The sequence below is a fragment of the Hakea prostrata genome, chromosome 7 (genome assembly GCF_041222555.1).
Source record: "Hakea prostrata isolate BN-2017 chromosome 7, UWA_Hpros_2, whole genome shotgun sequence".
Classification (NCBI taxonomy): Eukaryota; Viridiplantae; Streptophyta; class Magnoliopsida; order Proteales; family Proteaceae; genus Hakea; species Hakea prostrata.
The window spans coordinates 70,122,652-70,194,740 of NC_142606.1; the positions used below are offsets into that span (position 1 = coordinate 70,122,652).

The 72,089-nt window shown below is 38.9% G+C and overlaps 3 protein-coding genes across 3 annotated transcripts; all 3 read right to left on the minus strand.

Moving 5' to 3' along the window:
• Positions 1-27,332: 27,332 nt before the first annotated feature.
• LOC149011908 (ABC transporter C family member 3-like) lies at positions 27,333-37,467 on the minus strand. Its single transcript, XM_089162793.1, has 12 exons — positions 35,095-37,467; positions 34,418-34,504; positions 33,679-34,329; positions 33,414-33,578; positions 32,768-33,062; positions 32,442-32,650; positions 31,983-32,288; positions 31,577-31,640; positions 31,085-31,324; positions 30,886-30,975; positions 28,133-28,332; positions 27,333-27,506 (listed from the first exon to the last, which is right to left on the minus strand). Exons 1-12 carry the CDS (start codon positions 37,465-37,467, stop codon positions 27,333-27,335), a joined length of 4,854 nt encoding a protein of 1,617 aa, XP_089018919.1.
• Positions 37,468-44,293: 6,826 nt separating this feature from the next.
• On the minus strand, positions 44,294-51,719 carry LOC149011909 (uncharacterized). The gene is made up of 2 exons (XM_089162794.1): positions 51,310-51,719; positions 44,294-44,435 (listed from the first exon to the last, which is right to left on the minus strand). Exons 1-2 carry the CDS (start codon positions 51,717-51,719, stop codon positions 44,294-44,296), a joined length of 552 nt encoding a protein of 183 aa, XP_089018920.1.
• Positions 51,720-51,782: 63 nt separating this feature from the next.
• LOC149011910 (uncharacterized) lies at positions 51,783-54,954 on the minus strand. The gene is made up of 4 exons (XM_089162795.1): positions 54,724-54,954; positions 54,215-54,681; positions 53,139-53,256; positions 51,783-52,997 (listed from the first exon to the last, which is right to left on the minus strand). Exons 1-4 carry the CDS (start codon positions 54,952-54,954, stop codon positions 51,783-51,785), a joined length of 2,031 nt encoding a protein of 676 aa, XP_089018921.1.
• Positions 54,955-72,089: the final 17,135 nt, after the last annotated feature.

The following is a 72,089-nucleotide window of genomic DNA, read 5'->3' on the forward strand; positions in this document are numbered from 1 at the left end:
AAAGAATTGAAGAAGTCTAGAAACTCATTTAAAAACTATTCATAATAAGTTTCCTTGTCCATAAGATAATGTCCAAACTCAAAGATCTCTGTCTCTCGCACGGGACACTTCAACTCCAAGACCAGACTAATCCCAGTACACACAATCATCACATGGACATGCTTCACTATGATGTTCGTGATTGTCAAAATCTTGTAGACTGTACGGATCACTCGCTATGGTCTCGTATTCTTAGATCTCAACATCATCTACACCTACAGCAAAGTCTAAAATATTGTTCTTGAAGGGTGAGCTCAAAAGAACTCAGCAAGTAGTTCAAGTACAAATAACAATTACAAAAAATATTCAGGTACCAAGCATGATGCAAGATGATAGGAAACAATGTGCAAGTATGCATCTTACTCTAACATATGCTAGTCTCTAGTGGTAGACACACATTAAGGTTAAACACATACTCCTCTAGGCAGTCTTAGTCACTCTCCCTTAAAAAACTCTGTCTATTGGGTTCTCTGCAGTAGTTGGGTCAGGGCATCATTCTCAGACTTTTCATGGCTGGGGTTTAGGTCACTACTCTCTCACTCCACCATTGTTATGAGTACTGGTGCGTGTCAGGGTTACACCTAGCCCAATGCATGTCATCTATTGAGTCACATCCACTTCAGGGTTGGATACTTCCCTTCCTCGCTTATCGGGATCTGTTCCGGTATCTTTCCCCTAGAGTCGTCGTCTCCTTCTCGGACTATGTTGACTCCTAACCCTATTGGTCATCCACATATAACAAACGGGAAGCTCTAGTGTCCCGTTATGCTTCTCGCACTCTTGGGCGCCCATCAACCTAGGCTTATTATGTGTGACCCTAACAATGAATGGCCCCCACAATGTGATTTGTGTCCTCTCATGGGTTGGTTATTGGTCTTAAGTGGCCACAAATCCCCATTATTTGGCCTCAATACCCACATCGATAGGGTGCAATATGATGGGGTTTGTAACAACCCCCTTATTTCTAACCCAGAATCCGCATTGCAGGTTCGATAACCCGAAGGTCAAGCCGGGTTAAGTTGTGGAGTGTCCGGATAGAAGTCCATGATCCATACCTTGAACCCATGGATCTGGATTCTCTTGATGAAGAACCTGCCTTACTGGGAAGTTGGATCTCTGGTACAGGCAAGAGGTGTTTGGAGATGTCCGGAATGAAGGTAAGACCTCCCCCATGTGTTGATTAAGGTTAGGTTGAGGTTGGGTGTCAACCGCGCCAAGTGACTGCCAGGTCCTGCTTGCGGGAAATTGCCCTAATTTGCCCCTGTTCTCTAACATATCAACCCTTGCCCTATTAACATATTATTATATTTGAGATTGCTATTTTGGATGGTTAGGTGGCAGTGGAGACGTGCTGGAAGGTGAGTGAAGTGCGGATTGAGACCTGAAATCTAGTCCTCCTCTGTTCTGTGAACCTAGTTGAGGTATGTGAATCTCCATTCACCCATTCTCTTCTTTCAACTTTGGTTTGGTGTTGGATCTATCTCCATAATGTTGGGGTAACTTAATTGTGATTGGCTGTATCCCCTTTTCAATGTTCTTGAAAGGATCCTGTCCGAAAACGAATCCCTGCATTTGAATAAAGGATGGATCTAATAAAGGGAGATGATTTGGGTGATGGATCTGTGTTAATTTTAGGGTTCTGTGTTGCTCCTTGGTTATAGACTTGTTCAGTTTGGAATTCGGATTGAGATCATCCAAAAACCAGATTGAAATCGAATGATCAAAAGCCTGAGTTTCGGAGTTGAACAGTTTGTTTTTTGGGCGGTTGCTCAAGCGACCGGCCCAAACAACCGGCTGGGTCATAGTAGCAACGTGACTTTTGGCTTTTACTCAATTTGACTCATGTCTCTTATATAATCTTGTAACCCTATGTTTAGGTGTTCTTTGACTTTATTGAAGGTCTTCTAATTGTGATTGGTTTGCACTCTAGGAAGCTTTTACTTAATTATAGGTAAGGACATACATTCTTGTCTATAAGCAATGACATGTACATGATGAATCAATTGCTCTCTTTACTATTTACTAATCATGTACCTTGCTGTAACTATATAAAGTATGATAATACTATTGTATACTGCTGTTTGTGATGTTCTTTTATGTACTTTATCATTTATGATATTGAGCAACTGGTAATGGTATGATGGTGAATGATGTAGTCTAATTGTGATGGAAAGGGTATCCCATTTGGATATCTTGGCTTGAGATATCAGAGGGCTGTGGTATGTGACACATGCTTATTGATGCCTCTAGCACTATCATGATTGTTGGATGACATACCTAGCGAGTCTAGAATTGCATGGTTGGGTACCCCACATACTACTACCCTTTCGGTAGGGGAATTGAAGCCGGATGACCCGTGACGATGGTGACGTGACTCTATTTCATCCTACAACGGTAATCAATCCGTGAGGAGACTCAGTGGTCCACTATTGTTCATGCAATGGTAAGGTTGCATATGTTAGGGTTGGGTTCATGGACGTCCAAGGAGCGAACCGAGTGTCGTGAGGAGTCATTAAAGCATTCCGCCCCAACAATATGTGGATGACCATAGGGTTAGGGAGTGGAGTCCAACAGCGGTAGCTGGTCCGTGAGGATTCTCACTCCTAGGTTGTGAAGGATACGAAACCGAGTTGGTTGGTGCCATAGGGAAGTATCTGGACTTCATGTAGTGTGTTACCAGTATGACTTGCATTGGATTAGAAACCCCGACATGCGCCAATACTCACTGCCAATGGTCGTGGTAAGAGAGTGTTGACTTAATCCGCAGCCATGGATACCTGATGAGGACTTTACCCCTTTACCCAGGATCCCAACAGAGGTAACCAGCCCGTGAGGGATCAGAGTGACTAAACCTACCCAGAGGAGGGCTGGTGTTATATCTTAAAGCATGTCAACTATCTAGAGACTTGCATAGTTAGATCTTAGTAGCATTCATACTATTGCATATCATTCATATCATATATGCATTATTGATTGTGTTGATATATATGAGAAATGTGTTATCCTTACTGAGTTCGTCAGAAGTCATTCCTTTTTCTTTGTATGTTATAATAAATTGCACAGATGGTTTCACATCATAGGAAATGGGAGATAATTCGTATCAAAGAACCCTCTCGTATGGGAGATAATTCGTATCAAAGAACCCTCTCGCCCCCAAGGGTTGTCGGGCGGGTAATCAAGACCGGCAGGTGGGGTGTGACAGGGTTTCCTAGCCAAACACATCTAGACGATTCCTAGGTACGTCAACTAGTAATTATGAAAAGCACCAAGGGGCACCATAGGAAAGCATCCCATACCACCTCCACTGATGTCCCGAGACAGAAACACCAAAAGGGCATTCAACTGACATTCTTTTGGGTTCTCCGCAGTAATTGGATCAGGGCATCCCTCTGACATTCCATGGCTAGGGTTTAGGTCATCACTCTCTCACTCCACCATTTGTCTGAGTATTGGCATGTGTCAGGGTTATACCTAGCCCAATGCAAGTCATCTACTGATTCATATCAATCTCGGAGCCGAATATTTCCCGTCTACCTCCCATTTGTGTAAAGGCATTCTGTTCCAATATCTCCCTCCCTAGAGTCATTGTATCCTATGGCACCAAACCAATCGGACTACGAACTCTTAACCCTATTGGTCATCCACATATAGTAAACGGGAAGCTCTCATATCCTCTCACGGGTTACCTATAGGTCTTGAGCACCCATGAGCCCAGGTTTATTATGTGCAACCCTACCAATGAATGGCGCCCACAATGTGATTATGTCCTCTTACGAATCAGATACCAGTCTTGAGAGCCCATAATCCCCATTGTTGCCACGGGTCACTCGGCATCAATGCCCTCGTTGATGGGGTGAGATATGACGGGGTTTCCTAGCCAAACTCATCTAGACAAATCCTAAGTAAGTCATCCAATAATCATGGAAAGCATCCCATACCACCTCCACTGATGTCCCAAGGCAGAAACACTAAGAGGGCATTTCCCATTCCATACAACTTAAGCAAACACATAATTACATAATATATCATATCAAAGTCAAATCAAAATAGGATCATTCAGAAACATACAAGTATGCAAGTTAGCATATTGAAACGTTAACTGAAATTACAGAAGTATAACAAATATGAATATGTCCTATAAAAGTAGCTAACACATGTTTACAAGTTCTATCACTATGGAGAATGTAATCATGTCAGTTGTGAGTGAATGCACTCAACTTAAATTTGATTCGTAAACTCTGAAGAAAACAGATCAAGTGTCACATCCACCCAGCCGGTACCCTATCTGGCATACCCGGGATGTGATCCACAGCCCCGAAGATCCATAGTTTAGAGACCACATCAGCCACATCGACAATAACACAATCATGAACAATCAATATTAAGCTACAATCAATAAAATAGAATTCAGGAATAAGATATCAAGGATAATCAGAGTGCGGAAATAAATATCAAATCAGATAAATTAAGAAGGCGTGGGCGGGAATCCACTCCTTCACCAAGCGGAAGTGAGGTCAAAATTTAGGTAAGTACAAGTCTCAAGTTATGAAGATAAGTTAAAGTTATTACAATTCTTCTAAGTTTAATTGTCACAAAAAGAAGGGGTAACTACTCATAAGTCTCCTCCACAATGGATATGTCCTCTTCAAAGGTGAGGACCATGGAGATCCAACATGACTGCTCCCATACAACTCCAGGGCTAATCCTGGTACGCCGGGTGATCTTCTTCGGTACGGTCACCGAAGTCTTCAATGTAGCTAGTCTCCGGATAGTAGTATGAGGTATCCGGGTCCGCCTCAGGGAGTGTGCCATCAGAGTAATCACCTGTAGAATAGCCTAACAAAATATTGCAACAGAAAAGGAATGAGTTCAAAAGAACTTAGCAAGGAAGTTATTCCACCACACATAAATCACAAGATAATCATAACATGATGCAGATGATATGAGGCATATAATGCAATATGATTTTATTCTAAGTATGCTAGTCATCTATGGTAGACATGCTTTAAGTCATAGCACCATACTTCTTTAGGTAGTCTCAGTCACTCATCACCGGGGGGAAAATTGGGTCCTGCATCCCTCTCGGACAAATCCATGGTTGGGGGTTTCGGTCACCACTCTCTCACATCACCGTTTGGTCTAAGTATTGGCGCATGTTAAGGTATAGCCTAGCCCAATGCAAGTCATCTACTTAATCATATCATGTCAGTTCCAGATACATCCATTCCTCCCCTCTCGGGATCCTTTCCAGTATCCTTCACACTAGAGTCACGGATATTACTCACCGGACTCATCAACCCTATTGGTCATCCACAAATGGTAAACGGGAAGCTCTCACATCCCTCTCACGGATCATTTCACCGGTCTTGAGTACCCGTGAGCCCAAGTCTAGCCATTTGCAACCCTACCAATAAATGGCCCCTTTCGGGTAACCGTAATGCAATTTATGTCCTCTCACGGAGTGGATACCGGTCTTGAGCACCCACAAATCCACACTACTACCACGGGTTGTTCGGTCTCAATGCCCTTCCGAATCGGGTCTGATATGATAGGGACATCCTAGCCATACATCTAGACAAGTCCTATGTATGTCATTCAATAACCCGGGAAGCGTCGATGGACACCTTCGGAGAACATCCCATACTATTCCCTCCGATGTCCAAGGACAGAAGCACCAGTAGGGTACCCCTCAATCCCGAGTTATACTTAAGCAATCACATGCCCAAGTTCATCATATCAGTTCACAAGATACAACATCATAATAAACATTCAATTCATGACATTGACATAAGTCATCATATATTGAAATTGATAAACATGATAAGACATTGAAATAACATAATGTAAACACAAAGCTACTGTTGAAAGACATATGTAGCAAGTCTAACATGATAAGAATATGAAATATAAACTATATTTACTAAGTTAGGGATACCAAGTCAAGATTCCATATCTTAGGTAATTATATTGATAACTATCCTTACCTTGAATCGGAGAAGAGAATGGTCCAAGATCACAAGCAAGTGGCCCAAATAGCCTTAAAGTCCTAAACAAGCATATATGAAAGGTTAAAGAAGAAATCAGAACAATTGGAGATCAAACGAATCAGAACTAGGCAAAAGTTGCTGATGGCAACTTTATTGGTCGATACATTTGGTTGATAGTATCGACCAATAGTATCGACCAAATCAATTTTTGGACAGCAAGCTGGCTTTTTGGATTCTTGCCCAGATTTGGTCTTCCGGGTCTCAGATCAACACGAAACTTGGAGGATAGTCTAAGCACAACATAGGGGCACTAATTATCAAGAAATCATCATAATCCAATGGTCCATTTGGAAATTCCCAAATTGACATATCAAGGTTAAGAGTTGTAGATCATGGCATTGGCTACATCTTAATGCAAATTGGGGAAAAACATGGGGGATTAGGTAGGGAATCATTTAGAAGTAACATTGAACTCATATGCAAGGTATAGATTAGGTTAATCATAAGCTTCATCTCAGTTTTGGTAAATAAAGCAAGTTGGTAAGCAATAAATCATGGAAATGTGTAGTTAATGATCATGAGGTGAATCAATCATAGTCATATCGGTGAAAACATCATTGTATGGGGTTTAGAAGGTTCATCGCAAGGTGTTTGCAAGGTTGTAGCACCTTGGCCATGGTCCCAACAGTGAGATAGAGAAAAGATGGGTGAGAAAGTGATTAGGAGAGAGAGAGAGAGAGAGAGTCATACCTTTAAAGTGGAACAAGAAAGTAGGAATGAGTGGTTGGCAATGATTGATGAAGAAGATACTTCACCACTACCAAGGAGGAGTTCTTGAGAGGCTCTCCCATGTTCCCAGATGTTAACAACGCGAGAATAGGGCTGTAATATCCAGCCCTATTCTAACCTTGACCCTGACCCAGATCCACTGTTGTTTTCAGGTCCGAGGACCCGAAGCGGTGGAAGAAGAGATTTATGGACCATTCTGATTGATGATCATGATTCGGAGACCGAGCCCATGGACATTGACATTGATACCCCTTGCTTAAATGCATTGTCAGTGTTTAAGGAAAGTCTGCGCATCGGAGAATATTAATATGGTTGATGTACCAAATGACCTCCTGTGCACAATCCGAAGGTATTCCCCAAAACTAGACTTCTTGATTGAATTGTGGAAGAAAACCTCACTCAATTTGACCTTGTATAGCCTTTCAAATCCCTACTTGAAGTTGCTGTTCTACACCTGAGTTTTCTGCTGAAAATATTTTGGTCGATCCTTTTGGTCGATACCATCGACCAAGGACCATCGACCAAAATATCCCAGTTTGCCAAGTTAATGATTCCATGGAATATTCCTTTTCTATTTAATATGACTTCGAGCCTTGAGCCTTTTGCAATCATTTTTCTCACTTGGGAACGTGGGGAGAGCTTCCCAAAGCAACTCCTTGGTTAGTGTGAAGGGTATCTCATCAAAGACACTTAGTTTATCATTGATTCTTGTCTTCATCTTCCACACTAAGGTATGACTCCTCATTCCACTCTCTACCCTACCATTTTCTACTCTTTTCTATTGTCATCTTGCTGATGAGACATTTGGAATGGTGCTGCAACCTTGCAACCACCACTCCAAGTGCCTACTCATACTCAATCCATGATTCCCTTAGCCATTCATTGATGCTATGCTTATATCTCATGCCTAGCATATGTATTCCATGATTTACCTATTAACATCATACCATTTGATATCAAACTGAGCTATAGAGTGTATTATGTTCATGTTTAACATTGCCATATGATTCCAATCGAATTTCTATTAGTTCCTCTAACTATTGCATGCTATTCCTCATCAATGCAATCAATTCCAACTCATGCCATGATGTTTATCACTTGAACTTGATAGCTCAAATTGGGGCTTTTTAATTAGACCATTGGATTGGGTTAATTCCTTGATTTATAGTGTCCTACTACTGTTGTTAAGTATGCCTCCAAGTTTTGATTGATCCGAACACCGGAAGACTCATTTCGGACCAAAATCCCCAAAATCCACTATTCTGCCCCGAGGACAATTTTGGTCGATCCTTTTGGTCGATACCATCGACCAAGACCATCGACCAAAGTTGTTGCTGACAGCAACCTTGGTCAGTTTTGACCCAAATGACATCCAATCTTCCCGACTTCTTTTCTAACTTATTATTGATGTTTGTTTAGGGCCTTAACAATTCTATTGGACTATTCTTGGTATTCTCAATTCATCATCAAGTCATCCAAGGTAAGGATGGTTATATCCATAAACATATAAGTCATCAAATATTGAGTTGTGCTTTATTTAAAGAATGAAATCCCTAAATTTCCTTTCAATCATTATGAGATCATTACATATGTGTTAGAACAGTAGCATTTAAATCTTTATACTCTTGTTGTATTACTTTATCATTTTGATTTGCTTATGATTATAATGATTCGTTTCAATATCATGATTTGATTACTATTATGAATATGCATTGGATGCATGAGAAATGATGAGATTGGATGTGTGATTGCTTACGTATGACTTGGGATTTGGGGAGTGTCCTACTGACACTTCTGTCCTTGGACATCGGAGGGAATAGTATGGGATGTTCTCCGATGGTGCATATCGACACTTTCCTGAGTTATTGGATGACATACATAGGATTGTCTAGTTGTGTGGCTAGGTTCATCCTTGTCGTGTCAGACCCGAATCGGAAGGGCATTGAGACCGAACAACCCGTGGTAGTGTATGGTTGGATGGGCGCTCTAGGCCGGTAGCCAATCCGGTAGGGGACATAAACCATGCTACGGATACCTGAAAGGGGCCATTTATTGGTAGAGTTGCATATGGATAGACTTGGGCTCACAGGGCGCTCAAGACCGGTAACCAATCCGTGAGAGGACGTGAGAGCTTCCCGTTTACTATATGTGGATGACCAATAGGGTTGATGAGTCCGAAATCCGAGATTTCGCTGACTCTAGTGTGAAGGATACCGGAAAGGATTGCCGGGGCGAGGAATGGACGTATCTGAATTTGACTTGACCGACTGAGTAGATGACTTGCATTGGGCTAGGCTTTACTGTGACATGCACCAGTACTTGACCAAATGGTGATGTGAGAGAGTGGTGACCGATCCCCTTACCACGGCTTTTTGATGACTTTACCGATCTTCCCCGGGCATTCCCAAGATATGGAAATGGGAGAGTGACTGACGACCCAGAGAAGTACGGTGCTATGACTTAAAGCATGTCTACCCTAGAGACCAGCATTCATAAAGTTAGGCTCATATCTGCATCATATGTTCCATATCACATTGCATTATTATATGTTCTGAATGTGTATGATTTCTAATTATGGAATAACTTCCTTGCTGAGTTCTTCGAACTCATTCCTTTCTGTGCAAATGTTTTAGATTACATTCTAGGTACCGAAGATTACGATGGCACCTCCTATGAGGCGGACTATGATTCCACATACTACCCTCCGGGTAGTGGCGTCGGTGAGGATCCGTATATTGGAGCCGAGGAGGATTACTATCCGCACCAGGGTTAGCCCCACAGTTGTGCGGGAGCGGCAGCATTGGGTTTACTTCACCCGTACGGTTGAGGAGACTACCATTAGTATAGAAGAAACCCTAGCATAGTGCCCCATTCCCCTGGTGTATTTGTGGAACCTTGGATATTGTAATTAACTTGTCTTTGAATTATTCTGGTGACACTTGGATATGTAACTAACTTGATTTACTTCTTTTCCACTGCTCTGAGAGGGTGGCTACCACACCTTCTCACCCTTTATGATTTTGATCACACTTTATTATTATCTATATTCCGCACTCTGATTTAGTTAATCTTATCTTATTCATGATACTTAGTATTAGCTGTTTTTTTTACCATTGATTATTACTGTTCATGATTGTGTTACCGTGTATGTGGGAGGCATGGACCTCAGATCATTGATCCTTGGACTGTGGATCACATCCCGGGTATTCCAAATGGGGTACCGGCTGGGTGGATGTGACAAGGGCTCCAGTCTCGAGGAATAAATAAATAGAAAAGAATATTCCAAGAATCTTTAAATCGGGTTCAAGCAAATCTGTTGGGCTATACATTTGGTCGATAGTATCGACCAATAGTATCGACCAAAACATGTTTCTGCAGAATTTTACAGAATAGTTCAGCAACTTTAGGTGTGGACTTGGAGGGCTATACAAGGTCAAATTGCATGGGGGTTTTCTCCTACAGTTCACTCAAGAGGTCTAGTTTTAGGGAGTACCTTCGGATTATGCACAGGAGTCCGTTTGATATTTCAACTGTCTCACTCTTCATCAGTGCATAGATTCTAACTTAACACTCCTAATGTGCTCAAGGAAGGAGCAGCATCATCAATGTCCATAAACTGGAGTTCTGACATTACGTCATCAACCAGTAGGGCCCATAAGTCCCTCCTACCACCACTTCGGGTCTTCAGACCTACAAACACAACAATGACCGGGTCGGGTCAAGGTTAGGTAAAAGCTGGATTTTACATCAAGGGTAAGTCCAAAGTCACCAAAGAAAGCCTAAACAAACAAGTATTGAGCATAAGGAACAAACCTTAAACGATCGGAGTCAAAATGGAGCCAAAATAGAGAAAGTTGTTGCCTAGGACACCCTTGGTTGCTTGGCTTGGTTTCTTGGGGCGATCAAGGCAGTTGACCAAGCCTTTGTGTAAGGACAAAAAACCTAAGTTTTGATCGGAAACTTCTCGTTTGAGTTCCAAATACTTCAAAATTAATAGGAAAATTCTGAAATAGTATAAGGAGACTATCTATCATGATCTAAGCATCTAACATATTCATCGGAGTGAAGATCCAACAAATCACATAATAGGCCTAATCCGCAGATTCTCATGGATAGACTAAAGTGAATGGGAATTCACTTTAGAGATAAGAATTCAGTAAATCATGATAAAAAAACAACCTAGGAATAGATCTAGCATAGGTTAGAAATCAAACGGCTAAATAAGAATAAGATCATGGTCATCATGCTAGGTTAAACACCGAAATCACATTGTGTTGCTCACGGAAATAATAGAGTGAATGGGGATTCACTTTAAGACTATGAGGATGAAGAATTAGGTCATTATAGTATCATAAGACCTTCCTCACAATCCCAATAAAGAGTAGAAACAAAAGAGATAATAGATCTACGGAGAATGAGAGCGAATACTAAACTTGTAGAAGAAGAATCAACGGAGGAAACTCCCATGGATGCTTGGGATTCTTCCTTGGCCTTGAAGAGAGAGCTCTAGGGTTCTTCTCATGTTCTCCAATGGCTAGAGGCAAAGTAGTATGAATTAGATAGAAGTTTGTATATATAGAGCTCCGGAAACCTAATTTCCAAAATACCAAATCTGTCTCGAGGGAAGCTTTGGTCACCCCAAGGCAATTGACCAAACAATGCCAAGTGATAAAAAACAGATTTTTGGTCTCTGAAACCCTCAAGCCACACTTCGGTCCTTCTCCAACTTAAAGGGTCTTACTTGACTTTATAGGACCTTCCGAGGATGTCATCACTGTACTTATAGTCCATCTCCCAAGTCCTTCATCCTTCAAGCTACATCTTCTTCCAATGGTTTTAAATGAGAGGGCCCACAACTGTTTTCTACCTTGACTTCGGGTCTTCGGACCTACAACATATATTTCCGGACTAGGGTTTGTGAGGGATTTCACAACATTACCACATGATTCCATATATAACATCATATCATAATCCATTCACATTCCAACATTCACAATCATACCAAATATGCATATCTATCAAGAACAAGTCCTAAAAACAGTAAATAAAATCATGCACTCAAAACAAAAAGTAGTCATGCTATTTGTAAGTGAACATCCTTACTTAAGTTCGATTTGAAAACTCCGAAGGATAGACTGAAGGATCGGTTCAAAGTTGCCAAAGAAACCCTAATCATACAAAGATTAATTATTACGAACAAACCCTAAAGGATCGAAGATGAAACGGGGTCAAAACAGGGCAACTTGTTGTCATTGTACCCTTTGGTCACTTGGGCTAGTCGCTTGGGGAGACCAAGGCAATCGACCAAGCCTTCCTAGTACGAACAGTAAAACCTAGATTTGATCGAAAACTTATTGTTTGAGTTCCAAACACATTGAAATTAATAGGAAAACTTTGAAATAACATAAGGAGACTATCTAACATGTTTTAGGCCTCAATCATGGTCAAAAGAATAAAAGCCTAACGGATCACATACTAGGCTTCATTCGAAATCTATCTGCAGATTTCACGAATAGACTAGAGTGAGTGGAAATTCACTCTAGGACTTTGAAAACGATAGATCAATGTCTGAAAATAACGTTGAAATAGATTTAGCATGGATTAGAAATCAAATAAATCAAAAGGGAATACAATTATGCAAGTCATGCTAGGATTTTACCAAAATCACATCGTGATGTTCATGGAAGGAATAGAGTGAATAGGGATTCACAATAAGACTATGAGGATGAAAGTGTAGATCATTACAGTAGAATAAGACCTTTCTCACAATCACAATAATGGGTAGAATCAATAAAGAGAATATATCTAGAAGGAATGAGAGTGTTTACTAACCTTGAAGAAGAAGGTTCGTCAAATAGAAAATCTCATGGATGCTTGGGGATCTTCCTTGGCCTTGGATAGAGTGCTCTAGGGTTTTTTTGACATTCTCCAACAACTTTAGAATATAATGACACGTTTTAGAATGAAAAACACTTAAATAGGGCTTCAAAAACCTAATTTATCAAAAAATGACAAATTTGCCCCAGTACCCTTTTTTCACTTGGGGAGACCAAGGCAATCAACCAACCTATTCCTTTTTGGTCAAAAAGTGTGTTTTGGTGAACCAAAATCCCTAGCTTCTTCTTGGGTCCTTTTCCAAGTTTTAAAAGGGTCTTACCTAGTTTTATAGGACCTTCCACTTGTGCAACATTGTACTTATGGTCCATCCACCATGTCCATCATCATTCAAGTTGCATCTTCTTCCAAAAATCAGACAAGGTATCCAACTTGGCATCATCACCATCTGCTTCCATTGGTTCCAATTAAGATCCAATGGGTTCAATTTGGATGGTGTGAAATCCCGCAAAATCTTAATCCGAAAATCCAGATCCGAAGACCCGAAGTGAAGGAAGAAGACAGTTGTGGACTATTCAAATTTGAACCCATTAGGTCTGACCTAGAACCCTAGGTGGTTGTAAATGTAGATCGAAGTATGGAAACCGCGAGTGAGTTTGGAAGAAGAGATGGCTTGAATGAAGTTTGATTGGAATGGTGGACCAAGAATACAGTGTTGACACCCTTAGAAGGTACTATGAAGTCAGTTAAGACCCTTTGTTAAGTTGGTAAGGACCCAAGTGAAGCCCGAGGCTATTGGATACCAAAATTCAACATTTTTGCACCTTGGCATTGCTTGGACGATCCCTTTGGTTGATCCAATCGACCAAGACAATTGACCTAGGCATCCTTTAGGGAAAAATTGACTATTTTGGGAAATTTTATGTTTTGGGAGCCCTATATATTAAAACCTCAATCTAATTCATACCACTTTGCCTCTAAGCCTCTAGAGAATGTGAGAAGAACCCTAGAGCCTCCTCCTCAAGACAAGGAAGATCCCCAAGCATCCAAGCAAGTTCCTCCATTGATTTTTCTTCTACAAGGTTAATATTAGCTTTTATTCTCTCTTGAATCATTCTCTCTACTGTTTCTACTCTTTGTTTTGATTGTGAGGAAGGTCTTACACTACTGTAATGGCCTAATCTCAGATCCTCAATGCTTTAGAGTGAATTCTTATTCACTCTACTCTTTCCTTAGACCATACGGTGTATTTGCAATGATTTGATCTTGCATGAGACCATGATTTACTCCTACTGTAGTTTTTTTTTTTTAATTCTAATCTATGTTAGATCTATTCCTAGATTGTTTTCTATTCATGATCTACTGTGAAATATCCTGGATTTCTAACCCGTTAACCCATGTTTTCAGGACCGCCAACCTGGGCCTCGAGTCGGTGACAATTGTGGGCCATTCGAATGGAACCCAAAGGTTCGGAAGTGGACCTAATGCAAGTGGATGACCCTAGTGATGACTTGACACCTCTCCTGGAATTTTAGAGAAGAGAGAAGTTTAGTCACAAAGGTTTTAAAATGCGATATTGGCACATTTGGAAAACGATGATGGAAAATCCAAATGATGAGGTAATTTCACCCAAATGTAGATCATCGAAAGACCTTTCTACCATGCAAAAAATAACCAGAATTGAACCTCGGTTGGCCCCTCAACCAGGGCCGGTTGAACGGCCGGTCGACCGCCTCATGCCCAGTTCGAGGTAGACGCAGGTTTTTACTATTTAAAACCCTATTTTATGTTCCCATTCTCTCATACTCGTATTTTATAATGTTGGTGTGATGCTGATGCTAAAGGAGGTGGAGAAACCAAGGGAAGGAAGGGATTCTAACCATTCGTAAGCGTGCCAACACCCAAATCATAGTGAAATCGTTAGAGAATGTGAGAATCCTTAAACCCTCTTCTTTAAGCTTGGTTTTATAGGGTGTTCTTCACAATAAATGATATATTTGGGTCGTTGATGCATGTTAGGTCTATTGAATGCTTGTGTTTAGTTATATTTATGTTTCTCTTTATTTTAGAAGTGGTTTGTGCGAATCTTTGCTAACAATTTCGCGTTTTGACTCTCTGAGATGCCGGCGGGCGATTTAGAGAGCCAAATTTGGGGCTTTTTGATCTAGAACGAATTGGATAAAATTGAAGGTACCCTTATGACCCTATTTCTACCAATTAGACATTCCAAAGTTTCCTTTTGATTCGACTCCGAATCGATAGCAAAATAGTGAAATTCGCCGAAACTAGGTTGAGAACGGCGGGCTTGAACCTAGTTGAGAGATTGGGTTTTTGTTGGGTGATTTTGGGAAGTCTTTTGAAACCCAAATTCATTCTAATTAATGTCTATTAATCTTCTTGTATGATTAGGATTCTTGTGAGTTTAATCGTCGACTTTTGTGAGCCGAAATTGTGAAATTAAGGAACAAAATCAAGTGGGAAGGTGAGGAATCACTAACCATTTGTATTATTAAATGTTGTTATTTTTATTTGATTGGTTATATAAATTTCTTTACATTGATGATTATCATGATATGCTTGTGTGTGACTTTGCAAGAACAGAAGTAAGGTTTGATGTTGGATATTACTCTTTATTTTGAAGTTTGATATTGTTGATATGAATTCGATACGAGAATGTATGAGATGAATGAGATTATTCTTCTTATTTTATTTTTGTCAACTAGGGTTGTGGGTTTGCCCATTACCGTAGTGACCTTATGTGATCACATTTAGTCCAAATTGCATGAATGATAGGTGTCTAGAAGTGTTGGGCTAGGAATCTCTATGAGTACTATTACCCTTCCGGCAAGGGTATTGAAGCTGGTTGACACGTGATGCTAGTGGCTAGGTCCTGAGTGTCAAGCAGGCCCACTATCATCATAGAGCGGTAGGGTTGCATATAATAGATAAGGGCTCCTGGGCGCTCAAGACCGGTAACCAACCCGTGAGAAGACATGGAGAGCATCCTATCTATTATATGTGGATTACCACTGGGTTAAGGAATGGGATCCAACAGGTGCCTCCTGTTGAGGATTCCATTCATAGGTGGGAAGGTATCGAACAAAAGGGCACTAGGCATGAGGGGAGATATCCAGACCATATATAGTACGAGACCATATGACTTTGCATTGGCCTAGGATTATCATTAACACGCGCTAAATCTCATACCAAACGGTGACGTGAGAGAGTGGTGACCTACACCCCAACCATGGCTTGACAGGACTTTACCCAACAACTGCAAAGAACCCAATAGACGTCTCTTGTTGAGGGAGAGTGATTGAGACCGCCCAAAGGAGATTGGTGTTTAAACTTAATGCGTGTCTACCATAGAGACTACATGATAGAGTTAGAAACATCATATCTGTCACATCCCGCCCTAAATCCACCAAGGGGATACCCTATCTGGATTACCCAGGGAGTGAATTACAGTCCCGCCGATCAAGTTTAGGAACGATCATAGTCACTTAGCACAATAATATAATCAAACGCAAGAACAATTCCTTGTTTCCAAATAATTTAATAATAAAAGTCGAGAAAGTACCTCAGAAGGATTCACAAATAACATCAGAGTGCGGAAAGGATTTCATTAGTATAAACAATCAAGTGTAAAAAGGAGGGAGGAAACCCATCCTATAATATTAGCGGAAGATGAAACGATTAAAAGTAAAGGTTACAACCGATTCACCAAATAACAAGTGAAACAACTAAGCTATAGTCTCGACAATTCAAATAAAAAGGTTAAAAAGGGAATGAGGCGACATCTCATCCCTAACACACAAATATAAAACTAAACTACTACAAACAAGTCCCGATCTCGGTCTACTCGTCTTTATCAACTGGTTCATCGCCACCAGTATGATACAAGTCTTCAATTCGGCCTCCAGAGGGTTGACTGCCATAGTCAACAGTGGTAGTACCTGCAGAAAAGTCTAACAAAATATGTTGCAAAAAGGAGTGAGTTCGAAAGAACTCAGTAAGGTAGTCATTCCATAACATATAAACCATATGATACAAGCCATAACATGATGCAATATGAAATGGAATGCATGATGCAAGTATGGTTCTAACTCTATGAATGCTGGTCTCTAAAGTAGACATGCTTTAAGTCATAGCACCGTACTTCTTTGGGTCGTCTGTCACTCTCCCATTCCATATCTTGGGAATGCCCGGGGAAGATCGGTAAAGTCATAAAAAAAACCGTGGTAAGGGGAATCGGTCACCGCTCTCTCACATCACCATTTGGTCAAGTACTGGTGCATGTCACAGTAAAGCCTAGCCCAATGCAAGTCATCTACTCAGTTGGTCAAGTCAGATTCAGATACGTCCATTCCTCGCCCCCGGCGATCCTTTCCGGTATCCTTCACACTAGAGTCAGCGAAATCCCGAATTTCGGACTCATCAACCCTATTGGTCATCCACATATAGTAAACAGGAAGCTCTCACGTCCTCTCACGGGTTGTTTACCGGTCTTGAGCGCCCGTGAGCCCAAGTCTATCCATATGCAACTCTACCAATAAATGGCCCCTTTCAGGTATCCGTAGCATGGTTTATGTCCCCTACCGGATTGGTTACCGGCCTAGAGCGCCCATCCAACCATACACTACCACGGGTTGTTCTGTCTCAATGCCCTTCCGATTCGGGTCTGACACGACAAGGATAAACCTAGCCAACCAACTAGATAGTCCTATGTATGTCATCCAATAACCCGGGAAAGAGTCGATAGGCACCTTCGGAGAACATCCCATACTATTCCCTCCGGTGCCCAAGGACAGAAGCGTCAATAGGACACTCCCCAATCCCAAGTTATACGTAGGCAATCACATATTCAAGTTCATCACTTCTCATGCATCCAATACATCTTCATAATACAAGTTAAATCATGATATTGAAATGAATCATCATAAACATAAGTAAACAATAATAGTAATGTAACATGACAAGAGTATAAAGATTTCAATACTACTGTTCTAACACATATATAACAGTCTTATAAAGATTAAAAGAAATCAAGAGATTCTATTCATAAATAAGAACATGAATCATAAGTTGATGATCTATATGTTTATGGAGATAACCATCCTTACCTTGGGTTGAATTGATGATGAATTGAGAGTACCAAGAAATAGTCCAAAATAATTGTTAAGGCCCTAAACAAACATCAATAATAAGTTAGAGAAGGAATCGGGAAGATTGGATGTCAATTGGATCAAAACTGGCCAAGGTTGCTGTCAGCAACAACTTTGGTCGATGGTCTTGGTCGATGGTATCGACCAAAAGGATTGACCAAAATTGTCTTCGGGACAGAATAGTGGATTTTGGTCCGAAATGGGTCTTCCGGGGTTCGGATCGATCCGAAACTTGGAGGGATGATTAATAACAATGTAAGAACACTACCTAGCAAGTATTATCACAATCCAATGGTCCAAATGAAAACCCCCAAATTGAGGTCCTATGTTCTAAAGACAAGAATCCTAGCATTCATGAGAAATTGATGGAATTGAAAGGGAAGCTAGAGAATTTGTTGGGGAATAGGTTAGGAACAGTAGCAGGAGACTATGTAGCAAGAATCAACATGATCCAATGGTCAAATTGAAAACCCCCAATTTGAAGCCTTAGGTTCAAACTTACAAGAATCATGTTCATCAATGAAATCAATTGCAATTGCAAAAGAACTTAGGAATTCAATTAAGGGAATGATGGGCAGTAGATTAGAGATACATACTAACATATAATCAGACCTAATTGAAAGAGAAAATTAGATTAAGAGATGAATTCATGTTGTAAAGAAGAGAAAAATCAAAATAAGAAAGCAAGAACATCATGTATGAGAATCATAGCATGGAAAGGGTGAAGAGAGGTTTAATCAAAGCAAAAGAGCTTGTAGAAGAGGTGGTTGCAAGGTTGCAGCACCTTCTTCACGAACTCAGTAGCAAGAACAAGATGAGGTAGAAGTAGATTAGAGAGAGAGTGAGAGATTACATACCTTGGAGAAGAGATTAGAGAAGAGAGACAATGATTTTTTTTGTAGAAGATCATCACCCAAGCCAATGAGGAGCCTAAAAGGAGCTTTCCCACGTTCTCAGATGTTGAAATGAGTAAAATATCATTCTAGGTTTGAGGTTTCAATTAAATAGATGAAGGAATATCCAAAAAGCATCTTTTTCTCGATTCTGGGCAACTTTGGTCGATGGTCCTTGGTTGATGGCATTGACCAAAAGGATCGACCAAAACAGGTAACAGGTTTCAGCAGAAAATCCAGAAATAGTTCAGCAACGTCGAACAGGGATTCGGAGGGCTATACAAGGTCAAATTGAGTGAGGTTTTCTCCTACAAGTCAATAAAGAAGTCTAGTTTCCATAAATACCTTTGGATCAAGCATGGTAGGTCATTAGGTCCACCAACTAATCTCACCTTCTTTGATGCGCAAGCAGGATTTGCCAGACACAGTTCAGCAACTTCGGACAGGGATTTGGAGGGCTATATGGGGTCAAATGGAGTGGGGTTTTCTCCTACAAGTCCATCAAGAAGTATAGTTTCAGGAAATATATTTTTATTGAGCACAGGAGTTCATTTGGTATTTCAAATAATTCACCCCTCTTTGGTGCGCAGATTCAAAACTAACACTGACAATGCTCTCAAGTGAGGGGCATCATCGTCAATGTCCAAGGGCTTGGGTTCCGACACCAAAACATCAACCAAAAGGGTCCACAAGTCTCATTTCCCCCACTTTGGGTCTTCGGACCCACAAACATAACAGACTCCGGGCCGGGTCAAGGTTAGGATAAGGCTAGATATTACAGGTCTACCCTAAGGGAAAGGTCTGGCATGACTTCTTAAGGCTTTCAAAGATAATAACACTGAAATCAAGGTCCAACTTTAAGGTCTAATATCAAACAAGTCTTTCTTTATCCCAAAATAAATAGGGTGTCCGGGTTAGGTTTGGGCTGGATGTTACATTATCATAATCATACATCATTTTATTTATGTTATTAATATGCTTATGATGTGGAAATGATGGATGAATGTATGACATGGATGTTAGTTAACCTCACTGAGTTCTATGAACACACTCCTTTATTTGTGTATATTTTTAGACTTCTCTTCAGGTTATGAGGACCCCACTCCCATGGAGGATCCATCATTGGGAGATTTCCATGAGAGCCTGATCGGAGAAGACATGGATGCACATGATGCGTCATGCTCGTGTCAGGATTGTTTTTATGGAGTCGCCTTCCATTAGAAGTCTTCCTTAGAGGCTTTCTGCTGCAAACAAACTATTCTCGTTTCTACTAAACTTTGATATTTATGTCTTTTGGATTCGAACCGTGGATGATTGTAATTGATATTTTGGATTTTGGATTTTAATACTTGAACTTGATTAATCTTATCCTTTTAATTATGCTATATCATGTGTTGTATGAAATTGTCATTGAACCTAGGTCTTGCGGTGTATCACCCCCACAGGTATTCGGGTATGACAGGATCTGGCTGGGTGGGGTGTGACATCTACTGTTTTCTTACCTTTAGAATGAATCCCCATTCATTCTAGCTTGCCTGTGAGAATCCGCGGACTAAGCCTATTAGGTGAGTTATTGAATTTCTGTTCCAATGGCCTTATTAGATGTTTAGATCATCATAGATAGTCTTTATATGTTGTTTTAGAATTCTCCTATAAATTTCAAAGTGTTCCGATGTCGTTTGAAGAGTTTCCGACCAATTTTGGAGTTTTCTATCCATACAGCATACCCTTGGTTGATCCAATCAGCCAAGGAGGTCTATGACAACAACTTTCCCACACTAAGGTCGCTTGGTTTAATCAATCGCCACTAGCAACCGCCCCCAAGTATATTGCTATACAAGGGTGCTTTGCTCAGGGGGTTGAAACCCAAACCCAACCTAACCCAAAACAACACATGGGGGAGGTCTTACCTTCATTCCGGACATCTCCAAACACCACTTGCCTTCTACCAGAGATCCAACTTCCTAGTAAGGCAGATTCTTCAACAAGAGAATCCAGATCCATGGGTTACGGATATGGATCATGGACTTCTATCTGGACACTCCACAAAATTAACCCTACTAGACCTTCGGGTTCTCGGACCTGCAATACGGATTCCGGGTTAGAAAAACGGGGGTTGTTACAGTATGCATTCTCATCCTCACTCTCTATTCTACTCTACTCTCTTCTTCTTCTTGCTGTTGTAACCTTGAAGTTGATGCTGCAACCTTGCAACCATCACTTCAAGTGTTCACTCTTGATTAATCCATGATCTCATTCAATTTCTAACTATGCTATGCTTTCATTTTGATTCTTGCATATGCATTTCTATGAATCTCTTCTTTGCATCTTGCATTCTTGCCTTAAACTGAAGTATGAAGTGTGCTAAGTCTATTTTCTATGCTAGCATATGATCCTAATCCATTGCTTATCAATTCCCCTATCTAATTCCTTCATTTGATTTCAATTTATGCTATGATTCTTGTTTTTAGAACTTAGGGTTTCAATTTGGAGATTCCAAATTAGACCATTAGATTATGCTAATTACTTGTTAGATAGTGTTCTTATACTGTTACAATCAATCCCTCCAAGTTTCGGATCGATCTGAGCCTCGGAAGATCGGTTTCGGGCCAAAAATCACTATTCAGCCCCGACACTGTTCACTTGGTCGATTGGGTCAGTCGACCAAGTCAGTCAACCAATTGATGGCTGAACTATGTACTTCGCCGATTTGATCCATTGGACCTCCGATTTTCCCGATTTCTTTTCTAATCTTTCATTTATGTTTGTCTAGGGTCTTAATACCATTTTTGGATCATTCTTTTGTGACCTTTGGATTATCATCATCGCGACTCAAGGTAAGGACGGTTATACCCATATAATATAGACTATGTGATTATTACATTGATGTTGACAACTTAGTAGGCTTAGCTTATTGGTTGTATTTAGACATTATATGATTACTGTAGGTACTTTATGATAGTAGTATCATGTTTATATACTCTTGCTTATCATGATTATTATTTCTTGTCAATTTCATATATGATTGATCATGTGATGTTATGACTTATCTTTCAATATGATGAAGTATCATGGATGTATGATATGATGAAACTGAGAATGTGATTGGATAACTATGATTTGGGAATGGGGAATGTCCTTTTGACATTTATGTCCTTGGACATCGGAGGGAATAGTATGGGATGTTTTCCGAAGATGCCCATCGACGCTTTCCCGGATTATTGGATGACACACATAGGACTTGTCTAGATGTGTTGGTTAGGACATCCCTGTTGTATCAGACCCGAATCGGAAGGGCATTGAGACCGAACGACTTGTGGTAGTAGTGTGGTTTGATGGGCGCTCAAGACTGGTTACCAACCCGTGAGAGGACATAAATCACACTACGAATACTCGTTAGAGGCCATTTATTGGTAGGGTTGCAAGTAGCTGGATTTGGGAGCACGAGCACTCGAGACTGGTGAGTTATATCCGTGAGAGGATGTGAGAGCTTCCCGTCTACTATTTGTGGATGACCAATAGGGTTGGTGAGTCCGTATTTGAGAGAGTCGAATACGTTGACTCTAGTGTGAAGGATACCGGAAAGGATCCCGAGATGGGAGGAATGGATGTATCTGGATCTGACATGATATGACTTAGTAGATGACTTGCATTGGGTTAGGCTTTACCTTGACAGGCGCCACTAATTAGACCAACTGGTGATGTGAGAGAGCGGTGATCGAAACCCCAACCATGGATTGTTTGAGATGGATGCAAGACCCATTACCAATTGGAGCTGAGTGATTGAGACTTACCTAAAAAAGTATAGTGCTATGACTTAAAGCATGTCTACCATAGAGACTAGCATGTATAGAGTTAGAATCATACTTGCATCATCTGTTTCATATCATCTTGCATCATGTTATGACTTGTATTATATGACTTATGTATTATGGAATAACTGCCTTGTTGAGTTCTCTCGAACTCATTCCTTTTTGTGCAATTGTTTTGTTAGATTACTCTGCAGGTGTCAAAGAAGCTGATGGCTCCATCATCGAGATGGACCCCGATGTCTCATACTACTCTGAAGGTCTTGGATACTGTGAAGGTCACGGTGAAGATCCCGTGGGTGGTTACACTCCGTACCCAGATTAGCTCGACCTTAGTGTGGGAAAGGCCATGTTTGGTCTCCTTTGTTTATGATTATGAAGATATCTTGTATAAGATAGAGGAGACTTTAGCTTAGACTTTTATACTATTATCTTTTGAAGACTTGGATCTGTAAAACTTAGCTTTGATTTGATCATACTTTTCGCTGCCTTTGATGGAGTGATTTCCGCTCACTCTCTCTTTTTGAATTATATATATACATTGGTATTTTTCATTCCGCACTCTGATTATCTTATTCTTATCTTATTCATGATTTATTTTATTATATGCTTTTACCTTGATTATTATTGTTCATGATTGTCTTATCGCGTGTGTGGGAGGCATGGTTGCTCGATACTTGATCCTTGGGACTGTGGATCACATACCCAGGTATGCCAGGTAGGGTACCGGCTGAGTGGATGTGACACCTTGTATGCAATATGGGTCACTTGTCGTGGCCTCGTAGTCCTGGATCTCAAAGTCATCGGTACTTGCAACAAGGTCTAGCAACATTTTCCTCGAAGGGTGAGCTCAAAAGAACTCAACAAGTAGTTCAATCACAAATAACAATCACAAACAATTAAGAACAAGCCTGATGCAATATGATATGAGACACTAATGCAAGTATGCTTCTAATTCTATATATGCTAGTCTCTAATGGCAAACACACATTAAGGTAGAACGCCATACTCCTCTGGGCAGTCTTAGTCACTCTCCCTCAACAATCTCTATATCTTGGGTTCTCCGCGGTAGTTGGGTTAGGTCCAAAATTCTCTCACCCCACCATTGGTATGAGTATTGGTGTGTGTCAAGGTTATACCTAGCCCAATGTATGTCATCTACTGAGTTATATCAATTTCAGAGTCGGATACTTCCCTTCCGTGCCCCAGGCAGTCCATTCTAGTATCTTTTTCCCTAGAGTCATCGCATCGTATGGCTCCAACCAACTCGGAGTATGGACTCTTAACCCTATTGGTCATCCACATATAATAAACATGAAGCTCTCATGTTTTCTCACGGGTTGTCTACTAGTCTTGAGCGTCCATGAGCGTAGGCTTATTATGTGTGACCCTACTAATGAATGGCCCCCACAATGTGATTGGGTCCTCTCATGGATTGGATATCGGTCACTCGGCCTCAATACCCTCACCAATAGGGTGAGATATGAGGGGTTTCTTGGCCAAACACATCTAGACAAACCTTAAGTATGACATCCAATAATCACAAAAAGTGCCAAGAGGCACCATAGGAGTGCGTCCCATACCACCTCCACTGGTGTCCCGAGACAGAAATGCCCAAGTGGCATTTCCCATTCCACAATTACAACCTAGGCAATCACATCTCAATATGATTTCGAAACACATATCATATCATGGTTCGTTCACAATAGGATCAATCACATTTTTATAAGTATGCAAATCATCATATAAATCTCATTCTGAAATTACAGAGGTGTAACAGTAATGAATAAGTCTTAAGACAATAGTTAAATCAAGCATACAACTTCTAATATAACAAAGAATGTAATCATGTTAATGTGAGTGAACGTACTCACCTTAAGCTTGATTTGAAAACTCCGGAGAATAGATCAAAGGTAGGTCCAAAGTTACCAAAGAAACCCTAATTATACAAGAATTAAGTAGTGGGAACAAACCCTAAAGAATCGGAGAAGAAACACGACCAAACCAGGGATAGTTGTTGTCACTATACCCTTTGGGGCGACCTAGCCAATCGATTAAGCATTCTGTGTATAGACAGAAAACCCTAATTTTGATTGGAAACTCATCATTCGGGTTTCGAAACACTTCAAAATTAATAGGAAAAATTCTGAAATAGTATAAGGAGACTATCTATGATGATCTAAGCATCTAACATGGTCAACGGAATTGAAATCCAAAGGATCATATAATAGGCTTAATCCGAAATTAGTCTGCAAATTTCACTGATAGACTAAAGTGAATGGGAATCCCTCCATGAATAAGAAAACATTAGATCATGGTCAGAAAATAACATAGGAATAGTTCTAGCATGGGTTAGAAATCAATTAACTCAAATAAGAATACAATCATGAAGATCACATTAGGCTTTTACCTAAATCATACCATGATACTCACAGAAAGAATCGAGTGAATGGAAATTCACTCTAAGACTTAGAGAACAAAGGAGTAGGCCATTACAGTGGCAGAAGACCTTTCTCATGCCCTCAACAATGGGTAGATTCAATGGAGAATATAGATCTAGAAGGAATGAGAATGTCTGCTAACCTTGAAGAAGAAGAGTCTTCAAGTGAAAAGTCTCACAGTTGTTTGGGGATCTTCCTTGGCCTTGGAGAGAGTGCTCTAGGGTTCTTCTCACGTTCTCCAATAGCTTAGAGCCAAAGTGGCTTGAATTAGATCAAAGTTTGAATATATAGAACCTTGGAAACCTAATTTCCAAAAATACCAAAATATGTCTTAGGGAGCTTTAATCGCTTAGCTTGGTCGCTTGGGATGACTAAGGCGATCGATCAAGTAGTACCTTTTGGTCAAAAAGTGATTTTTGGTCCTTGAAAGCCACAAGCCCCTCTTGGGTCCTTTTCCATCTTATGAAAGAGTCTTACCTAGTTTTGTAGGACATTCCAATTGTGTCAGCACTGTACTTAAAGTCCACCTTCTAAGTTCATCATCATTCAAGTTGCATCTTCTTCAAAAGTCAGTCAGGGTTTCATATTAAGATCTTCATCATCAACATCCATTGGTTCTAGGCCAGACCCAATGGATTCAAATGAAATGGCCCACAACTATCTTCTACCTTCACTTCGGATTTTTGGACCTACAACATAGATTTCCAGATTAGGGTTGTGAGGGATTTCACACATATGATGTAGCATAATCCAAGGACAAGAATAAATCAAGTTTAAATACTAAGTTATAAAAATCTGAAGAAATATTAATATTTACAATCGTCCATGTCTAAAGTTAATTAAATGAATATCAGAGTTTGAAAGAAAGGAAGAGTTGTTCACAGCATAAATAATTAAGTATCTTGGGTAGAAGATGCCCTCGCCCTTCTCAAAAGATATAAGGGTATAAATATAAAATAGTGCCATAAATGTCACTATAGAATCCCTAAGCATTGCAAGGTCTCTAGTAGAATCCAACTCCATAAGAGCAATCCTGATACGAGCATGAAGCTTCATGCGAGTCCACTTCTTCTCAAATCGCTCCTTCATGATAATCTCCCGGCGACGGATCCTCCATTTGAATGGAGTCCTCATATATATATATATATATATATATAAACCCAATGAGCTCAACTCAACAATCATATCATGCATTCATTTGCAAATTCCACATCACATATATAAGATGGTAATGTAATTAATCACAATAATATGATAAATGAATTGTAATGATGTTATGCTCCTAACTCTATCATGAAATCTCTATGGTAGACACATATTAAGTTAAACATCAATCTCCTCTAGGCGGTCTCAGTCACTCTCCCTTATGGCTCTTAAGCACGTCGTTTGGGTTCTCCACGGTGGTTGGGTAAAATCATACCGATCCATGGATGGGGTATAAGTCACCACTCTCTCACATCACCGTTTGGCATGAGATCGAGCGCGTGTCAAGGAAAACTCTAGGCACATATGGTCTAGATATCTTCTCTCATGCCTAGCACCATTTTGGTTTGGTATACTTCTCCACCTAGGAATGGTATCCTCAATGGGAGGCATCTTTTGGATTCCATTCCCTAATCCAATAGTCATCCACATATAATGGACATGATGCTCTCCATGTCCTCTCATGGGTTGGTTATCGATCTAAAGCACCTATGAGCCCTTATATGTTATGTGCAACTCTACCATTCCATGATGACAGTGGGCCTGTTCGATACTCACGGGACCCAACCACTGACATCACGGGTTAACCGGCTTCAATACCCTTACTAGAAGAGTAGTTGTACTCATAGGGTCATCTAACCAAACACTTTTAGACACCTAACATTCATGTACCTAGGTCTAGATGCACATTCATATAAGATCACTAGGGTAATGGGCAAACCCACAACCCTAGTTGGTAAGTAGATATAAGAGAACTAAGTCTCAAACCAATCCCACACATTATCATATAAGATCACTAGGGTAATGGGCAACCCACAACCCTAGTTGGTAAGTAGAAATAAGAGAACTAAGTCTCAAACCAGTCCTACACATTCTCATATCATCAACCACAAGATTCGAAAAGAATTAGATTCAATCATACATTCTTACCTTTCATTCGTGCAAAGTCACACACAATCATCACACTATAATAAATATCAAAATAAAGCAAGATATTAATAATGAAATTGAAACAACATTATCACTTACCAGACATGGATAAGTAATCCTTGCTCGTGATTGTGTTATTGTATAATGCGGGTATATGGTTTCCTTAGACTTGACCATGGGACTTGTGGATCACACCTCTGGGTATCGCTGGGTTTATGCTCCTGCAACTTTGGATCAGCATCTATCTCAAGATCCCAACGGCGAACAAGACAAAATAGGAGCCATCAGGATGGTCCACACTGGTGTACTGGTCGTAGCACTGGTCACTATCTTCTCCCATGGCATTCGTAGCTGTACCATATAAGTAAGGGTCCTCCATACTAGCGCATGGGAGATTCTGTACCTGCAACGTCATCTAAAAACATATCCCCAGAAGGGTGAGCTCAAAAGAACTCAAGAAGTAGTTCAATCACAACAAACAACTACAAGTAGTTCAAAACAAACATGATGCAATGATATGAGACAATGAATGCAAATATGCTTCTAACTCTAAGTATGTTGGTCTCTATTGGCAGACACTCAAAAAGATCAGACACCATACTCCTTTGGGTAGGTCTCAAATCACTTTCCCTCACGGCTCTGATACCACTCTATCACATCCCCCAGCCAATACCTTAACCATGATACCCGAAGTGTGATCCACAAGTCCCATGGTCAAGTTTAGGGAAACCATATACCCACATTACACAGTAACACAATCACGAGCAAGGAATAATCAATTTTTACCTTTATTAAGAAATCAATCAAAGAAATAATCTTGAAAAATAATCAGAGTGTGGAATAAAATAATACCAATCAAAGAAAGTAACTACAGAGTATAGGGGAAAATAACTCTATAGGTCCAAATGCGGAAGAGTATATCAAAACTCTAAAGTAGATCTAAAGTTATTACAACCAAAATAAAAGTCTAGAAGAACAAAGAATAAAACTATTCTAAATCTCCATGGGCTCTTCTTATTCTTCAGTCTTCATCTTCTTTGCCTGGGGTTTATGCTCCTGCAACTTTGGATCATCATCTAACTCAAGATCCCAACGGCAGTAGGAGCCATCAGGGTGGTCCACACCGGTGTACTGGTCATAGAATTGGTCACTATCTTCTCCCATGATGTCCATAGCTGTACCATATAAGGAAGGGTCCTCTGACTTGGCGCATGGGATCTCTTCCGTACCTGCAAGGTCATCTAAAAACATATCCCCCAAAGGTTGAGATCAAAAGAACTCAGGAAGTAGTTCAATCACAACAAACAACTACAAGTAGTTCAAAGCAATCATGATGCAATGATATGAGACAATGAATGCAAATATGCTTCTAACTCTAAGTATGTTGGTCTCTATTGGTAGAAACGCACTAAGATCAAACACCATACTCCTCTGGGTAGGTCTTAAATCACTCTCCCTCACAGCTCTGATGCACGTCTTTTGGGTTCTTCGGTGGTAGTTTGGTCCTACTCCTTCTCAGACATTCCATGGCTGAGGTTTAGGTCAACACTATCGCTCACCACCATTGGTCTAAGTACTGGTGCGTGTCAGGGTTAATACCTAGCTCAACTCAACTCATCTCCTGAGTCACATCTACTCAGAGTCGGATGCCTCCCTTTTGTGCACTAGACAGTCCGTCTAGGTATGATAGCCTCCCTTCTGTGCCTATGCAGTTCGTTCCGGTATCTCCATTTCTAGAGTCACCATCTCCCTCTTGGATACGGAGACTCTCAACCCTATTGGTCATCCACATATAATAAACGGAAAGCTCTCATGTCTTCTCCTTGGTTGGTTACCTGTCTTGTGCCCATAAGCCCAGGCTTATTATGTGCAACCCTACCAATGAATGGCCCCCACAATATGATTTACGTCCTCTCATGGCTCTAATGTACGTCTTTTGAGAAATCACCATTTCTGCCAAGGGTCACTCGGTCTCAATTCCTTCCGACTGCACTCAAGGTCCATCTTCCAAGTCCATTATCATTTAGGCTACATCTTCTTCCAAAATCAAACAAGGTTTCCATAATGGGATCTTCACTATCAATCTCCATTGGTTCTAGGTCAGAATCAATGGGTTCAATAGGAAGGGTCCACAGTTGTCTTCTACCTTGACTTCAGGTCTTCGGACCTACAACATGGACTTTTGGATTAGGGTAGTGCGGGATTTCACAGCGTGAGGTTCATAGAGAACTTCTCCAACCTAACAGTTCCTATGACAAAACTAACATGTAAGGTGTAATTTTTTTTGGACTAAGAGGAATGCAATCCCTTCCAGTATAGGCGGAATGACGATCTACACAAATGAGTCAAGGTGGGATTGGGTTGTTGCTAGTGCAGCATGGAAGGGTGGTTCGTTATGCCTCCAACAACTAAAGGATTATGAACACAACTACCCCATAGATGATTTGAGTTACTAGCATTCATCTATACAATGAAGATATGGCATCATTATCTATATATATCTGAAATGGATTGCCCATTTACACAGACCGCAAGAGCCTCAAATACTTCATCAGCCATAAATAAGTGAATATGAAATAGAGAAGGTAATTGGAGTTAGTAAAGGACTATGACTGTGGCATTCAGTACCAACCTGGAGGAAGCTGAACATAGTAGGAGATGCCCTTAGCAAAAAGAGTTATGAGGGAGCTATGACCATACACTAATGAGTAAGTCCTTTGCCTATGCCACATGTGAGATGGAAATGGAGATTATACATGCACAATCAAATACCATCATCTACGCTTTGACCTAGCAACCATCACTTAGGACCATCATAGGTTCTCCATGTCACTGACCCAGAATTAGGAAAGAAGATGTATAAGTAGATCCACTAGGACATAGGAAGTCCTATATTTTACTCTGACAGATGAAGGAAATCTTTTGTTCAAGGGGACATTATGTGCACATGTAGATGAGGAGCTGAGGTGGACAATTCTTTGATGCAGATTAGTCATTCACCATGCACCAAGGAAGTATAGAGATGCATAAGGACTTGAAGCAAAGCTTTTGGAAATGGAATGAAAGCGGATTTTGTCACGTCCCCCCAATCGGTACCTTATCCAGAATACCAGGAGGTGTGATCCATAGCTCCAGAGATCAAGTTTAGGGCGATCATATACCCATATAGCACAATAACATAATCAAGAGCAAAAACAAATCATTGTTTTCAAGTAATTTAAGAAACAATCAAGTAAGGATCTCAAAAGGATGACAAAAGAATATCAGAGTGTGGAAAAAAAGATACCAATCAAAGAGATAACTCTAGAGTATAGCGGAAAATAACTCTACAGACCCAAAGCGGAAGGTAGATCGGATCTCTAAAGTATTCTAAAGTTATTACATCACGTTAAAAGAAAGAAAGAAATAGATTACAACTATTCAAAGTATGTGCCCTTGTTCAAGATATAATGTCTGTACTTCAGGGTCTCTGTCTCTAGCAGGGGGTACTCCAGATCTAGATTTGGACTAATCCTGACATGCACAATCATCACACCGGAAGTCTTCACTATATAGTTCAGAACAGCTAACACAGAACTGCTGGACTATTAAAACTTCTCCCCATTTATAGACATGCGTGAACAAAACTAATCCTTTTTCTACATCTCATCTTCATATGTACCTTCATTTCAATACGACCATGGTGTCAAAATTTCATGAAACTGATCATATTGGAAAAACGTCAATTTAATGCAACCTACTTACATTTGAACAATCAAAACTTACATTCTTTATGGTTAAAAATTAGTAGCCACATCTTTGAGTATACTCATTAACAAGCTTTGCAAATGATGAAGACTTGTCCTCTAACAACTTAGTTGGTGAGTCATATTCCAATATAATGCCTGCTTGAAACAAGAAATTAACATTTCAATTAATAAGAAAGCAACTAAAAAAGGATGCAGAGAAGTATTACTGAAATTAACTGAATACAATAAATCATGGTGTACCAACCATTATCGAGGAGGACAACCAAATTGACATCAAGAATTGAAGTTATCCTATGGGCTATTGTGATCACAGTAGACCCTGAGAATTGTTCCCTAAGCGCATGTTGAATTAGATAGTCAGTTGCACTATCCACAGATGCTGTAGCTTCATCAAGTACTAATATTTTGCTTTTCTTAAGTAGTGCCCGTCCTAAACACACTAGCTGTCGTTGACCCATGCTCCAATTCTCACCATTCTCAGTCACTGGGATTACCGTCAATAAGAATAAGTTAGTTATTCAAGGTCTTACTTTCAGTACCATAACTGTTACCTTTTTTTTTTTGGTAGACATAACTGTTACCTTTTATGAAAAGGCCCAGGAAGCTAGCACATTTAATTGTGCACTAGAAATTAAACATTATATACAATTATAATCTTGGAACTATCCTGTCCATGAACATGGAAAAATTGATGCTGAGCAAGTTTCATATCAAACGAATATGAGAAAAAACCAACCTGAAGAATCAAGGTTCTCTTTTCTCTTTCTAACTTCATCACCCAGTTGAACTCTATCTAAAGCCTAGAACAATAAAAAGCCCATATCAAACTGTCATGTTTCTTTATTATTCAACATGACACTGATCAATACTTAAAAGTGACTAAGAAAAAGTAGAAACGAACAAGCAAAGGAGCTAAGAAGTAACAAAAACATGCTAGGAAACATATTACACACTTTGATATCCCAATTAAGAGAGTATTTTAGCCTAAATTTGACCTAAATCTGGCCTACAACAATTCATAGAGATATATGTCCCTACCAGTCAGTTTCTATGTATCTGTTTTGTGCAGAAATCATTTGTCAACATAATATGTAGACTTTGCCTTCGTCACTAATTATTGACTTTCAAATGAAAAAGTGTACCTCCCAAATTTGTTCATCAGTGTACTCGTCCATTGGATCTAGATTGGTTCTGAGCGACCCTTCAAACATTGTTGGGTCTTGTGGAATGATGCTCAATTTTGACCGTAAGGTATTGAGGCCAATTTTAGAAATGTCGATGCCATCTATTAGAATTTGACCGGTTGTAGGTTCGAGTGCACGAAAGAAAGTTTGTACTAGAGTTGATTTACCACTTCCTGTTCGTCCAACGATGCCGATCTTCATCCCTCCTAGGAAAGTGCATGTTAGACCTCGCAAGATAAGAGGAAGATGTGGGGCATAACGTGCCTATAAAAATAAGAAATATATAAGATTATTTCACTTAGTAAAATTCCCTAAGAGTACAAATATTCATTAAAATTAGGTAATTAAAGTCTCTATCTCATAAAAATAAAGAAATAAGTAAGGAGATAGACTCAATGAATCTAGGTTGAAGATTACCTGGAGATTTATAATATCAACTCTTCCTTGTGATGGCCACTCATAATCTAATTCATCTTCCACTCCCACTAGAGGGGGTTCACTAGGGATGCAAGAATATTGTAGTATTCTTTCAACAGATATGATTTTAGTCTCAAGTTGATTAAGATCCCATACAACTCCATGCATGCTAAAACCAAGCCCGTATGTGACTACTAAACCCATAATACCTTTAAGAAAATATGAGGAAAAAAAGAAGAAGAAAGAAACAAAATCATAATCACTCTGAACAATAAGCATGGCTTTCCAAAAGGATACTTTATAAGATCTTAAGTTCAATTTATTACCTGGATTGAGTACTCCATCTGGTAATGAAATTAAGAAAACCAGAGAGACAGCATATGTGATTGAGGCTAATATATCCATACGAAAGCATAGCCATTCCATCGCACCAGAAAAATGAAATTTGGGCCGAGCATACCTATCCACTAGCTTGAGATTCGTATCCATAAATTTATCTTCTTGATTAAAGCATCTAATTGTGGTCGATCCTAAACTAGATTCAGCAAAATGTTGTATGATTGGAGCTTGACATACTCCAAACAATCGTGACAGTTCTCTTGCTGCAGATATATAGTATTTCTACAAGAAAAGGTTCATAATAAAAATAAAATTAGGTGTAACTTAAAAGAAATTGAACTCATAAAGTACTGAGATAATGTGAGAGACATTGTTTATTAGATATTTATTAGTATTAGCTACATAAATTCAATTCGTTGACTGAAACACTTAGACTCTTTCATAATATGAGACTTACTTCCCCATAAACGTCATGTTTAAACAAATATGATTCCATCATTAATCCAATTTTGACATGAACAAAGTAAATTTGGATACCTTAATCAAATAACTTTTTGAGCAACTTATATATGATATATTAACTATGGAAAATTATAGCTGTGATAGAATCATCTGAATCTAAAGTAATCTTACCTGATACCAGATACATGTTATGGTCATCGGAATAAAAATTATCAACATTTTCCATGCAACTTGTGACATTACTGCAACAGTTCCCAAAAATCCTATGATTGAGACAATAAGTTCTTGAATCTGATGTGGAATAAATGTATCTACTGCACTTTGATCTACAGACACCTACATAAAGGAAGCAAAAATAATTTAAAACTTATGTTACTTATATGGTGACCAAGTAATTTCACTTAGATCTTAAAAGTAAAAGAGTATATTTACTAACCCGGTTTAGAATTCTTCCACTTGGAGTAGAATCAAAAAATGATAGGGGAGCACGAAAAATGCATAAGTGCATTTTGTTGAAAAGCAATGTTGCTGTTTTATATCCAGCACTTACGACAAGCATGGACCTTATAAATACACATAGAGAGCTTCCAAGGATCAATGCAATATACACAAAGATGATAGTGGATTCTTTAACATTAGGTCTTTGATCCTTTGAAACAGGATTTGCTAGTACCATCCAATAACTACTACTTATTTGGAGAAGCTTAACAATAATTTGTGCTAGCAATATTAAGGGTGCAAAGACCCCTCTATATGCAGCAGTAATGTACTTCCAATAGACCGAGAAATTGACTCCATCCTTTTCTCTCTTTTCTTCTTGGACAAGTTGTTCTTCTGGCGTTATTGGTTTTTCTGTTTTATAATCATTGGATTCCCTTCCCTCATTTTCTTGCATGAACTTGTTATCATGTTTCATATTATCATCTTCGTCACTATTAGTCATAGTATTCAAAGTTTCTCTTTGCTCAATAGATTTAGTATATGCCAAAGCATTTTTATGTGCACCTACTAATTCCATAAAATCAGTTCCTACACTAAGAATTTCTTCATATTTTCCTGCTTGAGTAATTCTTCCATCTCTCATGACCTGCCAAATAAATAAGGTAAAATAATCACTCTGAAAAAAGGATAAGAGACTTGGAATTAATGTATAAATAAATAAGGCATGCTCTTACCAAAATAAGATCAGCAGAAGATAAAAATTCTACTTGATGGGTAATGTACATTACAGTTTTTGAATCCAAAATTTTCAGCAAACACTCCTGCCATAAAATTTTAGACACTCACAATTAGGATTTGAGCATAAAATGTAGTTAATAAAAAAATGATACATATTATGTCATAATGATAAGTAACATCAAACCATGGGTTTCATAACAAAATATACATGGTTTGATATTATAAGTCTTCATTTCTTGTTTGTTTAAACATAGTTGGAAAACCAGGTTTTACACATACCGAGTCACTAGAATTGAGTCACAAATTTGAAAACGTGGACAAGAGCTGTAAAGAGGTCTAAGTACAAAATGTCGTGAGTGGGTCATGAATTATATGAGTCTTATTTGATTCAGTGTTCTGAAACTAGTCATGATACGACAATGTTTGACAAGGCTGAGTATGGGTAGTATAAGAAAACCTAGTTTTTCAATTGTATTTTGGTTAACCATGATTTCATTCTTCACAAATCAAATTTAGTTTCTAACAAAAAAAAAAAAAAAAGAGAAAAAAAAAGAAAAGAAAAGAAAAAAGAAAGAAAGAAAGAAAGAAAGAATTATATAAGTGCTTAGATGTCTAACTTTAGTCAAGATTGTCAAGGAAAAACTTAAAAAAAATAGGTTAAATGGGAGCATACCTTAAACAGATGAGTTCCTGTATGAGCATCCACAGCACTAAAAGGATCATCAAGTAAATATATATCAGCATTATGGTACAAAGCACGTGCAATCTGAATTCTTTGTTTTTGCCCACCACTTAGGTTAATCCCTCTTTCCCCAATGATAGTCTGGTCGCCAAAGGAAAACAATTCTAGGTCCTTCTTTAGTGAACATGCCTCAAGAATCATCTCATACTTTTCCTTTTCCATCTTCTTACCAAACAATATATTGTCTACTATCTTACCACTTTGTATCCAAGGTGATTGTGCAACATATGCTTTTGTCCCATTCAACCAAATATCTCCAGATACCTTTGGTATTTCTCCCAATATGCTTGCAAGTAGACTTGACTTTCCTGAACCAATAGTGCCACAAATGGCTACTTTCATACCATGATACACTCGAAGATTAAGATCTCTTAATGTTAGATCAGGGGAGTGAAGATCCCAAGAAAATTTCCCATTTATTATTTCAACCGCAACCTTGACGTCATCTCTTGGAAGTTTTCCTATTGTATTTGGAAGGAGATTATCAAGACATAGATATGATACTATTCGATCAAGGGAAATTTTAGTTTGAACTATCATAGCGACTGTGTCTGGGAGATTGTAAATGGGCCATTGCAAGATTTCAAATGTTGCAAGTGCAGATAGAATGTTTCCAGACTCTAGCGGGATCCCCATAAACATACAAAACCCAAAAGTAATCATAGACACGAACATGGGAGCTGAGGAGTAGACAAAAGCACTAATAGCTGATGTATAAAGTAATTTTTTTAACCATCTTGTTTCAAATTTCCTTAACTGAATTACTTTAGCCAAGAACTTCATATCCCAACCCTGGAGCTTTAGTATCCTAATATTCCTCAGGGCCTCAGATGTCACCTTCATTCTTTGATCTTTTGAATCCATTAATCCTCCTTGAAACTTCTTGTTTAGTTTTCCGAGTGGAACATTTGCTATCATCAAGACCAACGTGGCAACAAAAGCTATGAGTGAAGCAAGACCAATGCTCCTATACAAGATCAACAATGCTAGAATAATCTGAATTGGTACCCTCCATATATCATGCAAGTACCAACTAAAATATCCTGTTCTTTCAACATCAACACTCAGTAAATTAATGTTTTCCCCATCCTGTTTTGATTGGCTCGAAATCTTGAGACACTTCTGATATACTATTGAGAATAAAGCAGCACGAATCTTAATTGCAGTATTTCGTAGTTGAAAGAACAAATGTCTCTCTGTGAAGCACCATATAAGCTTTGAAAGAAAGAAAGTAAGCACCAGAACATACCCTTTATACTTCGGTTTGTCAGAGCTATTAAGATATTGAATAAAAGTGCCAATAAGGTATGGTCCAACATAAGAACATAGTGTGCATACCATGTATAGGAGACCCGTCCATAAAATTTCCTTTCTGGTTGAGAGAATCAAAGCCATTACCAACTTGAATGTGCTTAGTTGACCATTGTTACCAATACCATTACCATCAAAGTCAAGTTTATTTCTAAAATGAGCAAAGACCACATTGGCACTATGACAATCCGCAAGGTGAGGAACATCTTCAACTTCCAGTGTTCTTTCATATCCTAGTGCAAGTAGAGGCCCCATCCAAGAGAAAGTAAAAATACTAAGTAAATTGGCATTTGCATAAGGAGTCATAGTGTCTTCACCAATATTTGGTGCTTGTTTACGGCCACCATTGCTTTGACTAGAATTACTTTTCAAAAGAGGCTCCAATAATTGGAAAGATTCATCTTCATGTCTCTTGCCAATCAGTCCAGCATAACAGAATAACAGACCAGCAATAATGGATACAACATCAGATACCCATAGCAAGAAGGATAAGGATGAGAATTTCCAATACAAGCCAAGATGTATTAGAAAATGAGAACATGACATTAGGAAATAGAAGGTGCACCAAATCCTTAGTAGATTAGGGAACTTATGCTCATTTAAACGGAAAAAATGGGCGTACATGTAGACACATATCATAAACCAAGTGAGTGCTTTAAATACAAAATCCAATTGGATAGTGTACTTCTGATCAGTCCAACCATGTTTGTATCCAGAGAGGTAATTTAACACGCATAGAAGAATATTACAGAAAGACAGACTTATGCAAGATATAAGGGCTAATGAGTAGTAAAAGTATGCATTCTTCAGCATTGGTTTTGAATTATTAGGTGGAGATAGCCTGTGTTTCTTGCATACCCAGAAAATGGATAAAACTAGTAAGAAAATCAGGTGTGAAGAAGCAGAAATCCCATGCGTGACAATGGTTATAGAAGACTGGGAAAAGAGTATCCAAATATCCTTTTCATTTTTTGATTCTTCAAAATCATCCATGTTTGCAGATTTTCTTTTCTTCAGGTTGTAATTTTATATCTTATTTCTGGTAACTCCAAGACAAATCTAATTAGCCGCCCACACTTTCAAATTAATGCAGACCCATCTGGAAAAATGTTGTGAGATCTTTAACATAGAAATTCCATCTGATGTGTTTCATTGAGACTTTAGATATTAGATGAACACTGGAGCTTCAATACCATCTTTAGGTGTACTTGAATCTGTTGGCATATAAATTGTTTAAAAAATATATAAGAAGCTATACAACTAATAAAATCTTTATAGAAAAATCGACGTTTGAAGTAGTAGTCATATATGAAGAAGTCCATGTTCGATCACGAATATGACTTCAAAAAGAAAAGAAAAAAGAGCCTGGTGATACTGGATGAAAGCAAGCAATAATTATTTTAGATATTGGAGCAAATTCATAGGAAATCATAGAAACATCAAGTGATACGCTGAAGATTTTTCTTCTCAGAAACTAGACTTATTCCAAAATACCAGATCTATATACAAAAGTTCCAAATAAAGTAAACACAAGTGATAATGGTAACATAATAAACCTGTAAATAGAAATATCAAATATTGGCATGAAATAATGTTTCTACCAGATACCTTTTCAAACCACTGATGGAATTTTAAGGAAGATGAGGAGAAGAATTTTGTAACATAATTCTGCAACTTACAGCATGCAATTTGATTTTGTCTAAATTGATAAATAGATTGAGTAATAAACTGTTAAGGGTAGTGTCTTGAAAAAAAATTGGTACAAGTTAACAAAAAAATTACTTTGTTAAATATAGTAACCATAATTTTGATGTACTTATTATACACCCAAGCTTCAATGAGCTTCAAACTTCCCATGCCCATCAAATACCCCAAAGAAGTGATCTTTAGGGTTAGACCCATATGGAGCTTAATGCTAAAAATACTAAAAAAAAAGAAGCTTATTACAACTTATCTTGGGAATTTTCGTTTGTTGTTCTGAGGGGTTTTGGTTTTACTGAAATAGGGTTGGGTTTATATATATGAGATGTTAATTTCCACAAAAAATTATATTCTATTGAATGGGAGGCTAGTTGGCTTCTTTGGGGTTGAGAATGTTTTGCGTCAAGGTGACCTTATCTCTCCTCTTCTTTTCTTCCTTGCGGAAGAGGTTCTGTGTAGAGGCCTTCATGCTATGTTGATGATGGAAAACTCAAGGCTTTACCTAGTCCTAGGGGTGTAGAGGTTCCTTCTTTCCACTTGTATGCTAATGATATATTTATTTTTGCTAATGCTTCACTGCGACTAGCTTCGTGTGGCCCTAGAGGAGGCGGGTTTGGGGCGTGGTAACCTCATCTGGGCCCATGGATGCATTAGTAAGTCAAGGTTCAACCACTAGGGAAGAGGGTCTTGATGTTCGCCCAAATGAGAACCAGGTGGGGCCATTTGGGTCACAATAGGTTTCTTCCAGGGAGGAGGTTGCCTCTTTGGACTCCCGGAGGAGTTTAGAAATTGTTCTCCCTCCTGTCTCTCTTCCAGCATAAGTTGATGTCCGTTCTCTTCGTTGGAAACCTGGCCGCTCGAGGAAGAATTAGAAAGTTAAAGCGATAATTTCAAGGAACATGATGTCTATGAGTAAGGAATTTCTGCAGGTTGATTCAGTTTTGTTGAAAGAGATAACTAAACATGCTGGCCTCTCTGAAAGGGAGGATCGCTTAGCCCTCTAATTCTCTATTCTGAATCTTTTTCTGGAATATTCGCGGCATTGGTAAATTTGCTTGACGATGATCTCTGAAGCTACTATTGTTGACTAACCAACCAGACATTTTCTATATTGCTAGACCAAAGGTGGAGATAACAAAGTGCCCAGTCCCTTTTCTTATCGGTTGGGTGTTCTTCTAGTTTTGATCATAATTTCCGTAGTAATAAAGAACCAAACTTATGGGTCTTTTGGAAGAGGGAATTGCAGCACCCTGTGGTTCTTGGTTCCTTTGATCAACAAATTTCTCTGCAACTTGTTTGGAAAGGAGTGCAGTTCAGCCTCTCTATGGTGCATGGTTCTTGCATTCGAGCTGATCGTAGAAGGTTGTGGTTGGAGCTGATTAACTAGCTGCTATCTAGTATGCCGTGGGTGGTTAATTTGGGGAGATGTTAATGCAGTCTTACGATCTTCAGGGTAATGTTTGCCATTGGAAAGGCATGGTCCATGGAGATTTTTCCATCAAATTTGCTTGGGATTTGTATAGGAGAAAGGGAGTGACAATGGACTACGCAAACTTGATTTGAAAGTTGAAGTTACTGCCTAGGCAGCATGTATTATGTTCGCGCAAGTTTTAGGGGAAGATTCCGGTGGATGATGTTGTCATGACCAAAGAGATACCCTTGGTTTCTAGTTGTAGTGTGTGCTTGGGGGCTTCAGAGGAGTTCACTCATATTTTTCTTCGCAGCTGTTGGGAGACCTTGGCAACAAGGTTTGGTAAGATTTGGATGGCACACTTTTTTTCTAGATAGTTGCAAGTGGTGGAGGTAGCTAAATCATTGCCATTAAGGATTGCTTGGTTGCATGGTTGTTTCCTTCTTCTACTCTACTTGTGGTTTGTTTGCAATAAAAGTAGGATGAGGAAGTGCTACTCACTAAAGAATGGGTGCTGCGTCGGATCTTTTTTTATCTCGCTCATCATGATTATGTGAGTGATGGAAGGAAGGTCACGCAAAGCGCTTTTTTCCCAATCGAGGGCGTTTGGGGCTGAAACTCATTATTAAGAGCTCTAGTCCTCCTTGAGAAATTTTATGGGTGTCGCCTCATGTAGGGTGGGTGAAACTGAATATGGATGGCTGCTCCTTGGGAAATCCTGGCAAATCGGGAGCAAGAGGGGCGTTTAGAGATGAGTAAGTAGTTGTAATCCTTAATTACAGAACATTCTAGGGTGTTAAAATGAATTTTGAAGATGAAATGGAGGCCCTCATGCAGGATTTGGAGTGGGAAAAAAAGTTAGATGTGCCACGCCTATGGATTGAGTGCAATTTGGTGGCTGTAGTGGTGTTGATACAGAAAGGAAGATTCGTGGTTCTTTTTGCAACGCTGGAGAGGCCTTGAGTCCTTAACCAACAAAGATTGGAAGATTTCCCACTGCTATAGGGAAAATAATAAGGCTGTTGACTTCTTGGCTAACTGGGCTACAAGACTGGGTAATTCAAAATTTAATACACCTTGGACAGCAACAATGAGTGAACTAGACCTAGAGGCATCTAGTCGCCCTCGGTTCAGATTCTAACTTCGTTTTTCTTCTTTTATGTTAGTTGGAACCTATGAGATTGGGTGTACTGGGGGCAACTGATGTTGCAGGTTCGAGTATAGGTTCTTTGGTTGTATGAGTATTTCTGTTCCTTTTCATTTTTAATTCAAATGACCCTTTTAGCAAAAAAATGTTAGAAGCCTGGTGGACTTTTTGAAACAATAAAAGAATTTTCTGGGTAGCATATAAGCCTAGAAAAAGGCAAGCTTTTCCTTGGCCACTTACCTCACCACAGGAAGCAGAAAATCTTAGAACTTCTCCACATCCCCATTACTCAGTACCTACAAGATATGTTGGGGTTGACATTTTTAGTGGAAGGGTTACTTTCTCTAAGTTCCTACTTAGTGCTTAATAAAATCAGGAATCCCCCCAAGGGTGGAGAGGAAAGCTACTTTCTATGGTTGGCAGGGTTGAGCTTGTTTGCTCCATAATCTCCAGTATGCCGGTGCGTACTTATTTGGGGTATTGGTGGCTCGGAAATATTATTAAGCTAGCAGGGTCTTGGATGAGAAATTTTTATTTGGACAGAGAGCATAGAAGCTATTAAAAGAATTACTCTGAAATGGGGTTTGGTGTATGCTCCAAAAAATGGAGGTTTGGGTCTTCGCCGCTTGAGAGATGTCAACTTTGCTTGTCTCTACAAGTTAGCATGGTATATCAAGCATCACGATTCTTTCTTTTCTCTTTTCTTGAGAGCGAAATTGGTGGACTCACAAGGATGAAAACGTCAAGGCAACGATCTTCTATTATTCTTGGTCTGGAAAATGTGGTGGGTTTTATCAAACAAAACAAGAAGTGGGCACTTGGCGATGGCACTTGCATAAATTTTTGGACTGATCATTGGTTGGTGACTTTTTAATTGCTGAACACATTGGCCTTCCACTTGGTTTGGCAAATTCTCTCTCACTCAAAGCTGTGGACTGCATTGTGGATGGTCGCGATGGTGTCTAACTAGAGTGTAGTCGATTGAAAGAAGTGTTGGATTTAGTGACTTCCACCCCCTCCCCTTCCTAGTGAGTTCCAGCATGATATGTCACCAGAAAGAGTCTATTCTTAGTGACTTTATCATCAAATCAACCTGGGACTTATACAGAAGACTTGCAACAAAGGTGGATTGGGCGAATGCTCCTTGGTGCTCATCTTTGCAGCTGATACAGTCTTCTGTTGGTGTATATTTCATGGGGGGATCCCTTAGATGACATGGTTATGGCTAAAGGGATTTCCTTGGCATCGTGGTGTAATTTGTGTTTGGAGGCTTCTGAGGATCTTAACCATATTTTGCTTATTTGTGCTTTTGCTCGGAGCTGTGGAGGCCGTTCGATAGCATCTTTTGGCAGCATTCGGGTGGCTCACCAAACAATATAAGAGGGTTTTAGTTTCAATAGACTAAACTTATCCCATTAAGGGATGCGTGGCTAAAGGGGTGTTTCCTACTCATCTGCTACACCTAAATGGTCCGAAATAAATGCAAATATGAAGAAGTTGGTCTCTCAGAAGATTGGGTTTTGAGGCAAATTTTATTTGATCTTGCTAAAATAGAAAATTTTATTGAGGGAAGAAAGCTTAGGCAAGAGGTGTACGCCCAATCCAGAGCGGTAAGGCTATCCCTTAACATCAAGTGCATGTCTTGTCCCCAAGAGTTTTTTGGCTGCCACCACGTGCTGGTTGGGTGAAGCTTAATATTAATGTAGTTCTTTGGGTAATCCTAGTAGAGGCGTAGAGCAAAGGCTGGTGACTCTGCTAGAGTGATACTTAATTTCAGACTTTTCTTGGGCATGAGATCCGACTTTGTTGCTGAAATGCAGGCTTTTCATTCATAGTGTAGGATGGGCGAAAAGGTTGGAGGTTCAGAAGATGTGAATTGAATGTGATTCAGTGGTTATGGTTGTGCTAATACAACAAAGGAAAATTCTGTGGATCATACTCCAGCGTGGAGAGGCCTTCAGTCTTTCCTTTCAACCATTGAATGGAAGATTACTCATTGAGATAGAGAGAGACCAATAGGGCTGTTGATTTTTTGGCACATTGTGCAGCCAGGCAAAGGAATTCTGAGATCAATTCTCCGTGGATAGCAACTATAGGGGGTGAACTACATTTAGACACTTCTAGATGTCTTAGGTTCAGACTCCGATTGTTGTAGTATTTTTTGCTTTTAATACAAATGACCCTTTAAACCCCCTCCCCCAATTATATATATATATATATAGAATTAAAGGATGAGAGAAAGAAGGTAAGGATCAATCTTTTGCAAATATAAGTTTTCTTAATGCAATTTCCCCCCTTTTTTAGCAACAAAAAAAAAAAAAAAAAAAAAAAAAAAAAAAAAAAAAAGGAAAAAAAAAAGAAAAAGAAGAGTGAAGGGTGAAGAACAACCATGACTGATTCAGAAAGAATAAATATGCTTCTTTCATTTTAAAACTAATGGTATTAGAAACAAAAGGACATTTGTAATATAATACATTTAAAAGGACATATATGTAATAGTTTGCAAACTCAGGGGGCTATATAATTTGCTCATGAAATTAAATCAAAGCATTTTCATAATAAGCTTAGGTGACAACTAGGTTTTTCATTCATGGAAAGTTTCAACATTTTTCTGGTGGTCACCTACTGTTTACTTCAATATCTCATGAAACATTTTCTTAAAAACTTTATTCTGGATCGCTTGACACTATAAAACCTCAATCCTGCTCAAGATAACAAGACCTTGAGAATTTTCTGAGTCATGACCAGGCTCTTGTATGAGAACCATTTGTATATGATTGCAGGAAAACAATTGGAAATCCATGGTAAGTAGATTACATTCAGGTGCCCTACAGGAAAATTAGAATGAATTTCATAAAATAGCCTGGTCTAGCAGCTCGAATCCCACACGGTTTCTGAGAGATAAAGAAGAACAAGAGAGAGAGAGAGAGAGGCACCTTATGAAGAGTTCCACATTACCCCGTGCTTCTACATACAAATGTCTAAGTTCTTGCCTGCACTTTGTCGACCAACCAAAAGAAAATACTCCAAGATCCAGATTAGTTATCTATGAGAAAAGGGAGGGTTCCGTGTTGATAATAAGGATTTTACTTGGACTCGTAACTCCTGACTTCCTGAATAATAGGAAAGTGGTGGTCGATATTGAGTCCGTATCATCTGTATGTTTCAACAGGTGCAGATACATGGTATACTTGCGACCCAACCACAAGTTCCTTTTCCTTCTTTAATACTCTTCTCTCCGTGTAAATAGCCAAAATGAAAGATTTGGTCAGCTATCAAATGTATGTCTGGAGATGCCGAAAAAAAGAAAATGTGGGAGTTCAACCTTTTACTATACAAAACAATGAAGCGTTTTGTAGGATTAATATCCAAGTATTTTTAGATAACTAATTTTGAAAAATAAAATTAGAATGGTTTCTCCAACTCGGCATCATCAATGGTACTCGAAGCAAATCAAATCAAAAGACAGCCATATATAGAGGTTCAACCAAATAATTAACGACATTTTTCTTGCATGTACCATCAAATGTCTTTTTACACAAAAATTTGGTTCTTGCCCTTTATGAAGCTTGCTGTTGCTCATAACGAGGGAAATTCGTCAAAGAACCAAGAGCTTGGGATGATACCCACATTGCACAAGGAGTGGCTCCATACAGGTCCTGTAACTGAGGTTGCTGTCGAGGGTATTCGCCCAGACAGTACCTGTTAATGGACAAGAGAAATCACCAACATCGACATATGGAATAGAAAATATAGGAAGGGAAGCCATTTTGAAGGAGAAACCTTAATGGAAGCTCAAAGTCTGCTAATGCTCGGCTTCAACAAGAAAGTCAAAACGAATGAGCTAAGAAGCAACTAACAAGAAGCCTCCGCAGATAGTAATCACAGTGAAAGCCAAGAAGATGACATAGAGTGTTGGGTTGTGGGCTTAACACTGATCCATTATTTGGGCAAATATTCATTAAGGGTATTTAGTCAGGGTATTACTGACCTTGAAGTGGTTAAGGTTAGGGTTTTATATTATAAATAACTTATTGGGTCCCCGTAGCCATTACATACAATATTTGGGTTTGAGGTTGTTCCACATACACTCAAGCGAATGATTCCAAAGAGTGAAAGGCTCTGAAACATTCAAGGAAATGAAAGAAATGTGAACCTACAACGAGAACACTAAAGGTATTTATTCATCTACGCTTCCATTGATTGTATATATTATACATGCTTTAATTATTATAGGAATAATATAAATCATTATGGATCCAACAATTGGCATCAGTGTCATTTTCTATAATAATTCTTTATTTTTATCGTTTGATTAACTAGGTGTTCTGTTGAATTTATTTTGGATTGGATCCAATGGGAGGATCCAGGGTTTAATTGAAATCCTAAATCATCTGTTGATTTGATTTTTTATTGAATCCAAATGGGAGGATCATAATAATGTGCATGAATTGTTAATCCATGAATTTTTTTTAATTAATATTATGTTTCTTAGATTCTTTCATGAAATTTTTTATTTGAGATGACGAAATCATGAATCCTGTCTTTGTGGGAGTTTTGGGTTCGTTAATGTAGAAAACGGATTTCCTTTTTGTCTAGACTGAGTGTCGTCTCGTACGAGACAGATGTCCATTTGGTCTCTACTGGTTGACATACCTAGGTTTTGTTAAAATATATTTGGCTAGGAAACCCTGTCATCTCTTATCCTCTTAAAAGGGGTATTGAGGCCGAGTGACCCATGGCAGCAATGGGGATTTCTCAAGACCAGTAATCAACCCATGAGAGGATGTAAACCACATTGTGGGGGTCATTCATTGGTAGGGATGCATATGATAAGCCTGGGCTCATGGGCCCTCAAGACCGGTAAAAGACCGGTAACCGACCCATGAGAGGAAATGAGAGCTTCCCGTTTATTGTATGTGGATGACTAATAGGATTAAGAGTCTATGTATCCGAGATGGAGACGGTGACTCTAAGGAGTTCGATACCGGAACGGACTGCCTAGGCACAGAAGGGAGGCTATCATACAGAAATGGACTGTCCAGTGCACAGAATGAAGGTATCCGACTTCAAGTAGATGTGACTTAGTAGATGACTTACATTGGGATAGGAATAACCCTAACATGCTCCAATACTCATACAATTGGTGGTGAGTAATAGTGTTGATCAAAACCCCAGCCATGGGTTGTCTGAGAAGGATGCATGATCCAATTACTGCAGAGAACCAAAAAAAACATGCTTTAGAGCCATGAGGGAAGAGTGAATGAAACCTACCCAGAGGAGTATGGTTGTTCTATCTTAATGTGTGTCTGTCACGAGAGACCAACATATATAGAGTTAGAAGCATACTTGCATTCATTGTTTCATATCGTTGCATTATGTTTGTTCTGAACTACTTGTAGCTCTTTATTGTGATTGAACTACTTGCTTAGTTATGTTGAGCTCACCCTTCAGGGGTTATGCTTTTAGAATCTATTGCAGGTACTGATAACTTCGAGAACCAAGATACGAAGCCACGGCGAGTGACTGGTACTCTATGCAAGGTGTTGGTTGTTATGAAGATAATGGTGAATATTCCTAGTGCGGTTGTGAAGCGTACCAGGATTAGTCCTATCTTGGAGCTAGTGCATCCATTTTTGGATATGAGAGTATATGAATACCATCATACTTTACTTGAGTTGAAGGAGATGTATGATTAGACTTAGATTGATTTTTGACTCCTTAGTCTTTATTCTTTATACTTTTATCCAGTTGTAATAGCTTAGAGTTACTTTAGAGTTTTGATGTACTCTTCTGCTTTTGACCTATATAGAGTTATTTTCTGGTATACTCTATATTTGATCTTTAATTGCTCTCATTTTATTCCGGACTTTGATTATACTGTGACTATACTTTGAGATTTATTTTGAGATCATTCTTTGATTAGTTTCTTATTATATTTACACTTTGATTATTCGTTGCTCGTGATAGTGTTGTTGTACAATGTGGGTAAATGATCGCCCTAAATTTGACCATGGGGCTTGTGGATCACACCTTCGAGTATTGCGGTTAGGGTACCGGTTTGGGGATGTTACAGAGTGGTATTAGATCCCAAAGTTTTCGGATAATCATAACCATAGAACACAGTTGAGTCATAGATCCAAAAGTGACCCAGTCTTCTTAGAAGTGAATAATAGAGAACATCATAATATAAACAAGTATTAGTAAAGCATAATACACTAAGTTTGAATAATGCACAATAACCATGATTAAACAAACATACAAATTATGTGAAAAGGAAAATGGAGAATAAAAAAAAATGCACTCATAGAATGTTTAGCATTAATGTTTCCTCCTGTTTCATAGTGACTTGCTGATGTAGGCTTGAATACATGCTAGAAAAAAAAAAAACCCAAATCAGTCCTTGGCTTTGATGGGCTAGGACTATTTTGGTGGGCCAAAGTCAGCCCACATATGATCTTCATGGGTTAGACCTAAGTCCACGTGTAGGTTAGTGTGAATGGGAACTTTGAGAAGTTCATCAAAATCAATAAAAGGGGCTGTAGTTTGAAAATACGGAACCCATTGTCAAATGGAGCTTTCCTTTGTGAGGTAGTGATTGAGTCAATATTGGGTGTTAGCTAGTATTTGTTTGTGTATTTAGTTTTTATGCCTTTAGATTGGCTATATAAAGGGATTTATGTAAGAGGGAGGAGTACCTCAGTCATCAATTGTAATCAATAGTTGCTTTCCAAGTCATTTTTCTTTATGAAGGGATCTTATGTTTACTCAAGGTAGGTTGGTGTTCTATCCAATTGATCTGCCTTGTGGTGTAAAGCTCGGGTGTTATTTTGTTATCCTTATGGCTCTTTTATTTCTGACATATTATTCCCTCTTCTCCATCTAATAATAAGTTTATCTACATTATTGGTTACTCATTAGATTTGCCCCTGCACTAGTTTTTAGATTCTCAGGGTATGTATCTTAATTAGTTTACTTCAGCCTAGCTTAATTCTAATTAATAGTCCTACCCTTGCTTTGAAGTATAGTTGTGTCCCTATTGTTCTAGTGTTATTCTAAGTTTGCCATTGTGACATCACTCTAGGTTTTCAGTTTTGTTTCATGTTTGAACTTTGTCTTATATTAATCTATCAAATCTAGAACTCATACTCTAAATAGAAGATTAATAATTAGATAGGCTTGTTGCTAGATGGAGAAGTGAGGGGGAACAATATGACAGGAAGGAAAGCAATAAGGGGAACAAAGTAACACATTGGCTTCATGCCACAAGGTAAATCAATTGGATCAAACACCAACCTACCTTGATCAATCATAAGGTTTTTCCATAAAGAAGAATGGCTTGCAAACCAACCATTGATTTCATTTGATGAGTGAGGTACCCAACTCTCTTGTTTAAGTTTCTTTATATAGCCAATATAATGACATAGATGTTAAATGCACCAGCACACTAGCTAGCACCCACTTAATTTTGACTAAATCACTACCTAACTCTTGACAATGGTTTCCTTATTTTCTAATTACGGCCTCTTTTATTGGCTTTGATGAATTTTTCAAGTTTCCATTCATATAAGATTATACTTGGGCTTATGTCTTATTGGCTTCAATGAATTTTTTCAAGTTTCCGTTCATATTAGATTATACTAGGGCTTATGTCTAGCCCTTGAAGATCATAACATATGGGATGATTTTAATAGCCCATGAAAGTCATGGGTTGATTCAGCTCATATCCTTAGGCCATTGACTGGTCTGACCATTTGGGCTTCTTCTTCTTCTCTCCTCTTTTTCTTGACACAATCAAAGTCCTTGACCCATTGTCATAATTCATAATCTTCATTTTTGTACGTGTATATGGAAGAAATGGAAGAGAAGTAGAGGAAAAAAGTCTGAAATGGGTGGAAAAGCTGAGGAAAAAAAAAAAAAAGCGAATAGAGATACGTGGAGGTAGGGAGAGTAAATGAGAAAAATGTATAAAAGAAAAAGAGTGAAAAAAGGAGCAGATGTAACGTTAAGGTCTGACAGAGCGATGGTAATACGATCACATATTGGAAGCATTCATTGACTAACTCACAGCAGCTGATCTTTTGTGGATTCTGTTAATTGTTGTATCTTCTCCCCGACGCTGTAAGGATGTCAATTTGCAGCTTGAATCGTTAAAATTGAAACACACTGCCTTGTTATAGCGTGAATTGCCTCAAACCGAACCTTAATGGGTTATGTTTAGGCTGAGGGTAGCAGAGCTCGTAGAGTCCAAATCTAAATCGCAACCCTTTACAAACCATTTTACAACCTGTTTTATAGTTTTATATTAAATATTGTTTGAATCATTGTATTATCACTAGTAGTTAATATAGACTATCATAAAAATTGAGCATGAATCAAAGATCAAATAATCATTCTATTATCGGTAAGGGACAATTAGAAGTACTAAGTATGAATGTGTAATTGAATGTACTAAGTTTGTTTAAATTAAATAAATATTTATTCAATCCAGAAGTGCTTCATTTGCATATCAAACTTAAAACCCACCCAAAAGAGAGACGGATTTCAGAATACTCCATCCAGCCGGATCCGGTCATATCCGAATACTCGTGGGGGTGATACACCGTAAGATCTAGGTTCAATGATAATTCCGCACAATATATGATATAGCAAAATCAAACGGACAAAAATAAATCAAGTTTCAAATATAAAATTATCAAAACCAAAATAATGGTTACAATCATCCATTACTTCAAATCAAAAGCTATACATTAGAGTTTTGAAAGAAAACCAAAATAATTCTCTAATGGAAACCAACTCCATAATAATGGTCTTAATACTGGCATGAAGCTCCATGCGAGTCTACACATTCTTTAGTTGCTCCCTCGAGAAAGTCTGTCGGCGACGAATCTGCCACTTGGAAAGAGTCCTCATAACCTGCAGTATATTCTAATTGAAAAAGACATATAAAAGGAATGAGTTCAACAGAACTCAGTGATGTCAACTTAATATCATATCATGCATTCATTCACAAGATTTCACACTATATATAAAACATGAATATCGATAGTGTAATTAATTGCAAATATGAGTGATTATGATATTATGCTCCTAACTCTATCATGAAGTCTTTATGGTAGACACGAATTAAGTCATACACCAGTCTTCTTTGGGAGGTCTCAGTCACTCTTCCCTCACGGCACTCAAACACGTCTGTTGGGTTTTCCGTGGTTGTTGAGTAAAGTCCTGCCAAGCCATGGTTGGGGATTAGGTCACCACTCTCTCATATCACCATTGATATAAGATCTGGCACGTGTCAAGGATAATTCTAGGCCCAATGCAAAGTCATACGATCTCATACTACATATGGTTCGAATACTTCCCCTATGACACCAACTAACTCGGTTCAGTATCTTTTTTCACCTATGAATGAAATCCTCAACGGGAGGCATCTGTTGGATCCCATTTCTTAACCCAACGGTCATCCACATATAATGGACATGATGCTCTCCATGTCCTCTCACGGGTTGGTTACCGGTCTTGAGCGCCTAGGAGCCCTTATTTATTATATGCAACCCTACATCTCTATGAGGATAGTGGGCCTGTTTGGCACATAGGACCTAACCACTAACATCACGAGTTATCCGGCTTTAATACCCCTACCGAAAGGATAGTAGTACTCATGAGGTCACCTAACCAAACATTTATAGACATGCCCTAGGTATGTCAATCAATAATCAGGGAAAGCGCCTAGGGCACCATATGAATGCGTCCCATACTAGATCCACTGCTGTCTAATGACAGAAACGCCAAAATGGCATATTCCCCATTCCCCAATCAAAATCTAGGCAATCACATAAGGTCATTATGGCAATTGGTGAACCCACAACCCTAGTAAGCAACATAAAATAAAAGGAGAAATTTAATTCAATATCATCCATATATTTTTATATCAATAATTTAGGATTCAACAAGTAAAACTCAATCCATTCAATCTCATCCATCTCATATCACCATTCAAAGATATTGAAAAATAGAAGACATAGTCACAAGATAATAAATATATTTTTTTGGTAAAGAGTAATTTCATTCAAAAGAGGGGCATGGATTACACAAGACATTCTGATTACAAAGATCCAGGAGCCAAGAGTCGGAACAATGCCAAATTGTCCTACATGCCATGGACAAGGCAATCCGTGATAGAGAATCTGCAACACTATTTGCAGCTCTACAAACATCCCCAAAAGAAATGTGAACAAAGTTTTCCTTTAGAGACCAAATATCCTCGATGATGCTATGGATTTCTAGAGGGGGGTTGGAGTTGGAATCCACCAAAAAACTCATTAAGTTTGAGTAATCGGTCTCGATGAAGACATTATCATAACCATCTTGAATAAGCTTCCACATGCCATCTCAGATTGCTAATGCTTCCCCCCATCAAATCTGAATTCATACTCAGCTTGTCAGTAACAACAAAAATGGGAGAGCCCAAGTGATCCCGTAAGATGAAGCCTATCCCTCCGAAGTATCTTCTATAAATGAGACATCGGTGTTCAACTTGAAATGATGTGCTATTGGAGGAATCCACTTCACAAACGGACTGAAAACATTTGATTGCCCTTGTGTATTATGCAGCTGTGAAGATGCCTCCATGAACTCTTTAAATGCAGCTTGTGCTTTACTAATTACTTCCATTGGTGAAAGGGTAACAGTCCCAAACAACATCTCATTGCGTGCCAACCATATGGACCAGCAAATGAAAGAAAATAAGGTGAAGGTTTCAGCCCGATGTACCTTGGAAGTAAAGCATTTCTTGTTCCAATCTTCAAGAATTAAATGTACTTTTGGTTCACTGCTTGGAACAAGGAAGGAAAGGCTGCTGCCGAACCAAACTGCACGAGCAAATTGACATTCAAAGAGGACAGGATCAGCTGATTCACACTCCATACCACATTGCCTGCAACTTGGATCCACAACCATATTTCTCTTGATCATACTATCTCCCATTGCAAGTCCTTGTGCGCATGTTCTCCATAAAACATTCACAACTTTTGGTAGAGTTTTGATCTTCTATAACATGTGCCAAGTTGTTGGTTTCACCAGCTCCCACTCATGGATCTTAGATGAGGATGGATTCTTTGCTGCCGCTTCATCCCTTTGATTAGATCGAAAATGATATGCACTTTTCATTGTAAGTCTCCCATCTTTGGCTCCTCCCCAATATAGTTTATCCTCTATAGAAGTGGTATTCAATTTAATCTTCACAATTTCTGACACTTCAACTACAGTGAATAGACTTCTTAATAAGTCCACCTTCCACAATCTAGACACCGGATCAAATAGATCAGCTACTTTAGATATTGAACAGTTGTTAGGTCGTGGGGTACTGATGCTGAAAGAAGGTAGAGTGCTTACCCATTTGCTATTCCAAATGTCTATATTCAGCCCATTACCAATTTTCCAAATAAGCCCATCAAGGACAACTTTTTTTCCTATCATTAAACTTTTCCAGGCCCATGAAGGATTAGTGCTGTTTTGGGCTGCCAGAAAGTTTGAATTAGGGAAATAAATAGCCTTAATGAATTGGGCCCATAAAGAAGTGGGTTCAATCCATAAACGCCATGCTACTTTAGCAAGTAAGGCCTTATTATGAAGAACTGGTTCCCTGAAACCCAATCCTCCTCTTTCCTTCGATCGACATAGTCGCGACCATGATATCCAATGCATTTTCCTTTTGCCTTCCACCTCCCCCCAAAAGAAATCTGACATTGATTTCCTCATTTTATCATGAATTGATGATGGAATTGAAAAATGTGCTGCAGTATAGGAAGAGACCGAACTCACCACATATTTTATAAGAATTTCCCTACCTGCTGAAGATAAGAAACGGAACTTCCATCCTTGAATTCTTTTAGTTGACTTCTCCGCTAATTCCATAAAGATGTCTTTCTTAGAAGTTCCAAAATCCGTGCGGAGTCCAAGATATTTCGATGGGCATGCACCATACTTCACCTTCAAGACTCTCAAAAACCACCTCATAATACGGCTAGGAGAGTTAGGGCTGAAGGTAAGGCTTGATTTAGCCAAGTTAATTTCTTGCCCTGAAGTGCCACAATAAAGGTCTAAATAGTCCTTCAAACAAGCAATTTCTGATAGCTTTGCCTTAGCAAATAATAAGCAATCGTCAGCAAACAATAAATGGGAAATAGGAGGTGTCCGATTTTGCACCCTCACACCATGCACCAGCGTTTCCCTTTTAGCTGCACCGATAATAGAATTGAGAACCTGTGAACACAAAATGAAAATGAAAGGAGACAATGGGTTACCTTGGAGAATACCCCGAGAAGGAGTAAACTTCCCACTTTCAATGCCATTTACAAGTAGAGTATAAGAAACTGATTTGATCAAGGTCATTACTAGGCTTACCCACTGCTCACAAAAGCCCAGTTTTGCAAGAGTAACCTCAATATAGGACCATTCTAAACAATCATAAGCCTTTCTCATATCTATTTTCATTGACAATAGTTTCTTTTTTCCCTTTTTCCTGCATCAAATGTAATGAAACAACTCATGTGCAATGAAAATATTGTCGGAAATGAAACGGTCGGGTACAAAGGCTGATTGGGAAGGTGAGATGATATGAGGGAGGTGGGTTTTTAGCCTTTTTGCCAAATTTTAGAGACAATTTTCACCACCACACTACAAAGGCTTATGGGGCAAAATTGGTCCGGTAATTCAGGGCTATCCACCTTGGGTAATAGGAAAATATAGGTACAATTCAGCTCCTCAGGTAAAACACCAAACTGAAAAAATCTAGAGACAAACTGGATGATATCATCCTTCACAATGGGCCAAGCCTTCTGAAAGAATAATGGGGGATACCCATCTGGTCCAGGTGATTTTAAAGGACCCATACTTTTCAGGTTGGATAAAATTTCCTCGGGACTAGGTATACTACATAATAAATTGTTTACCTCATCAGTAACAACCAAATTCACTGAGTTCATTGTTTGCCTTTGAGCCTCTAGATTGACTCCATGTGAAGTAAGAGCCTCCTAAAATGTTCCAGTAATACCCCTCTCAGCTGCTACTCCGAATTGGTCCATTGCCCTTCAGAATTTTTAAGTCTATCAATGCGGTTCCTATGCCGCCTGCAAATGGTAGTAGAATGGAAAAATATGGAGTTTTTATCCCACTTTGTAACCAAGATATCCTGGATTTTTGGTGCCAAAGGATTTCCTCCCGTAAAATCTCTTCCTCCAAAAGTCCAATGATTTTTTTCCTCTTCCGAATATGATCCATCATCTTTACATTGAATGACTTGTAATTGGTTTTTTAATGTAGCAATATTCACTTGAATTATTCAAAATACACTAGAATTCCATTTCTTAAGAGCAGATTTGCAATTCTCACCTTTTTGTTTGATATGATGATAGGACCGGTTAATCTGTGGTAACTTCCACGAATCTTCAATGACTTCCAAACATTGTGGATGTTGAAACCAGGCAGGTTCAAAGCGAAAGGGACGTGAACCAGAGGGAGGTCTACCACATGTATCAATGCATAATGGATTATGATCAGAATAAGGTATAGACTTAACCATAGCCGTTGCATTTTCATGGGCAGTTCTCCATTCAACATTAACAAAAGCTCGATCTAGTTTGATTCGAATATTGTCCGCTCCACCTCTTCTATTGTTCCAAGTATATAAGCAGCCTTTAACCTCCAGTTCCACCAAGCGACAATTGAAAATCATATCTTTGAAATTCTGAAAATTCTTCTCTCCATTTCTGACCCCTCCAGACTTTTCATGCCATCCTAGATAAGAATTGTAATCCCCTACACATAACCAAGGTGAATTACGAGCAGCTCCTATCCGGGTAATTTGGTCCCAAACAACCTGACGTTTTTCCCTCACTGGATCTCCATATACACATGTTAGGAAAAAATTGTCATTCTGTGATGCAATCTAAAGATCAATAACCCTGTTGTTGGAACTTAATAACGTTACCTGAACATTATTTAGCCACAAAATAGATAAACCTCCAGAAGCACCTACCGAATCCACCAACAGAACTCTATCATAATTTATCTTCCTCTTGATATACTCCATTCTGTTTCCATTGCTTTTTGTTTCTATTAGAAACAGTATGTTGGCTTTCTCATACTTGGAGAAATTTTTAAGAGCTCGAATTGCCTGTGGGTTCCCTAAACCACGGCAATTCCAGCTGATGATTTTCATTGCTCCCCGGGGACTGATCTCCAGTCACCACGGGTCCAGACATTAAAAAAGCTTCTCAGCATTAAACATCTCAACAATGCTAACTTTCCCTTGATCCACCAACCATTTGTAGAGTCTTGGTTTCTTTCCTTTGGGTATAGGTTTTGATGGACCTGAGATACGTAAAGCTGTTTTGGTTACGGAAGGCGGTTTTCGACATTGAGGGGGAGAATTTAAAGGAATATCAGTGATAAGAGATTGACAGTCCAACAGTTGAGAAAGGTTATGAGTAAGTGTAGTTAAGGGTAGATCGAGTTGGTATCTGACTGGTAGGACCGGATGGATTTGGTTCAAGATTAAAAAAGAGGGTTGGAAAAGTTTTCGGTTCAACCAATCCTAGTTTAACAGTTGGGTGAGTAATACCATCTGATGATTCAATATATATTTGGGTTAATATTACAGTAGGCCATGTGATGGAGAAGGGATAAAACAATTGTTGAGTGTTCAGGACATCGGTTTAAAAAATCTTAAACAGGTGAGGGAAGTGGCATGGATAAAGTGGGACCTGAAGGGACAAATTCTGGTAAAGGGTGGTTAGGTTGGGACCACTCTTGATTCAGTTGAGATGGAAGGTTTGACGAAGTTGAATACATGGGAGAGAAGACAAGGGCAAAATTGATTCTCGGATCAAGGGAATTAATTGAAAAGGTATGAAATTCAGGTACGTTACCCAAAGGATCTGACATTTGTGTACGATAGTTGATGTTCCCAGCAGCCATACCCATTTTCGTATTTGTCTGCTCCACGTCTCTGCCATCTGGTCTCTACCTGCAATTGTCAGACTGGGTACGAGAGTGCTTCGTCCCCAACGGTTCTCCTTCAGGTGCAGGAGATGACCTAACACCTGAATCTGCAGCAGCCTAAGCACTACCGGAATCATATTCACCGTAGGGAGGAAGAAACTCAGTGTCTTCGAAGATTTGAACTGCATTCTGTTGTAGACACATATCAGGAGAAGGGCTTCTAATATCTGGATGGCATTTCGGAGAGGGAAGCTCAATACATCTCATGGCGTTATTGCAACCATGGTCTCGCTGATGCTGTTGAAACATCTCAAACTCCCTGTTACATCGACGTTCCTCATGGCCAAGCATAGCACAAAAACATCAGAATAATGGAAGTTTTTCATACTTTATAGAGACTATCGCTTGGTTTCCCATTTGCCCAGTAATATGAATGGTTGCCCGGAGAGGTTTTAGAATTTTCACCTAAACTCTCGCCCGAATATAACATACTCTGTGACCAAATTGTAAGCCCTCTATCATCACAATTTTTAGAGGTTTACCAATTTTCTTCACCGCCTTTCCAATAATCGTAGGATCTTGAAGTTCCACAGGGAATTGATGTAATTGAACCCATAACTTGCATACTGAGAAATCAAAGTTTCTATGGCTATTCCATGGTTGTAATATCAACAAGTTTCCAGCGACAGACCATGGACCTTCAAGCAGAACATTATCTTTATCCATAGCATGGTGAAAATGAAATAGAAATTGTCAATTTTCTAGAGAGGTGACTTCCACCTTATGAGTAGGGTTCCAAGCCATAACGAGACCTTCAATGACTGCCTGTAATCTGAACGGTCTTCCTTCAAGAACATAACCCACCAAATTATTTTCCTGAACTTTCTGAATTCTAACTTCATCAGATGCATCAAGGGTGAGATTGTCATCAGATTCATCACTGTCGCTTCCAGCTGAAGGGTCTTCGGATGGTGTTGGGGAAGATGGTATAGGGTTAGAATGTGGGTTTCGATCTCCAGAAAACGGTATTAGCTCCTGCATATTCCTAACAGAACCACTTGTAGAGGACATTGAAATTGAGAGGGGGTTAAGGGCAGAATGATATCAATGTTTAGGAGAGGAAAGAGTGGAGAGTGAAAAGGGAAATGATACCGTCGGACAGCTTAAAAGAATGCCGGAGCTGAGAAGTGAAATGGCGAATAACAGGGGAAGGAAGAGGGAAAACACGCTCAACAGCGGAAGATTCAATCGATTTTTTTCATATTTTTTCACCGACCGAGCTGCCATGCTTCTACCAGTTAAAAGAATTCACAGGGTGTTCAGCACCTTTCTTTATGGCCCAATTCATTAAGGCTATATTATACATGTAAAGATATCAATATTAAAGCAAGTAACTTCATTATACATGTAATATAAGGTTAAGTATATTCTTCACCTTTCTACTAGATTCCTTTCTCCAAATATCAGTAATTTACTCCCACAGTTTGGCGACTAACGGTATATAAATCTATTCATGCAAGAGAATTAATTATCACAAATTAAAGTCTTTGGGTTTCAAAGGATATCCCAAAATCTTCCCACGAAAATAGAATCTTGACCATTAGTTTGAAAAGGGTAGTTTTCAACCTTAATAGTGAATGATCTCTAATTCGCCACCGATTTGAAGTCTAATTGAAACGAAACTTTGGGAAAGTCTAATTGGAAATAAAAAAAATCCTATGGATACCTTCAATTTGATCCAATTTAATATAAAAAACCCCAAATTGGCTCTCCTAAATCATTCGTGGGCAACTCGGAGAGTCAAATTCCGAAATCTTTTGCAAGAGAATGTACCATTACTCCCATACTAGGGAAACATAAATACAAGAAAACAAAGGCATCCAAGATACCTAATACTCTTCCTTTTCAAGATCTCACAAAAGATGAGAAGAGAAAAACCTACAAAACTATGTTTAAAGAGAAGGGTTAAAGAAAACTAATCTTTCCTAATGTTTTCACAAAGATTCGAATCACATAACACTTTCGGAAGGATGGGAACCGCTCTACTTCTTGGTTTCTCCTCTTCCCGCAGCCTCAAACTCATTCTTGCATAAAGAATGCGGTTACAAATGAGTTAAAACATAAAATAGGTTTTAAAAACCTGAAATCCCGTTTTTGCCCCTAAATAGAAAATGTGGTGGGGTCGGTTCACCCAACCTGCCCAACCAACTGGTCCATGATTGGACCACCAAACAAACTCTGAATTCGGTGAATTTTGGCTTGATGGAAATGTCTTTCGACGATCTTCGATTTGATACCTTATTCGTGTCAATCAGATTCTCCATCGCCGATCTATGGACGTTCCAAAATCACCCTTTTACACCATCGTGATTAATCTTCTCTCTTCACTTAAACTTTAGGAGAGTTGTTGAGTCACCACAAGGGTCATCCACCAACATTGGTTCCATTTCAAATCCTTTGGGCTTAAGACCCATGGTTGTCGCCAACTTGAGGCCCGGGTTCACGGTCTTAAAACCACGGGTTAAAGGGGTAGAAATCTGGGGGATTTCACACTCTTGACCTGCATCTTAAGACACTTTAGGGTGGATCTTACTGATACAGAGGAATTGAGGAAGAATTTAGGTGAGAATATTGGGAGGAGACTTTTATCTCAGATGGGCATTCGGGATGGGCGCTACTCTCCTATTTTGACGGCTGATGGTGAGGGAGCTAGATACCACGAGAACGAGCCACCTTAGCGTTACATGGAGGAGGGTGAGTCTTCTTACCCTAGGAGGACATCTTCTGTTACTACTGTTTACCCTGCACAATGAGCTTCTCTCTTGGTAGCCCTAGGTAGGGTGGAACAAAATCAGAATTACATGAGTCGCTGGATTACTAATATTGACGCTCAACAGCAGGAGATGGTTCACCGAATGAGGGATGTCCAAAACCAAATCATGCATTGGGATCTTATCTTGTAGCAGTACCTACCACAACCTCCACTTAGGAGTTAGTGTTCTTGGTTCCACTCTTGACTATCGTTTGATTCCCCCAGGTTAACTTAGTGTTATTATGTTTTGGATATATGTTATGTACTTTATTATGTGTGTTTGTCCACGCTGTTATTTGATATTGGGTTGTAATATTTTAGAACATAAGTTCTTCCATCTTTTATGCACTTTAATATTTTATAGACATTATTGTGGTTTATGCTTGTTTAATTTAATAGTACTTGTGTGGCTTGTGTTTCATATATATTTATTGTGTTTTATTTAAGTTAGGTTCATTATGCACCTTGTCAATATTAGTTCTCCTAAGTTTATCTTTCACCTATTATTCACTTCTATTTTGTAGAATCATTTATGGATTGATGTCTCAAGATGCCCCTACTACATCATAAAGAAGTTAGAACTTGTATGAATCAAGGTCTTAATACCACCATTTGTCACAACCCCCCTCCCTGCAGGATCCGGTCATACCTAAATACCCATGGGGGTGATACACTATAGGATCTCGGTTTAGTGACAATTCAATACAACATATGATATAGCAAATCAAAAGGACAAGAATAAATCAAGTTCAATTGTCAAATCATAAAGTCTAAAAATGTTAAGGTTTACAATCATCCATGATTAAAGCGAATCAAATTAACTATCCAAGTGCAAATGGAAAGGAAAACTAAATCCTGAAGAACACTCTATTGGTAGGGGGCTCGATAGGAGCAATCCTGACATGAAGCATCATGCGCCTCCACCTCTTCCCCAAATGCCCCATCCTGATAATCTTCCGGCAATGGCTCCTCCATTGGGGTGTAATCTTCATACCCTATAGAGAAATTTAAAGAACATACAGATATAAAAGGAATGAGCTCACAGAACTCAGTGTGGTCAACTAAACATTCATGTCATGCATTCAACCATGATTTCCACATCATATTCACAAGTGACAAAGTAAATCATAACATAAGTAAAGTGATGCATGTTTATAATATGATGCTCCTAACTCTACTGTGAGGTCTCTATGGTCGACACGCATTAAGTGAAACACCAATCTCCTTTGGGCGGTCTCAATCACTCTCCCTCAACAAGAGACGTCTATTGGATTCTCCGCGGCAATTGGGTAAAGTTTGTCAAGCCGTGGTTGGGGTATAAGTCACCACTCTCTCACATCACCATTTGGTATGAGATTTAGCGTGTGTTAGGGATAACTCTAAGCCCAATGCAAGGTTATATGGTTTCGTACTACATATGGTTCGGATATCTCCCCTCATGCCTAGTGCCCTTTTGGTTCGATAACCTTCCCACCTATGAATGGTATCATCAATCGGAGGCATCTGTTGGATCCCATTCCTTAACCCAATGGTCATCCACATATAATGGAAATGATATTCTACATGTCCTCTCACGGGTTGGTTATTGGTCTTGAGCGCCTAGGAGCCCTTATCTATTACATGCAACCGTAGCAATCTATGATGATAGTGGGCCTGTTTGACACACAGGACCCAACCACTGACATCACGGGTTAACGGCTTCAATACCCCTACCGGAATGGTAGTAGAACTCATAGGGATACCTAGCCCAACACTTCTAGACACCCAATATTCATGAACCTAAGTTTGGATATCTTCATGAGGTCACTATGGTAATGGGCGAACCCACAACCCTAGCTGGTAAATTAGGATAAGAGAATAATCTCATCCAATCATCATTCATTCACATATGATCTCATATCATTCTCATATCGATAGTTTAAGATTCAAAAGAAGACATATTACACAACCATATAATCTTACCTTCGTTTGCGCAAAGTCACACACAAGCATATCATGATAGATAACAATGAAAGAAAATTACATCACTAATAGAATGAAATTAACAATACTTAAACATGCAAGACATGGTTAGTTTATTCCTCACCTTCCAATTTGATTTTTCTCTTCAAAGTCACAAATTCACTCTTGAGAGTTGGTGATTATACTCAAAATAATCCTAATCACATAAGAGATTTAATAGATATTAATTAAAAACCAATTGGGTTTCAAAAGAGGTCTAAAATCCTACCACACAAACCCAATCTGTCATATGGTGTCAAACCCGCCGTTCTTAACCTAGTTTTGGTGAAAAGAACATTATTTCACAACCGATTCAAAGTCGGATCGAAACGAAACTTTAGGAACTTTCTAATTAAAAATAATATGGTCCTAGAGGTATAATCAATTTGTCCCAATTTGCTCCAAATCGAAAAGCCCCAAATTTGGCTCTCTAAATCGCCTGTGGGCGTCTTAGAGAGTCAAAATGCGAAATCGTTTGCAACAATTTACACAAACTACTAAGAAACTAAAGAGAAACATAATACTAATAAATACTAGCATTCATTACATCTAATATGCCCCAACTACTGAAAACTAGCAATATTGTGAAGAAGACCCCATGAACATAGGTTTAAAGAAGAGGGTTTGAAGAACTCTTACCTTTTCCAATGACTCCGCTAAGATTCGGGTCTCGGCGTGTCTTCTCGTGGATGGAATCCAAGTTTCTTCATAGTAATGCGTGTAGAGGTGAGTAGGAGCTTAAAAATAGGGTTTTCATACACAAATTCTCGAATATGCCCCTATCACACCCCACTCGCCGGTATTGGTCTGCCTGACAACCTGTGGGTGCAATCCGTCACAAGATCCACGGTTTACCCATCAATGATAATAAATGCACACAATAATAATCAAGAGAAAGAATAAATTCAAATAATTCAATGAAAGGAATTACAAGAGTCCAAATACTCCAAAGGAAACGAATCAAAGAAAAAAGGAATAATGTAATATGTTCCCAAAATTGATCGAGTTTAGCAGAAGCAAAAGTTTAATAAATTCTAAATGTTTCTTTGTGTTCTTTTGTGAGCAAGGGTATTTTCTTCTAATTTAGCAATGAAGAGAGTCATCTAGCTTTCCTCTATTGACTTCTCCAAATGTCGAGCGATCTGTCTCCTCTTGCCATCAATGGTTGCTATAAGCACACTCTAGGCATCCGCAAGTGGCTTCACAACATATATCTTCGTCACCCATTGGCGCCGCCATAGCTTCTTCACAGGAGTCATTTCAGTCACACGAAATTTCTCCTGATCCAATATACCCATCTTCATAATATAATTCAACACACAAAAAAGAATGAGCTCTGATGAACTTAGTAAGGAAACACATCTCACATACATATCGACAATGTATTAGGGTAAGTACATATATAAAGAATGATATGCAAGTATATGGATGCAACTGCAAATCTAACTATGTGAGTCTCTAATATGGCAGACATGCCCTCCTCTGGGTAGATCCAGTCACTTTGATCCCTCATGGACTGGTTACCTCTGTTGGGATCCATGGCAAGGGGTTCAGTTCTCATCAATCTACCATGGTTGGGGTTTAGGTCCACACTCTCTCACCACGACCATTGGCATGAGTATTGTCGCAAGTCAAGGTTTCTAATCCAATGCAAGGTCATACAATGACTTACTACATGTAGTCCATATATTTCCCCTATTGCACCGACCAACTCGGTTCAGTATTCTTCTCTACCTAGGAATGAGAATCCTCACGGACTAGCTACCTCTATTGGACTCCATTCCCTAACCCTATGGTCATCCACATATTGTTGGGGTGGATACTCTCATGTCCCCTCATGACTCCCAGCTGCTCATTGGACGCCCATGAGCCCAACCCTAACATATGCAATCCTACCAAGTATGATTAACAGTGGACCACTGACTCTCTGCACGGACTGGCAACAATTGTAGGATGAGACAAAGTCACATCACCATCATCACGGGTCATTCGGCTTCAGTATCCCTATCGAAAGGGTAGTAGCATGTATGGTTACCTAGCCATGTAATCTAGACTTCCTAGGTATGTCATCCAGCAACCATGATTGTGCTGGGGGCATTAGTAGGCAGTATCCCATACCAAAATCCCTGATATCCCAAGCAATGGATACCCAATCTGGATACCCTCTACCATAGTCACATCACATCAACAATCATCATCACATAATTAGACATCTAACATCACATAGCAATTTAAGTACATCTCATAATTATTCACAAGACATAATTAATCATAATTCATATGAACCTACTATTACAACAAGTTGCAAGATTACAAATGCATTCAAAGATATAATACTTCATCATAGATTATGTCAGTGCATATATGTAAGAACCTTACCTGTAGAAGCGTAAAAACTATTGTAATTGCAATCAAACCTCACAATTAGAAAGTCCACAGAACTTCAAAGACTACCTAGAATAGAGTTATAAAAATATATTAAAGACATGAGTCAAAGTAGAGCAACAACTGAATTGACTTAGCTACTGTGACCCAGCCGGTTGCTTGGGACGGTTGGTTGGGCAAGCGACCACCCTAAGTGACCTCCCCAGTTCTAGACTACTTCCAAGTTTGAAATTTTAACTTTTGATCTCTCAATTTAATATGATTTTGGGATGATCTAAATCCAAAATTTGTCCTTAAGGAGCCTACATCACAAGCACAAACCAAAACCCTAAAATTATAATGATTCAATTACCACATCATCTCCTTTAATCAGATCAATCTAATATTCAGATGCAAGGATTTGTTTACGGATATGATTCAATCAAGATTACCGATGGGAGGATATAACCATCACAAATAACTTACCACCAATCAAGGTGGGTGGATCCACACCATTCAAAGAGATGAGGAAATGATATAGAGGGTGTGAGATCGACTTACCTCCAATTGATTCGTTAAACTGACAAGGGATTGGATCTACCTCGCAAATCATGCTTCCTTCACCTTCCACCACATGTTCTTTGACTCCTAACTGTCCATAGCAGCCTCCACGAATATAATAATGAGTAAAAAGGTCGAGGTTGCGACTAGAGCAAAATAGGGTTTAATTCTCGTAAGCAGACATGGGCGGTCACTTGGGGCGGTTGGTTGATGATCAATCAACCGCCTTAAGCAACTGCCCCCTAGCACTTTTCAGTACTTGGGTGCTTTGCTCAAGTGGTTGATCCCCAACTCTAACCAAACCCTAAACAACATGTGGGGAGTGTTCTTACCTTGATCCCAGACATCTTCAATCACATCTTGACTCTAACTAGTGATCCACTTTTCCAGTCCATCAGGGTTTCTACGGGTTATTCTTTGGATTCCCAGTAAGGCAGGTTCTTCATTGGTGGAATCCAGATCCATGGGCTTAGGGTATGGATCTTGGACTTCAATCCGAATACTCCACAATTTATTCTGGTTGGATCTTCCGGTACTCGAACCTGCAATATGGATCCCGTGTTAGAAATATTGGGGTTGTTACAGCCCCGACATTGGGGAGCGGCTGTTGGTCCAGACCTATTGATCGGTCCTATTGCCGGCCCTTGGTTGTCCCCCCAACCAAGGTCCAATTCCAGTGGTTTTTGGCTTGTATGAAAGGTCTTTCAATTATCTTCGTTTGGGTATATTTACCTATCGATTGGATTCTCCATCGCCGGTTTCCGGACGTGCCAAAATCATTTTTTAACACGATCGTGATTGACCTTATCTCTCCTCTTAAACCCTAGGAGAGAAGTTGAGTCATCACAAGGCTCATCTACTAGCATTGGGTCCACTTCCAAATATTTAGGTTCGACTCGAATGGCCCACAATTGTTGCCGACTTGTGTTCCAGGTTCACAGTCCTAAAACCATGGGTTTAGGGTTAGAAATCTAGGGGATTTCACACATTCACACAAAGCTATCTTAATCTCTTCTAAAAATGGTATGGATGTTAGTTGAGCATTTTGAAATTTGGACACCAGGTAGCACACACTTCAATGCCTCTTCTAAGTGTTGGTTTTCCACTTCCATAGAAGTGAATAATTCTTCATAGTAATCCTCAAACAATTCATAAATATCCTCATTTGCATTCCATTCACCATCACAATTTTTAGTTTCAGCACCCGATTACGTCTTCTTCTTGTAATTGCTTGAACATGAAAGAATTTAGTATTCTTTCCACATCTTTCAGCCATTCCACTCTATATTTCTGTTGCTAGAAATTTTCTTCACATTTGAGCAAATGATCAAGCTCGTGTTATAAAGTATTCTCCCTAGCCTTGTCTAGATAAACATGGTTAGGTAACAGCCAACATGTCATTACCCTATTGGCGGGGGTATTGAGGCCAAGTGACCTATGGTAGTAGTGTGAGGTGGTGGTGCTCAAGACTAGTAACCAACCCGCGAGGGGACACAACCATACTGGGGGCCATTCATTGGTAAGGTTGGGCTCATAGAAGCTTAAGACCGATAATTCAGAACAAATTGTCACATCCCACCTAACCGGATCCGGTCATACCCGAATATCCGTGGGGGTGATACACCGCAAGATCTAGGTTCAATGACAATTCCACACAATACATGATATAGCAAAATCAAATGGACCAGAATAAATCAAGTTTCATATATAAAATTATCAAAACCGAAATAATGGTTACTATCATCCATTACTTCAAATCAAAAGGTATAACATCAGAGTTTTGAAAAGAAAAGAGGATAGTTTTATTCGCAACGGAAAGTAAACCAAACTATTTCTCTAATGGAATCCAATTCCATAATAACAGTCTTAACACTGATATGAAGCTTCATACGCGTCCACTTCTTCTTCGGTCACTCCTTCAAGAAGATATGTCGGCAACGAATCCTCCATTTGGAAGAAGTCCTCATAACCTGCAGTATAATCTAATAAAAAAAGACATATAAAAAGGAATAAGTTCAACAGAACTCAGTGAGGTCAACTCAACATCATACCATGCATTTATTCACAAGATTTCACACCACACATATAACATGAATATCGATAATGTAATTAATGACAATGATATAATATATGAATGATTATGCTCCTAACTCTATCATGAAGTTTCTATAGTAGACACGCATTAAGTCACACACCAGTCTTCTTTGGGCGGTCTCATCACTCTTCTCTCACGGCACTCAAGCACGTTAGTTGGGTTCTCCGCGGTTGTTGGGTAAAGCCCTGTCAAGCCATAGTTGGGGATTAGGTCACCACTCTCTCACATCACCATTGGTATAAGATCTGGCGTGTGTCAAGGATAATCTTAGGCCCAATGCAAAGTCGTACAGTCTCGTACTACATGTGCTATAGATACTTCCCCTATGGCACCAACCAACTCAGTTCAGTATCCAATATCTCCCCTCATGCCTAGTGCCTTGTTGGTTCGATACTTTCCACCTATGAATGAAATCCTCAATGGGAGGCATCTATTGGATCCTATTCCTTAACCCTGTGGTCATCCACATATAATGGACATGATGCTCTCCATGTCCTCTCAAGGGTTGGTTACCGGTCTTGAGCGCCGATGAGCCCTTATCTATTATGTGCAACCATACCTCTCTATGATGATAGTGGGTCTGCTTGGCACACAGGACCCAGCCACTAACATAACAGGTTAACCGGCTTCAATACCATTGCCGAAGGGTAGTAGTACTCATGAGGTCACATAACCAAACACTTCTAGACATGCCCTAGATATGTTAACCAGTAATCAGAGAAAGCGCCAAGGGCACCATAGGAATGCATCCCATACCGCTTCCTCTGGTATCCTACGACAGAAATGCCAAAAGGGCATTCCCCATTCCCAACCATAATCTAAGCAATCACATAATGTCATTAGGGCAATGGGTGAACCACAACCCCAGTAAGCAACATAAAATAAAAGGAATAATTTAATTCAACATCATCCATATATTTTCATATCAATAATTTAGGATTCAACAAGAAAAACTCAATCCATTCAATCTCATCCATCTCATACATTCTCATCAAAGATATTAAAAAATAGAAGACATAATCACAAGATAATACTAAAGCAAGTCAAGATATTAATAATAAAAATTAATTAACATAATTAAACATGCAAGATAAGGTTAAGATATTCCTCACCTTTTACTTTGATCCTTTCTCCAAAGTTCAGTAATTCCTTCCCACAAGTTGATGACTAAATATATATATAAACCTATTCATGCAAGAGGATTAACAAAATAAAAATAGGAGTTAATTTTTGGGTTTCAAAGGATATCTCAAAATCTTCCCACGAAAATCCAAAGTCTCACCACTACTTTACAAAAGGGTAGTTCTCAACCTTACTAATGAATGGTCTCTAATTCGCTACCAATTCGAAGTTTATATCGAAACAAAACTTTGGGAAAGTCTAAGTTGCAGTAAAAGGATCCTACTGTTACCTTCAATTTGATCTAATTTGACTCAGATAAAAGAACTCCAAATTTGGCTCTCCTAAATCACCCGTGGGTGACCCGGAGAGTCAAAATGAGTCAACCTTAGCAAGGGATCACACCATTGCTTTCATACTCAAGGGAAACATTAATACAAGAAAATAAAGGCATCCAAAGAACCTAACATGCTTCCCTTTCAAGATCTCCACGAAAGAAGAGAAGATAAAACTCCTACCAACTATAATTAAAGAGAAGGGTTTAAGAATTCTCACTTCCTTCAACGTTCCCGCAATGATTCGAGTCACAGAGCACCTTTGATTGGATTTGAAATACTCTTCTCCTTCCTTTCTCCTCTTCCCAAAACCTCCACCTTGTTCTAGCCGCCAAAAATGCGTTTACAGATGAGTTATAACTTATAATAGGACTTAAAAACCCAAAATTCCAATTTTGCCCCCAAATAGAAAATGTGATGGGGGTTGGTTTACCCAAACGGCCCAAGCTTACGGCTCATGGTTGGACCCCAAAATGAACTCCGATTTCAATGACTTTTGGCTCGTTGAAAAGGTCTTTCGACAATCTTCAATTTGATACCTTATTCACATCAATTGGATTCTCCATCACCGATCTACGGATGTTCCAAAATCACCCTTTTTACACCATCATGATTAATCTTCTCTCTTCACTTAAACTTTAGGAGAGTTGTTAAGTCATCATAAGGGTCATCCACCAACATTGGTTCCATTTTCAATCCTTTGGGTTTGACTTGAATGACCCACAGTTGTCGCTGACTCGAGGCCCGGATTTTCAGTCTTGAAACCACTGGTTAAAGGGGTAGAAATCCGGGGGATTTCACACAAATGCTATCCCAGCTTCCGTAAGAGCAAAATACAACATTTGTTTCCAACATTTGAGTTCTCACATTTGAACTGTCAATTTTGTCAAAATCTGACTTTTCTATTGTTGGTTGTGAAGGTTGCAGAGATGGAATTTCAAGTTTCAAAATATCTCTTAAAAAAATCTCTCCAAAATATCTCTTAAAAATACACTCCCTTAGCAGATCTTGCTAAGTCATGGTTAGCTAATTTCAAATTTCCTAAATTGCCCATAATCTCTTATGATTTTATAATGTTGTCCCTAACAAAATAGAATTCTAAATTTTATCTACTTTTTTCCTCCATGAGTTTCTTCTAATGTGTTCTACATTTTATATTATAAGATTAAAATAATACAGTAAAAATATATTCATCATTTCCCATAACTAATCAGTGCTTCTAGCAGAACAAAAAGGTGATCGTTAATTTTGTATAGTTTTGGGGGTCTATGCTTTATACAAATTATCTTGGGGTGTCCCTGAAAATTTTCCCAAAAATGAGTAGGAAAAAAAATTGGGGTAAAAAAATTGAAAGAAGGGGAAAAAAAGAAGAGAACTGATCGAAAAGAGAAAGAAGAGAGGAAAAAGAGGACCTCATAAGATTGAGAGAGATTAGCCCCATGTGATTGGTTCAGCAGGCACAGACCAACGCTTCATGGTATGAGGTCAAGAGTTTGAATCTCTCTAGGCTAGAGCAAAGTCTTAGGAAAGAGAGAAAAATGGATTGTGAATTTGAAAGAGAAGTTATTTGTCAATTGTAATTTGATCTTAAAAATCTAACTATGTTGTTGTAGAATGCAAGAGCTAAGTAAACTTTAGGTATTTTAATTCAAAGAAAAAAACTTTACAAAATTACATTAATTGTTTTGGAAAAAAAAAGGAAGAAAAGAAAAGGAAAGAAAGAAAAACCAGGACTAGGAAATAATTGCAGCATCTTTATATCATGTTCAACCTGAAGTTTTTGTCCAAACAATTCCATTCATATTTATCCAATGGCAGACTTCAATTAGGCCTGGGCCAAAACCCAGAAGTGTAAAAGCAAGATGTTTTGGATTCCAAGTTGATGTATTATAGTGGCATGCCATGATTGCATGATTTACTCGATTTTTAACATGTAAATCGACTGCATATACTTTCACTTTTTGTAGAATGTGGCAATAATAGACTTGAAATGGGAATGGCTGGCTATGGCATAATGCAGGTGGTTCAGATAGGTTTCCATAGACTAATTTTATAGCTCCGATCGTGACATTCTTATAAGATCCTTCAATGCTTTCAGTACTCCATATAAGTACATGACGCCCTAAATTATCGACGATGAAATCAGTGAGATCTTCAGCAGAAGTGGCACAGGTGCATTGCTCACCTTGATTGGGTTTCTCTTCACATTTCTTAAGGGTTCCTTGAATATACTTATCCATGGTTGATTCATCCACTATACTGAAAAGCTTCTTCAACACCTTAATTTGGGCAAAAGAAAATGGAAATTTTAATGCCAAAGGTCGTGGCAAGAATGATCTATATGATAATGGGTCTCTTAGATCAGGAATATGAATATAACCCCCTTTTTGCACCATTGACTCCCGGAAAAATGGCAATCCCCCTTGGCTTGCAATTGACAAGGGTATGTCATTTGGAAGACCTTCATATTTCAGTTTGAGATCATTCCACTGGTATATTGGTGGCATTGGTGGTAGGATTGTGTCCATCATGGTCTTCTTCACCAGTGCGTTTGTAGAACAAGCAAGATTTGCGTCCTGGCAGAATGAACGTAGGTGAGAAGCTAGCTCATTTTCCTCCATGAGTTTCATAAACATTGTAATTTGATGGAACTTCAATGGAGAAGCCTTTGCAGTGATCCAATGAGGTGGGTGTGGAAGATCAAGATGCTCTTTCCAATATTGTGTGGAAGCATTTTCAGCTCTAAAACCCTGCAATTTCATGGAGAATATAACAAGTGATAAGAAAGATGAATCAGGAACAAACAATATAAAAGCCAGGTTGAAAGATCAATCGGATGGTGGGAAGTATATGTTTCTTACACTAGAGTATATTGCAACTAGCAGAAGGCCAAGCAATAAAATGAGAGTTGCCATGGAGAAAGCCAGTTAAAGAACAAGACGCTTTAGATCCGTGCCTATAGGAGAATGATTTGGAATTGTTGCATGGAGAGGGGATGTTCGCATATATATATAGATGAGAAATTTCAATGAAAACCATGAAAAGCATGCTCAGTGAAAGGGACCTTACAAAGATTGCGAAGCAGAAACATGAACCGAAAAGTTGATGCTCGATGAGGTTTTACCTATTTGGAAGAAAGCTTTTTGTGAAGAACCTCTGCCATTTATTTGAGCTCAGAACAACATCCCACGTGTTTTGCTGTCCAGGAATTATTTTGAGATAATTTGTTTGGTAAAAGTTAGAGACACCCAAAAACTTTGCCTAATTCCAAGATACTCCACAAAAATGCAAAAATTGACATTGGCCTACTTTTCTAATAGAACCATATATTATGTGTAAACTGGGAATGACCAATTCATTCTTCTTACTCTTTATATCATATCATACTACTATTATAAAAGCATGAACTAAAGAGAGATGGCTACATTTCTCTTCTCTTAAATGCTCTTATTCATTCAATCCTTTTGACCATAAAATCATTAATTAAGAACGACCAAAATTGTAATTTGACATATAATAATATAATTATTTTTATTCTTTAATGAAATTCAACGGTTTATATTCCAAGGTTCATATTCTAAGAGAATTGGAGTCTTGGTTAATTTTTAAACTCAACCTTTTGTATTTTAATAATTAATGTAATATTAATTATCTATTACCTGTCATCTTAAATGATAAATTCAAGTGGCTTTCCCTAAACATAAAGTTTCCTCATCCAAATCAATCGTAACTCTCCCAATATTCGTTCATAAAAGAAACCTTATCAAGACACCATGAGTCAGAATATGCAGATAAAATTTAATACTATCTGATTCTTTTCCCTTATCTTTTTTTTTTTTTTAGTTGCCAACCCCGGTTTCCAAGGCTTTGCCTTGACTAATCCGGTGTTCGACCCGGGTTGCACACCTGGCTGTGGTGGGTGAGTCTCCTAGCGGGGGATTTTTGCATCCACAAGGTTTTGATACTGGAACCTTGCTTAAGCGGACCAAGCTGCTTACCACTTGGACCAACCCCCGTTGGTTGCTTTTCCTTTATCTTTTACTCATTCTGAATTAATTATCCACAGTGTAGTTGCACCTGTAAACTTAAATAGTTACCTAGAGAATGAAGAAAACTTAAGCCAATGCGTTTTAGTTTTTGAGTGAAAAGCCATTTAGAATTACTGTGTCCTATATCTCAATCTCCAACTCTCACCATCTCCAGAAGAAGAAGGAGAAGAAGAAAGACAGGGAATAGTCAGTCGAAATCCAATAGTTCGAGTATAGTGATCTTGAAGCCGCCACAAATGGTTTCTTTGACCATAAATTTCTGGGCAGAGACATGCTTTCAACCATGGAAAAGTGGGTTGCAGTCATCGTGTATCATTTCAGCTCCTTATTTTACTTAGTACAGATTTGGTTTCAGTGAATTTATCTTCGTGTCCCATTATGATTTGTTCAGTTGCCTTGTTATGAAGATTGCATCTTTGTTTCTTTCTTTTAGTTTCTGGTCCTTGGCTGCGATTCTGATTGTTCTGCACGAGATCAGACTAGAAGAAGCCAATTCATTGTACAGATTGTGACTTGGAATGAATGTTGTGATTTTCCATTTTCATTTCCCCCCTCTCCTGTTAGCACTTCAAATGGCAGATAATCCTAACCCACTTATAACTGTTGTGTTACTGGACTCACTGTGTTGTCAATTGTTTGTGTGTTCGTTTCTTTCCCTCACCCTCTTTTATTTTTCACTTGGACTCTGTGTTGTTGACCTACATAAGATTTTCAGAGAGCAAATTAATGGATTCTACAACCCCCAACAATATTGTAGCACTTCTCAAAAAGGAAAACCACTTAAAAGTCTCATTTAAATTTTATATCTGCTCTTGCAAGCGTGGTTGTTAATTTTTTAAACCAACCTGAAGGCTAATGGTTGCTGAATCATGGGTAGGTAAGGAATCTATATGACTTGAATGGTAGGGCAATCCATGACTTTTACACATCCTAAGGAATCAATAACAGCCATTTCTAGCTTTGAAGGAATGGTTTCTCCAAAAACTTGTATGCTTGTTACACTTTCTGTATCCGATA

What these genes read in the sequence shown, in the direction of transcription:
- LOC149011909 (XM_089162794.1), bottom strand. Translation starts at nt 51,719, where the DNA reads ATGGGAGATAGTATGATCAAGAGAAATATGGTTGTGGATCCAAGTTGC. An exon ending in CAATCAAATGTTTTCAGTCC is followed by an intron (nt 44,436 to 51,309) that starts GTTTGTGAAGTG and finishes GTCCATTAACAG; the next exon opens with GTACTGTCTGGGCGAATACC.
- LOC149011908 (XM_089162793.1), bottom strand. Translation starts at nt 37,467, where the DNA reads ATGGATGATTTTGAAGAATCAAAAAATGAAAAGGATATTTGGATACTC. An exon ending in GGTTGTCCTCCTCGATAATG is followed by an intron (nt 30,976 to 31,084) that starts GTTGGTACACCA and finishes TGTTTCAAGCAG; the next exon opens with GCATTATATTGGAATATGAC. An exon ending in TGCAGGAGCATAAACCCCAG is followed by an intron (nt 27,507 to 28,132) that starts GCAAAGAAGATG and finishes ATATGTTTTTAG; the next exon opens with ATGACGTTGCAGGTACAGAA.
- LOC149011910 (XM_089162795.1), bottom strand. Translation starts at nt 54,954, where the DNA reads ATGAAAATCATCAGCTGGAATTGCCGTGGTTTAGGGAACCCACAGGCA. An exon ending in TTTCGCTTTGAACCTGCCTG is followed by an intron (nt 53,257 to 54,214) that starts GTTTCAACATCC and finishes CATTTGATGCAG; the next exon opens with GAAAAAGGGAAAAAAGAAAC. An exon ending in TGGGCTTTTGTGAGCAGTGG is followed by an intron (nt 52,998 to 53,138) that starts GTAAGCCTAGTA and finishes TTGTGTTCACAG; the next exon opens with GTTCTCAATTCTATTATCGG.